Source organism: Callithrix jacchus, chromosome 2, assembly GCF_049354715.1.
Source record: "Callithrix jacchus isolate 240 chromosome 2, calJac240_pri, whole genome shotgun sequence".
Classification (NCBI taxonomy): domain Eukaryota; kingdom Metazoa; phylum Chordata; class Mammalia; order Primates; family Cebidae; genus Callithrix; species Callithrix jacchus.
In genome coordinates, this window is record NC_133503.1 from 165,750,114 (window position 1) to 165,822,202 (window position 72,089).

General features: G+C 36.1%; 1 long non-coding RNA gene across 1 annotated transcript; it reads right to left on the reverse strand.

Moving 5' to 3' along the window:
• Positions 1-15,207: 15,207 nt before the first annotated feature.
• Positions 15,208-52,835, reverse strand: LOC144581513 (uncharacterized). Its single transcript, XR_013532404.1, has 3 exons — positions 52,734-52,835; positions 51,367-51,489; positions 15,208-17,531 (listed from the first exon to the last, which is right to left on the reverse strand). It is a non-coding gene; the product is annotated as an uncharacterized LOC144581513 (long non-coding RNA).
• Positions 52,836-72,089: the final 19,254 nt, after the last annotated feature.

A 72,089-nucleotide genomic window follows, 5' to 3' on the forward strand; every position in this document is an offset into this window, starting at 1 on the left:
ATCATATGAAAAAATGCTCATCGTCACTGGTCATCAGAGAGATGCAAATCAAAACCACATTGAGATACCATCTCACGCCAGTTAGAATGGCGATCATTAAAAAATCTGGAGACAACAGATGCTGGAGAGGATGTGGAGAAAAAGGAACACTTTTACACTGTTGGTGGGAGTGTAAATTAGTTCAACCATTGTGGAAGACAGTGTGGCGATTCCTCAAGGCCTTAGAAATAGAAATTCCATTTGACCCAGCAATCCCATTACTGGGTATATATCCAAAAGACTATAAATCGTTCTACTATAAGGACACATGTACACGAATGTTCATTGCAGCACTGTTTACAATAGCAAAGACCTGGAATCAACCCAATTGCCCATTGATAATAGACTGGATTGGAAAAATGTGGCACATATACACCATGGAATATTATGCAGCAATCAGAAATGATGAGTTTGTGTTGTTTGTAGGGACATGGATGAATCTGGAGAACGTCATCCTCAGCAAACTGACACAAGAACAGAAAATGAAACACCGCATATTCTCACTCATAGGTGGGTGATGAAAAATGAGAACACATGGACACAGAAAGGGGAGTACTAAACACTGGGGTCTATTGGGGGGAAAGGGGGAGGGCCAGTGGGAGGGGGAGGTGGGGAGGGATAGCCTGGGGAGAAATGCCAAATGTGGGTGAAGGGGAGAAGAAAAGCAAAGCACACTGCCATGTGTGTACCTACGCAACAGTCTTGCATGCTCTGCTCATGTACCCCAAAACCTATAATACAATAAAAAATTAAAAAAAAAAAAAAAAGTTTAAGTGAGAGCCAATTATGTCTGAACTAGTGGTACAAATAAAAAGGAATAAAACATGAACAATATGGAAGAGAATAATATAAACAGACATTGAGACTGTGTGTGAAGGAGGATTTTTTTTTTAGAAGTCTTACAAGGTATAAAGCCAGGATGAATAGAGATAGGGATAAAGACCAAGAAAAAAAATGATGATTCATTACTGGGGAAACAAAGATTAGTTCAATTACAAGATCAAGTTGAATTCAAGGTCCTTGTTAGAATTCCACAAGCAAATGACAGTGGAAACAGGATTATGCCATATGAGATAAATTAGGACAGGTGCTAATGTTTAGTAATCTAAATCAATGTTTTCCTCATTTTAATGTGGATATGAATCATCTGGACTTTCAAAACTGCACTTTGTGTTCTAGTATAGCTGAAGGGCGTGAGATTCTGTATTTCTAACAACCTTCTAGGTGATGTGATGACCATGCTTTAAACAGTAAAGTACAGTATTTGTTCTCAACCTTGTCTACTCATTGGAATCTCTTAGAAATTAAAAAACAGCCAAACAAAGATGATGCCTAGTTTTCATCCCAGAAATTCTAATTCTGTTGGTTTGAAGTGCAGCCTGGCACTGGGATTGAACTTCAAGGCAATTCTAATAATCCACAAGAGTTTGAGAACCAATGTCACAGTGGCAGTTGGGAAAGAGAAAAACAAACATTTAGATAATGTACAAAAGGGAGAAAAAAGAGCCCAGTGAAGAAACTAGAAAGATGGAGAAAAACAAAATGGAGTTTTTAAATTTTGTGAGTCAAATCAGAAGAGGGGAAGAGGGTAGAGGTCTAATCAGAAGTTAAATGTAATTAATACTAGCAAACATTTCGGACAATTAAAAAGAATGAGACCAGAGTAATAATTTATTTGACATGTTTCTCCCAAAACATTTAACTAAAATATTCAAAACCATCGTACTTTCCCTTATCCCCAAAATTTCTCTCATGTATTTTATTTCAATCAAAACCCATTTAGTATATAGTTTATCCTTACATTTAAATTTCTCAAATGCTGTTAGCTCCTATAATTAGTACAGTACATGTTGAAAATAATAACATTAATCGGAGTGGTTTTCTTTGTGTCCATTTAGATAGGAAGGGTCTAGTTTCATGTTGAAGGCACATGTAATAAGATACTGCATTAACACACTCCATTTTGAATGCTTGGTTGAGGTCCTTTAAAAAATTCATGACTATGAGTGACCAATGTTTGTCTTTTTTGCCTGAAATTGGCTGTGGTTGTGGCTTATGCCAAGGGAAAAAGGAAGAAATGATGAATACATTTAGAGTATTTTGAGTTAGTTCTTACTGCCCAAAGCATATTTTAAACATTGGACCAGAAGTCACATTCTAATGATGATTCCAGGATGGTAAATGTACAGCAAAACATATCAAGTGGAGGTGGACCAGGGCCAAGACTAGGTCAACATGAGTGAGTCACTCACTTTTGGGCCTAAATGCAAATATTAAACTTTTTTAGAGACAGGATTACTATTACTGATATTTTTCCTTCTGCCTCAGGCTCAGAATGGCACTGTTACTAAATCTGACATTGTTTAAAATTTTGATATTTTGTTCCTTATGAATTCATTGCCTTACGTTTGATGTAAAAAAATTATCCAACTTGATTATTGAGTTCTTTTGGTAACTCTTTACATTTTAAAAATTACTTAATTTTTTGGGTGCATATTAAATATACATTATTTTCAGGGTGCATATGATAATTTGATACATTTATATAATCAAATTAGGGTAATTGGAATATACATCACCTTAAATATTTTTCTTTAGGCAAGGAACATTCTGATTATTCTCTTCTTGCTTATTTTAAAATACACAATTAAGTAATGTTTTTCAATAATTAAAAATGCTAAAATAAGGTTCATTTTATCCTGGGGTTCCTTTGTAAGAATAACTATAGAGTGAGTCATTAAAGTATGTCAAAAATCTGTAGATTTTTGGCTTTGTTAGATATCAAATTACTCTCCAAATATATGACAGCAACATATTCTCTTACCAACACAGTATGAGAGCCCTGTTATTCCACAGTATTTCCAGTAATAAATAATACTAAATGTATTATTTTTGGCAATGCATTTATGGGTTAGAATCACTTTTCTCATTTGTTTTGTATTTCTGTAATTTTAAGTGAAATTCATTTATTTGCCCATATTTATTTTTGCTACTTATTTATTTATCTCCTTCGCTCATATTTCTGTTAGATTGGCACTTGTTTTCTTGTTGGTTTTATGTAAACTGTGACTCCAAACAATTCACTCATTTTCTCTGTGTGAATTACAAATATTTTCGTAATAGGTCACGTCCTTTCTGTTTCCTGAGGCATTTTTTAGAACGTTATCACTTACGTGTGCTCTGATTTATCATGCATTTGCATATTTTCTTCTAACTACAGTCTTTTGAGCATCACTTTCAAAGACAGTTGATACATTCTTAAAATCATTGTCTAGGTTTCTTAGAGCAAAATATCAGTGAAGTCACTGCTTAAATGCTATTCTCATTCTGAAAACTTAGAGTTCTTTATCTATGGGCAGAATCTCAGATGCCATCTTCCCTAGTCACAAACAGTAGTACTAACAGAGAGCTTATAGATGAATTGGTTTGAATCTATTGCTACTGCTATTTACAAAAACAGCAAAATCCCAGCAATTGTGACTTTGCCAGTACACCATTATTAGCATCATCTTGGTGCCAGATGCAGCAGAAAGAAAATCAGCAAGTGCATTAGTGAAATGCGTGAGATATTGTACTCCCGAAGATAGTCCTGTCCTTATTAAACCACTCATAACTTTACCATACAAAAGATGATATACTGTTGTTTCACCAATGCAACCTTTCCTCCTTTCTTTCAACACTCAAAACATTTCTTGTAATGGGTTGTGACTGATTAATGAGGTTCAGTGTCTCAAATTAGTTAAAAAATAAATCGACTAAAATACAAATGAATATTACTTTCAATGCAGCATTAATTATTACTTTCAATTTGCATTTTCTTTTAGTTCAAGGATATCAAATTATTTTCTTAATTCATTTGATTGCTAATCAAAAATAAATTGAGTGTCTTTTATGGACTAGGAACTTAAAATTTCTTGGAATTTAAAGATAAGTAAGATACCAAGTATACACTGAAGAACTTCATAATTTAGTGGTGGACTAACAGATAAAATAAATTTTAAAGTGAAAAGTTCTGTAAAAACCTGATATAATGAATGAAAGAAGAGAGATTCAGTTAGAACAAGTAGAAAATTATCAACAAACTGAGCAAGATTATATATATTCTCAAATCAGGGATTATTATCCAGAGATCCTTCTTATTACTCACAGAAACAGGAGTCATCACTGCAATAAAGTAAGCCGTAAAAAAATTGCAAATTACAGATAGATAAATGAGAGCTGCAGTCTGAGTAAGTAGCTACTTCCAGAGAGATTTGAAGTGATATGCCAAAAATGATAAGCTACAGGTGTCAATATTAAAACAACATATAACTCTTAATCGGGTCATCTGCCCCTTACATAATTTCTCTTTATGATCTGTGTAATATTACTACTCATATTTCTTGTGATGCAAGACATCAATAGGCAAGGCTGTCCTCTTATTGAAGCTTCCCTGTGGAGATATTCTATGCTAAAGCCTGTCATAGTTTCTTAACCTGAGAAAAATTACTAGAGTACCATCTTTGACCTCATAGCATTTTCAAGTATGGGTTACACAAACTTTAAACTTACTGCCTCAATCAGAGATTGATATGGTTTGACTCTTTGTCCCTTCTCAAATTGTAATCCCCATGTGTGTAGGGAGAGAAGTAATTGGATTCTGGGCTGGTTTCCCCCATGCTGTTCTCATGATAGTGAATGAATTCTCATGAGAGCTGATGAATTTATAAATAGTAGTTTTTCTTGCACTCTCACAAGCTCAGTCTCTTGCCTGTGGCCATGTAAGACATGCCTGCTTCCCTTTCTGCCATGATTGTAAGTTTCCTGAGGTCTCTCAAGCCATGTGGGACTGTGAGTCAGTAAAATCTCTTTCCTTTGTAAGTTACCCAGTCTCGGGCAGTTTTTTATAGCAGTATGAAAATGGACTAATATAGACATTGTCTAAGAAATACTGGACTGTTTCTTTGTGTGTATGAGACAGTCTTGCTCTGTCACCCAGGCTGGAGGACAGTGGTGTGATCTTGGCTCACTGCAACGTCCACCACCCGGGTTCAAGCAATTCTCCTGCCTCAGCCTCCAAAGTAGCTGAGATTACAGGCAGGCACCACCATGCCCAGCTATTTTTGTATTTTTAGCAGAATCAGGGTTTCACCATGTTGGCCAGGCTGGTCCCAAACTCCTGACCTCAGGTGATGGGCCCACCTCAACCTCCCAGAATGCTGAGATTACAGTTGTGAGCCACCATGCCCAGCCCAGAAATAGTGGCTTTAAAACATAGTGAGCATGTTCTTACTTTCTTCTGTGTTTTCCCTACCTAGCTCTGGGCAGAAACCTTATAAACACAATAAATTTGTACAGTACCCGAATAAATGGATTGGCTACAATTTTTGTGAGGTAACTTGAATGAAGAGCTTAGTCCTCATACCTTCCAAATTTGTTTGACTTGGCACTTTAATGCTTGGAATTTCTCACTGCCAATCATTCAGATATTCCTATTAAGGAGACTGGGGAGGGTAGTGATGTCTATGGATGAGAGTCAAGACAGTATAAAGGGTAAATCGGAAAAATAGTTCCCAGTATGTTATGGACATACAGCAAAGAGAAACATGGACATTCTTCTGTTTAGTAAAATTTTGCCGTTCCTCAAATTCACATAAAGCACATACTAGTTTGTTTGAGGGAAAGGCGAGAACACGGAGGAGAGAAGGAAGTACTTCAGAGTACAGTAGAGCACTGTAAAATGCAAGTTAAAGTGGGTAAGTATATTAATGTAAAATGTAATAATATTGTGATAGCGAATATTTTAAGCAAAATATACTTTTCTGGCATTGCTTCCAACAGGCTGTGCATACAGTGATCCACTGGCATGTGGGAACAATATATTATTATTTCTATTTTCATTAATTCTTTAAAGAAAAAAATAATTCAAGCTTTATTAATTGGTATAATGTGAACTACAATGGCATTCTCACCCAATATATACATCTTCAGAGGGTATTCTGAAAGCCTGGCATTAACAATTCTAGTGAATTAAGGATGAACACTAGTTATCCGATACTCCTCTCATGAGTTTGGGGGGCTCTGTAACTTATTTGACTTATAATATATAACATAAATGGCGCTTGTCCAGTCTCTGGGGCAGCTTCCACTTCCTGGCTCTTGGTACATCCCTCAGGGAGCCCTGAGGCTCCATGTAAGAAATCCCACTATCCTGGGACCACTGCTAGTGGAGAAAACACATGCTGGTGCTCTGGACATTGCCATCTGACCCAAGTCTTCCAATTATTCCAGATAAGAAACCAAACATGTAAAGAAATTTATCTTGGACTGTACAGGTGAATCTGTTCACCAGCCTAGTACCATTGAGTGACCTCAGTCAACACCACATGAAGCAACAGAATTGCTCAGCCAAGCCCGCCTTGGAATTCTCCTGATTCATAAAAACATTAAGACATAATACCACGGTTGTTTTTTGAAGGCACTAGGTTTTAGGATAATTTGTGATTCAGCAATAGATAAGCTTTCTTTCTGACAATAGTGCTTTCCTTCTCTCTTTTGAATTCAGGACATGGTGACATCATGCTGCTTGCCTATAACCACATAGCTTTGTAGATTACATTATCTAATTTCAAGTAAATTAAACATGAGATGGGCAAAAATAAATTAACTGTGATGCAGGGCAGTTCTTGGCTTCACCCAGGAAGGAATTCAAAAGTGAGCCAAGGGTGGAAGAAAACGGCTTTATCGAGGCAGTGGCGGTGTTACCGCTCTGTGGCTGCTCTTACAGAGCAGGGCTACCCCACAGGCAGAGTGCTGAGAGTAGTAGCACAAGGTCAGTTCTGCGGTCATATTTACACCCACTGTTAATGCCGATTAAGGGGCAGAGTATTCAGAATTAGCTAGAAAATGGGGAGGAGGAGTAACTTCTGAGTGTTACCAGTAACAATGATAAACTGTTATAATGCTGGTGAGCATGTCTTTTGGAGAGGTGCTTTCGAGGGGCCCCTTACCAGTTTCTGCCAGTCTTCAATCCAGTCCAGGGTCAAGTCCCGCCTGCCTCTTACCTCAACTAGAAATCATGGATTGAAGTTGATACTAATAGTGTCAGTAAATGCAAACAACAATAGAGTGACTCTAGACAAAGCATCTGCAGCTTCACGCATCCAAGGGGCAAGATGGCTACATGAGTCATGCAAAGTGAAAATCGCTGCTTTGAAGTGCAGAGTCCTTCCAAGCTCTGATTCTAACATTCTTGTTTGGATTTCCTATTAGTTAATACATCGCTTTATTGGGTTTAGCAGCCTCTCTTTATTTCTTTCACATTTATAGCCCAGAATTTGCCTTAGCTTTGGTTCTGCTGTTCCTTCTGGGTGCTTCCTCTTACTGCACTTTTTCTCAGCTCTATTCTCTTGGACCCATGAGCAAGTTCTCTACCAATTCTATGGCTAGACCAGACACCTGGGACGCTGAACAAGCAGGATGCTGTACTCCAGGAATCTGGGAGTGTCCCTGGGATATTACAATTTCTGAATTTTATCTTTGCAAATTGCTATACCTCCAGGATGTTAGGCACCCAGGATGCACTACCCTTTGGATGGCATATATACCTCAAGGAGGCTGTACTCCCAGGATGTTGTAGTCTCGGGTTGCTGTGGCCCTAGGATTCTGTAACCCCAAGAAAGCTGCACTCTATGTTTCAGAGCCTTAGACTCACATTATCTGAATAGCAGATTAGGAAAAATACATAGATTATTCAATTTGAAGAAAATATATAATAAGCTTTGGGGATAATCAGGGAGGAATACCTGATACCTTTTGTGAATCATGAAGGCCACATAAGTTCCAAAGCAAAGATGTTGAGGAAGGAATGTTCTGGGCAGAGGAATCAGCAGGAGAAAGTGAGTAGAGGCAGGACTGTGTGTTTTCCGCTGACAAGTCCGAGTTATTTTCCCTGGCTGGTACAGCTTGTTTAGGGAAACTGAAAAGAAAAGCCTGGATACGTAGACTGATACTGAAGCCTGAATGCCCCTAAAACCCCATCTAAACAGTTTGCATAGACAATGGAGAAATATTGATGGTATTCAATAAAAAAGCAGAATGATTAAACGATGATGTTATGCATGTGCCCTTTCTACCTCTGAAAGGGCATGCAGTTTAGACTTGAAAGCAGAGAATTTCACTGTGAGTAAATCATGTAGCCACCTCCCCTTTTGTTTTTCATATTTTCCCATCCTTCAAAAAGTGCCATCAGGCTTATGTTTATTTTCAATTCATTAAAACTAATTTTATTTTGAGCATTTCTTTAGGGTTCATTGTATACAGTTAATTGCACCCCTTGATCTGGGGTCACTCATCGCTGTAAGCAAACTTTCAGGCTAGATTCAGGAAATAGTGAGAGAAAAAGTAGACATCTGCTTAGCCTGTTACCTAAGTCCAAACAGTCTGGCAAACATCATGGCAACAAATGTCAGAATTATATCCACTTAATGCTCACGTTCGTTTTGAGGATTTCTCAAATCTTGCTTGGGAAAACTGAAAAAAATAGGTAGTAGCATAAATAAGACTTTTCACACCAGAAAGGTAGAGAAGAACAAAAGGAGTCATTGAAGAAAGGTCAAAAAGCTTCTATAATCACTTAATGAACACTTCATAGTTGGCCAATATGCTGCCAGGCAGCAGTAAAAGTAGACTAAAATCCCTAAACGTTGACTATTTCTTTTTGGTTGCTATAGGCAACTAAATGTTGAGCACAGAACTTCTAGTTCCTGGCCACTCACCCTGTGATGCCCTTATTATAAGTCCTTAATGTGCATGAGCGTATACACATACATTTCCTCTTCTTTTACAGTAAACAATCCATGTTAAAAAGTTAACCTTCCAGATAAGTGAAAATATCCAGATACTGTTTATTATTATTGCTTTCTTTCCAGGGCAGGATCCGTGAATTAGTCTCGGATACTCAGAGTTTTCTGATAGTCTGGCTCATTCAAACTGTACACATAAGTTTCAGAGAATGGTTTTGATCTCACTTCAAAGCTAAACTTTGACCATCTCCTTCGAGCCTTTGATTTGCTTTAGGAGACTAAGTTCTTACTTTATGAGTTTATTTACAATAGCCCAAGGATTGCTCTTAAAAATGGTCAGAATCCTACCATCAGAAGTTGCTCAATCATTGTTCTGCACGCCTCCCAGAAAAGGTTGTTGATAAAATTCAGGCCTATTAGCTGCAGCCATTGAGGCTTATGAACCCCCGTGAGACACAAAACCGTGATCTCAGAGATATAATAAGCAGCACTTCTGACCCTTTGTCTCCCTCTTGAAATCTTTGTCTTCAGAATGATTTAATAGATATCACCAGTTTGGGCTCTCAGAAAGCAAGCAGTATAACTAACTCTTTTTGCACCATGACCTTTTTAGTTGGTACACACATTTACTACCAACCAGGGTCTATAAAAATAGTGAGATGTGGTCCTTTTCATCAAGCAACAAACTTAAGGAGCAGCAGAAGTGCCAAAAGAAAGAAAGAAAGCTCATAGAATGAAGGCTGTTTTAGCCCTCCTGGCTAGCTCTAGTCATGTGACCAATGAAAGACACCCCAAATAAATATAACACCTATGTAAAAACAGTACCCTTGCTATAAAAATACAGCCCCAAGAGAAGTTCCCTAGCCTCCAGACTTCCATCTAGATTGGTATCCACATGTTAAACTCCAAATGGAAATCCTGAAACCATCCCTGGTTAGTGCTTCAAATATTCTAATATCTTCAGACAACTAAAATAAGTAATATATATTAAAAACCTATCTTATTTATGTTATTTCCCCTAATTATTATATGGACTCTTTGAGATGTATATTACTATTTCAATTTTATAGAAAATAAAGCCTTGAATGAAGAAGTTTATGTAGTAAGATCTAAGCCATGGTGCTAATAAATGGCAAGACCAAGATTTGAATGCTGCACACTTCCGTGTACAAAACAGAGTTCCCTACTCTCATCCACATACATAAAAGCATCGTTATTAGTAATCAGTAGCTGCCACATCTCCCTGTCACTAATCATTGCATTAGGTCATAGCTTAGCAGAAGACATATATTCTAGGTTTGAGGAATGTGGAATAAATCATACTTGATTCCAGGATTGCCTTCTCCTATGTCTTTCTTGCAAATTTCCAACTCCTAAAGATTCCCTGGCTGCTGATGCTTACCTGGACTCTTACTTCCCATTTTGTTCTGCTTTTCTCTGTACCTCTGATAATTTTTGAAATTAAAAATGTTTGATTTTCAAACATTTTTAGATTTTAAAACACTTTCAGTGTTTGATTTATCCATAGTCAATCCTTGCCCTTTTTCCCCATGGCAAGAAATAGTCCACACCATCAATATTCTATCAATCTCAGTTGCTCCATTTACCTTCAGTGAATTCAGAGAGTGAGGGGCTACCGGGAACAAGCCTCGCTTCTTCCCTCTTACCTCGCCTACCTCCCAAAATATCTGTAGTTAGTCATCCTTACCTCTGGAACTCAAGAGAAGTTAAACTTTATTCATTTTACAATGAACCTCATAGATTTTTGCTCTCAATCCAACTCATGAAAGAATTATTTATTATCCATTTATTAAATATTCAGCTTCTTTCCCTTGAGAAGCTTTGTTGTCATCCCAGTATCTGTCATCCCAGATTAGGATCACTTCATTTACAACTGCTAACTCAGAAAAGGCCTGGAGTTCCACTCTACCTTCTTGGATTAATACTTCCCTAGGAAGGAGGTTGGGTGTGGGGGGACCATCTCTTACTCTCACCCTTTTCCTTAGCTCATTTCTGGGTTTAAAGTTTGTACCTATTCAGTACAAGACCATATATTAACTGTAGATCATGTCAGCTTTTTCGGAGAAATATTTTCTTAGTATATGGCCTCCCATTGCCGAACAAACAAAGTTCAACTGCCTTAATATAGTATAATTAGTTAAATAGTTTCAATCCATTGAAGTTAACAACATTAAATGATTTTATTTCCTCCAGCAACTGTCTTTGCTTTTGCTATATTGACTCTCCTTCCTTGCTGGGTTATAATCATATAAGACTGTGGACTAGAGTCCAAAGTCTTTATATAATTATAATCATATAAAGACTTATCACTGAAAATAAATAAAATCCATACTAATTTGAAAGAAATGAATAGAACCACCATTGTTCATAATCATAGACAATATGATTATCTACACATAAATCTCTGTGAAATATATTTTTAAAAAGCTTCTACAACTAATAATAAATTTAGTAGGTCGAAAGGTACAAATCAGTATACAAATCATTGCATGTACTCTTTGAGATGGGTATTACATAATTTGCTAAAAATCAAGTACTTAGGAATAAATCTTAAAATACAGGGTACAGCATCTGTATGGTAAAAGCTAAAAAAAAATACTGATTTTTAGAAAAGAAGACTTGAATAAATGTATAAATACACTGTGTTCATAGATTGGAAGATCTAATGTTGTTAAGATGTCACTTCTCAAATTAATCTATAAATTTAATGCAGTATCAGTAAAAGCCTCAGCAAAATTTTTTCTTGTTATCAAAAAGCTTGACTGTAAAATTTACCAGGAAAGGCAAAGGAATTAGAATCGTCAGTGCAATTTTGCAAATAACAATTAGAAGACTCACACTACCTGATTCCTAGACATACTAGAAAGCTACCATCATTGAGACAGTCTGATATTAGTGAAAAGATAGACACAGAAAAATGGACTAGAATATAGAATCTAGAAATATTCCCACTTGGCAGTAAGAAAAAAAAAACTAATAAAGGAGTGCACAAAGCATTTAAGTAGACACTTCAAAAAGATACTTGCATAATTAATAAGCACATGGAAAGATGCCCAATAATATTAGTCATAAGGGAAATGCAAAATAAAAACAGAACCAGAAACAAATATGCACCTATTTGAATGGCTAAAATAATTTTTTAAAAGCCGTGATAATACCACATTTTGGTGAGAATGCAGAACAAGGAGCTCTCCTGCATTGCTAGTAGGAATGAAAAATGAGTTGGCCATTTTGGAAAACAATTGAGTAGTTTCTTATAAAGTTAATCATAAACTTATCCTATGACCCTTTAATCCCACCCCTAGTTACTTATCCAAAATAAATGAAAATTCATGTTCACAGAAACCTGTACATGAAGGCCTGTGGCTGTTTTTTTTAGTAATTAGTCAATATTGGGGGAAAATCTAGTAAATTAATTTTTGGTAAAGGTAGAAATGCAATTCAACAGAGAAAAGATAGTCTTTTCAACGAATGGTGCTGAAACAATTGAACACACAAATGAAAAGAAAAAGAGAGCAGTTAGAGAGAAAGGAGAGAGAGAGGGAAAGAAAGTGTATGTTAATTCACACACTCTGCAGATTTAGCATCCCTTACTCCAAATGCTTGGGATGAGAAATGTTTCAGATTTTGGATGTTTTTGGATTTTGGAATAACCGAGTATACACAATAGGACAGCTTGGGTTCTTGAGGACAGAACCCAAATTTAAACACAAAATTTACTTATGTTTTGTATACAACTTATATACATTGCCTGAAGATAATTTTATATTGTATTTTTAATAATTTTGTGCATGAACGTTTTGGCTGCGACCTGTTACATGAAGTCAGATGTGGAATATTCTACTTGTGACATTATATTGTTTAAGAAGTTTCAAATTTGGGAGCATTTTGAGTTTGGACTTTCAGATTAGGGATGTGCAGCCTGTACAACATTAAATCATACTGGATTGTAAACTAAATGCAAAACCTAAAATTATAAAAAAAATTTAGAGAAAATATTCATCTTTTCTACACAGAGTTCTTACATATCCCTTCAAAGTATAATCCATAAAATTAAATTTTGATAAATAATAAAATTACAAACTTTTAATCTGTGAAAGACACTGTTAAGAGAAGAAAAAAGATAAACACAGACTGAAAGACAATGTTAATGCAAATTACATCTGTGAACAAAAGACTTGTATCTAGAAAATATAAGCATTATTTAAACTCAGCAATAAAAAAAATCCCAACCTAATAAAGAAATGGGCAAAACATTTAAGTATACACTTCAGCAAACAAGATACGTAAATAATTAATAAGCACATGGAAAGATTCCCGACAATATTAGTCATAAGGGAAATGCAAAATAAAAACAGAATGAAATATGCTAAACACCTACTTGAATAGCTAAAATAAAATTTTTAAAAACTGATAACACCAAGTTTTGCTCCAGTTTGGAGCAACTGGATTTCTCCTGCAGTGCTGGTAGGAATGCAAAATCATTTGGCCACTTTGTAAAACAATTCAGTAGCTTCTTATAAAGTTAATCAAACACCTTATGACCCTTTAATCCCACCCCTGGTTCTTGCCCAAAGTAAGTGGAAGTTATGTTCACAGAAAAGCTGTACATGAATGCTTATAGCAGTTTTAAAATAATTGCTAAATACTGGAAAAAATCCAAATGTCTTGTACTAAGTGAAAGGAGCCAAATTCAAATGGCTGTGTGTCATATTCTCTTATTTATATAACATTCTGGAAAAGGCAAAACTATAGGAACAGAGAAAAAAATCAGTGGTTGCCAAGGTGGAAAGATGGGGGACAGAATTTGATTACCAAAGGGAAGCAGAGGGAATGACTTGTGTGGTTATAAACTTTATGCATTTGTCAAAGATTATAGAACTATATACAAAAAGGCATAGAGATTAATATATGCTAATAAAAAATTAAATACCCTAAAAATACCCCTGAGTTCACAGCTCCATATCTGGTAATCAACAAAAATTCACTAAGGATTAAAAGATGCTAGCTAAATAGTAAATACAGTAACACAGTCTTGTTCTACAAAGGTATTCTTGAGTTCCCCACAATTATTATAAAAGTACAAAAAGAAATACAGTTCAGAAAAATGAGTGACTACAATGAACCAAGAAGATGCTATTCTTTTATTATAGATAAAAGAGATACAGAAATGCTAGGTAATTTCTATCTACATGCAGAGTGATTTGGTTAGACAAAAATTGCACAGTTAAGAAATATTTTGTCGTGTGAAAATCATCAACTATGACTTTAGCTGTTTTAAATTGAACTTGACTTGTCAAAATAGTCATTCTAGCTTGTAGACCCCATAGCCTGAACTTATGTACAAATTTTCTAACTTCACCTTGCTCTATGCTTTTTCCACTAGTACAGTCTACTGTAACTTCAATGCTGGAAAATGTATGTGGTGATGAATTCTGTCCTGAGTTTTATTTTCTACTTAAGATAATACTAAGCAACTAGCATGAATATGCTACACGAATTAGTGTTAGTGATTAACTCAGCAATGTGTCTGAACTGACAGGCAAGTCTGAGTTCCCCACGTGATCCTGGAAAGAGCTCTCATTTTGTGAGAGGTGAGTGTGTCATCACTTACCATAGTTCTCATTGCTAGTGCCAACATTTGCTTTAATTTCAACAGAAAGTTTAGTCATTTTGTTGTTGTCAGTAAACCCAATAGTTAACAATGCATAAAAAATAAATAAAATTTTGGAGAAACCAATTAAGCAATAAACTTATTTATACTGGGTAGTATAAATTGTACATGCTTTTAACTTTTGGGGGATCCTAAAGTCCACATACACATTGAAACAGAGACGTTACAAATTCCAATAATGAATCTTCGGAAGTTGTTTGTCAATCTAATTTGTAGTTAATTTATGTTTAGTCTTTTGCCAAGTGCTAAGTTATATAGATATAGACAAAATGAGGAACAATCTGCCTATAAAAAAAACTTTATAAAATGATTTCCATATGACATTTCATTCATTTTGTCCCTCAAAGAATGCTTAAAAGCTTACATATTCTATCCAAATTTATAACTGATTAAAATATAAACAAAAGCTGAATGAAAAGAATCATTTATACTCTCTATTGAGAAAAAAGTCAATTATAGAATTGATGAGCATATAGGATATTTTAGAAAATATATTTAAGATAAATAAGATAAAGTTGTGTTATTTAGTTATATGAATTTGCATAGAAATAGTTGTTAAAATAATTTTAACTATTGTGCTAAAAGAAAAAGTTTTATTTAATAATATGTAAGTTAAAATAATCAGGTCATGATCTTTTAAAAATATTTTGTGAGTAAGACCATTTAATTTTTCCCACATTAACGCATTGTTCACTAGTTCAAAAATATTAAATCAAATAAATCCTGGTTGGAAGTTTTAATAATAGCAGTTTAAAACAGATCTATTTCATTTGTTTGTATGTAGGTTTGGTTTGGTTTTAGTTCATAGGAGATCAAATCATTTGGTTTCAAAGGTTGATTTTCATGTGCTTATTCATTTTGGTTATTGACTCTAATTCAGGTCTTCAGAAACATCTTGATACTCTCTTTTTTATTTGTTAAAGACAATATATTATCTCATCTTTTATCCACTTTATAGCAATATTGCACAAAAGTTTAATTCATAGAAAATCTCTAAGGATATATGACAACCCCTATTGAAAACTCCTAATTAATAACAGCATGTTGAAGGTTCTGGGGAGTCCTAAAACAAAGACTTATTTACATTTTTAGTAAGCCCTACATTAAAGATTTTTGTATCAGGTTTGGTGTTGAACAGCATATGCCTAAACCTCCAACTATGGGGAGCATAACTGAGCAAGGACCCCAGAGCCTGGCTCCCAAATCCATAACTGCTTTAGAACAGAAGCCACGTTTTTCACAGACTGTTCCTGGCCAGTGCCTGTGCATAACAGGAATGCTGTAGCACTCGTTCTTGGACAACATAGTGCTGTTGATGGACAGCTTTGGCTTGAGGATTCCTCAAGGGCCTCGTAAAATCTTCCTTAGACTGCACAGAAGTCTAAAATCCATGCACCCACCCTTCTCTCCATCTCTTCTTCACCCAGGCCAATCTTGCATCTCTGTCTGACGGTTCTTCCAGACTTCTCTGGCTCCCTCCCATTTTATCTTACTTGGGCAGTTTCTGTGTAATATAATCCCTGTACATTTAACCCATCTCAGAATCTACATCTTGGAGGAAATGGAAGACCAAGTACTTATAACACTTACATGACCATGAAATATTTTAAAATGTGAGCCTAGGCTTGGGTTTTGATGGGCTAGTGTGGCACATGGGCACAAATCATAAATGAATGCCAGCTAAAGTATATCCCCTTTACATGTAGCCATGAAAGACAATAGAGAGAAAAAAAACTTCCAAAGGAAGGAGCTGAAAGCCATGTATACCTTGTTATTTACTTTGTGCTGAAGTGGCCTGAAGTGAGTATACCTATAGATTCTTGGACAACAGCCACTGGCCTGTCCATCTGAACAGGAACCTTGAAGGAAATGTCCTAGAAGATGAGACACAAGGAAGTCTCAGGTAGAGTCAAGTCATGTACATGTGAAAATAGACACAAAGCATGAAGATATTTGTCTCACATGTTCATCCATCACGGAAGAAATATACAGGTAAGTTGACAGTTGACTTTAACTACCTCCATCATTGGCCACTCCAGAACAGGCATAATAGTCACATGAATGGAAAGACCACAGTGGCTGATAAGGTTTTAACTTGCCCTAAGACCCCGCCAGGTACTACTGCATCTAAATGTTCAAATATTCAGCAGTGGAACCATACACAGAGTTTCTGATACAGAACATTTTCTTCAGCAGCCCAGCCAGCTACTTGTTAGCAGGTTGACTACATCAAGCCCCTTATCTCCCAGGGATGCAGAAACTTTTTCAAACAATGGATTCCAGATCTAATAGCTTGCTCAAGGTATTTTGACATTTTATTGGAGGAGTTATCATCAGCATCCTGTTCTTCCATTCTTGCCCTTTTTTGGGTTGTCAATGTTAAGCAGCATCCGTGGGAGCTGTCCATTTATTTTATAATAGAGACCAATACTTTATTAACCATCTTCACAAGTTCCTTTGGATCAAATCTTCTTTGTCATTCATCCCACATTAATGGTCTTTATGGTCACTGCTTCCTCCTGGATTCTGGCAGTGGGTTACCCCACCTGGCCTCATTACTTCATGGCTGCATCTTCATAGATAATCACTCAGTTTTGTGATTGCCCATCTGTCCTACCATCAGTCATGTTTGCAGAGAAGAGTCACTACTGAACTTAGTGATGCCAGTGCCCTTCTTATAAGCATATTCCCGATGGCTTTGTGTCTCTCTTGTTTCTCCTATTGAACACGGTTATCTGTAGGGTATTCTGGTTTCACATAAATATCCATTCCAACATGCACATTGGAACATTCCTTCAGCCTCTTTATTACTTCCTCTGCTGTCTGCCAAAACAACTCAGGCACTTCTACAGCTGAATTGTGACAATCATTTAATCCCGAATTTTAAGTCATCTCAGCAGAAAAATTGTCCTCTGAAGTCCTAGCCAGGGTGTTAAATCCTGTGTCTTGAGAAAGCGACCACAAGCCATTGAGGTTCATCCCACATTAATGCTCATTATGGTCACTGCTGCCTCCTGGATTGTGAAGGAGATTAAGAAGAAATAATGGTTAGCTGGATGGATCTTAGATTACAGTGAAATTATACAGACATTTAGCAAGGCTGATGAGTGTTCTGAGCTCAAGCAGTCTGTCAGAGGAGTCTGGTGTCGGAGTCTTATGTCTCCCAGGAAAGAGCACCTTTAGTATTCCTGCCAAGCTTAGCCATTGGCTGAGAGAAGCTCATGGAGGCATGTCTTCTGCACAAATGCACTGACGGATTTCCAAGTGCAGCAATTGGGGCCTTACTTAATTAAACTCTGTGCACTCTTAGACTCGAGAGGTGTATTTTTAAGGCCTCCAAACATTCCTATCATAAAATTTATGAAGTTGTCATTGACCTAAAACTTGAGAAGCAGATTATATCTGTCTGTAAAGAAAATACGCTTTCGCATTTGAAGGAATAAACGTAAGATATAGACAAGAAGGGAATAACACCTCTACAGAGGAAAACAATGCTTCTTGTTTGTTTGTTTTACAAGTAAGTGTGTAAATGAGTAATAATTACCTATTTCTGCGCTCAGTGTTTAAGCTTCCCTTTTTTATCCATGCCTCCATTCCTCAAGTTCCTGTTTTTTTGTGGCCCTCAAAGATCTTCCAAATCATGCATTCTATAAACACAGATTTTTACTAATGTCACTTTCTTTCAAGCGGATGTAATTTTTAGGCATTGTGCAACATGCCAGGCATAGAAAATAGTAAAATACAGTAAGCAATTAGGAGTGATGGACATTAACTTTATTTCTTATATGTCATTTAATTGTAATTCTAAATAAATTTAGTTTTTAATACTGGATGGTTTAAACAACCAGCTTACAAAACTCCTGAAAATGTTGCAGTTAGCTCTTTCAAGCTAGTATGGGCCTGCTCCAGCAAATTATTGCTTATAAGCCTTCTAAATCCTTATTCCCTGGTTTCTTACACTGAAAATATTTGCTGTTAACATAACATCTGTGTGGTGGTTCCAGGTTGAATTGTACCCACTTCCAGAATTCCCAGGTTGAAGCCCTAATCCTTCAGTACCTTAGAACATGACTGTAGCTGGAAATAGGAACTTCAAAGATGTAATTAAACAGAAAATGAGGTCATATGGGTGGGCCCTAATTCAACATGACTGATGTCCTTACAAGAAGAGAAAGAGATAGTAGGTATGTGTATGCACAGAGAAAAGTCTACTTGAGGACCCAAAGTGAAGACGACTGTATGCAAACTAATGAGAATGACTTCAGGAGAAACCTAACCTGCTGGCCCTTGAACTTAGACTTCCAAACTCCAGATTGGTGATTAAAAAAACTGCTGTCGTTTAAGCCACCCAGTTTCGTATTTTGTTATGGCAGCCCTAGCAGGCTGATAGGAAGGGAGATTATCTGATCTTTCTCTGCTGTATTATAACCTTGAGTTTGACAGTGGCTTTCAAGGACGTTGAGACAAATCAGAACCTTTCAAGGAGCTTTTGAATTAATTACTTATGAATACTACACAACCTTCTCGTACATGGTGCTACAAATTTCCCAAAGATGACCTTGAAACTATAACTAAAAATAAAAGTACTGGAACTTGCTTTATTTTCTATCTCCCTTTGTTTCTGGCATGACTGAGTTCAGAATGCTAATCTCTCGTTATGTTTAGACAGCCAAAGGTATTATAGCTTAGGCTGGGTTTCCCAAAAATGATACTCAACTCCCTCTGCAATATCCAGGAACCCACTTTTATTTATTTGAACAAACCTATGTGTTTAAGTAATAAAATATTCACTGGGTTTGTGCGTTTTTCTGAGCCTTTGACTCACTCTCACTATTGTGACTGATCATTTTAATGCTGATGCTTTAGTATTACTAATTATTTTAATGTTGCTATTTTAGTATTACTTTAATTGCTTCATTTCTATAACCAGTGGTTGCAATGTATGAAGGTCATTTCTTTTAAAATAAAACCAGCCCCTCTAAGACAATAAAAGTTTTACTTTGGCTCAAATAGTGTCCTTCTATAAATAGAAGTGGTACTTTTCCTGACTGTCTTATGAATGTATTTTATGACAGTATATTCAATAACTATAACCTCTTTTGGTTAGGTTATTATACGGCCAATACTTGAAATTTGTTTTTTAAGAAAACACTTTAAATAAATTAACACAACCTCATAAAATCTAATACCTCTCTCCAACTAGAGGAAGAAGGTTAGCATGACCACTGAAGAAATAATGGAAATTATTCACAATTTAATTAGGTTCAATGTGTTCCTACTCTGTTCATTTTCAAGTTGTGACTAGCATGAGATGAACTGGAAAACAAAATCTCCAAAAAGAGATTTAAGGGTGGCTGTAATTACTAACTTGTGTGATGAATCTTCATTAGCATCATCACTAAATTAAACATATAAGTGATTTTTTTTAATTTTTTTATTATACTTGAAGTTCTAGGGTACATGTGTAGAATGTGTAGGTTTGTTATACACATGCCATGGTGGTTTGCTGCATCCATCACCCTGTCATCCACATTAGGTATTTCTCCTAATGCTATCCCTCCCCATCCCCCCACCCACTGCCCCTAACCCTCCACCTCCCAAAAGGCCCCAAAAGATAAAGGAAAACAGAAGAACAGATTCAAAGTCAGTATGAGCAGTAGCCCAAATCTCAAAATATGAAATAGTGTATATGGGCTCCTTCCCTTTTATCTCTTGCTTCTTTAATTCCTTTTAGGTCCCTTTCCTTTTGCAAAGAATTGTTTTCTTATGACATATCTTGTTTGCAGAGTGTAGGTTTCCACGCAGGAACACCCATCTGGAACAAGACTGGGATATATTCAGAATCTTTTCTAAATAATACCTCCCATCAAAAGTTATCTTCTTCGTTCAGCATGGTGATGTTCTTTTTGTTAATGCATTAGTAAAAACTGGTTTAAGTATTTGACATTATCTCTATGAGATAAGATATTGCCTAAATACCAAATTTAAGCAAAGGTTTAGAAGACCAATTCATTATTAGAAATACTATTAAAGAATAATCTAGTTCTGCAATGGCCTAAGTAGAACAGAGAATTATATATATTTTAGAGATTCTTGAAGGTCACTCTCCCCACCCAACCATCATAAGTCCCTTTGAATAGTCACCCCAGTACTTTTGTTATCTCCCGTGTTTTACCTGATAACTAGTGACTAGTAGTAAGAGAGGAACCATGCAGGATGGAAATAACACGTTAATTAGGTCTTACCATAAGGTCAAATGACACTCAACATTCTTTAAATTCTAAAGTAAGAAAATAAATACATATTTATAGTATTAGTCTGATTCCATTATTTTCCTGTGCTAACAACAATCATAAAGACATGATACCTAAGCACAACAAAAGTCATCTGTTGTTAAACTAACATATCAAGAGCAGAATGGGTAGGGCCTGGTGCTTCATAGTCACTCAGAGATCCAGGTGGATGTATGTTTCACAGCCTTTTAGCTGCATCTTGTAGAATATGTGGTCCTCTTTGTTGCAGCACAAGAAATTATACAAGGGCTTTATGCTATTTCAGCAAAGAAGTTGCATACATCACCTTCCCTCATAACCTATTGGTCAGAACTAGTCACACGGCCCTGCCTAATTATAGGCAGGTGGAAAATTGAAATCCAGCCATGTCTCTAGAAGGAGAGAAAAACTGGATATCGGTAAATGTGAAAATTTTCTATCAATAATTCATCTTATCAGACTCCCTAGTAAAATAATAATATATTGGTAACTTTAAGCCATGTATAAGCAATTTATCATATCTAAAAAAAGTTGTACATATATGAAGTCCCTTTCTAAAATGAACATATCCAATAATAGACATCCAAGTGGGTGTTGTGCCTCTGCAAAAATAATATGTGAGTCACAACTCAAGGGACTTTTTGGAAAATCCTCTTGAAAAATTATTTTCAGATTTGTTATATATCCATATATAGCTTCTAGTTCATACTATTTCAGAATTATCTATTGATTAGAGGTGGAATTATTTACTTGATAACTATGCTTGAAACTTGACTCCAATATTTTTTATTTTTTTATTCTTTGTTTTATACTTTAAGTTCTGGGGTACATGTGCAGAACATGCAGGTTTGCTACATAGGTATACAAGTGTCATGGTGGTTTGCTGCATCATCCATCACCCCTTCATCTACATTAGGTATCTCTCCTAATGCTATCCCTCCCCAATCCCCCCACACCCTGTTATCCCTCCCCTAGTCCCCTACCCACTGACAGGTCTCCGTGTGTGATGCTCCCTTCTCTGTGTCTATGTGTTCTCATTGTTCAACTCCCACTTTTGAGTAAGAACATGCAGTGTTTGGTTTTCTGTTCTTGTGTCAGTTTGATGAGAATGATGGTTTCCAGCTTCATCCATGTCCCTGCAAAGGTTATAAACTCATCCATTTTTATGGCTGCACAGTGTTCCATGATGTATAGGTGCCACATTTTCTTTATCCAGTCTATCTTTGATGGGCATTTGAGTGGGTTCCAAGTCTTTACTATTGTGAGTAGTGTCACCATAAACATACATGTGCATGTGTCTTTATGATAGAATGGTTTGCAGTCCTATGGGTATATACCCAGTAATAGGATTGCTAGGTCAAATGGTATTTCTAGTTTTAGATCCTTGAAGGATCACCACAGTCTTCCACAATGGTTGAACTAATTTAGACTCCCATCAATAGTGTAAAAGTATTCCTATTTCTTCAGATCCTCTCCAGAATTTGTTGTCTCCTGATTTCTTAATGATTGCCATTCTAACTGGCATGTGATGGTATCTCAATGTGATTTTGATTTGCATTTCTCTAATGACCAGTGATAATGAGGTTTTTTTTTTATGTTTGTTGGCTGCATAAGTGTCTTTTTTTGAGAAGTGTCTATTCATATCCTTTGCCCACTTTTTGATTGGGTTGCCAAAATCTGGCAGAGACACAAGTAAAAAAGAATACCTCAGGCCAATATCCATGATGAACATTGATGCAAAAATCCTTAATAAAATCCTGCAAACCAAATCCAACAGCACATCAAAAAGCTTAATGGATCACAACCAAGTCGGCTTCATCCCAGGGATGCAAGGCTGGTTCAACGTCCACAAATCTATAAATGTAATCCATCACATAAACAGAACCAAAGACAAAAACCACATGATTATCTCAATAGATGCAGAAAAATTCTTTGACAAAATTCAACAGCTCTTTATGCTAAAAACTCTCAATAAACTAGGTATCAATGGAATAGACATCAAAATAATAAAATCTGTTTATGAAAAACACACGGCCAATATCAAACGGAATGGGCAAAAACTTGAAGCATTTCCTTTGAAAACTGGCACAAGACAAGGATGCCCTCTCTTACTACTCCTATCCAACATACTGGAAATTCTGGCCAGGCCAATCAGGCAAGAAAAAGAAATAAAGGGTATTCAATTAGGAAAAGAGGAAGCCAAATTGTCTCTATTTGCAGATGACATGATTGTATATTTAGAAGATCCCATCATATCAGCCCAAAATCTCCTTAAGCTGATAAGCAACTTTAGCAAAGACTCAGGATACAAAATCAATGTGCAAAAATCACAAGCATTCCTATACACCAGTAATAGAAAAACAGTGAGTCAAATCATGAGTGGACTCCCATTCACAATTGCTGCAAAGAGAATAAAATATCTAGGAATACAACTAACAAGGGATGTGAAGGACCTCTTCAAGAACTACAAACCATTGCTCAAAGAAATAAGAGAGGACACAAACAGACGGAAAAACATTCCATGCTCATGGTTAGGAAGAATCAATATCGTGAAAATGGCCATTCTGCCCAAAGTAATTTTTACATTCAATGCTATCCATATCAAGCTACCATTGTCTTTCTTCACAGAATTGGGAGAAAAAAATATCATGAACTTCATATGGAATGAAAAAAGAGCCCTCATAGCCAAGACAATCCTAAGGAAAAAAAAAAAGTTGGAGACATCACGCTACCTGACTTCAAACTATACTACAAGGCTGCAGTAATCAAAACAGCACAGTACTAGTACCAAAACAGAGATACAGACGAATGGAACAGAACAGAGGCCTCGGAGGCAACGTCACACATCTACAACCATGTGATCTTTGACAAACCTGGCTAAAACAAGCAATGAGGAAAGGATTCCCTATTCAATAAATAGTGTTGGGAAAACTGACGAGCCATAAGCAGAAAGCTGAAACTGGACCCCTTCCTTATACCTTACACAAAAATTAACTCTGATGGATTAAGGATTTAAACATAAGACCTAACAACATAAAACCCCTAGAAGAAAACCTAGGCAATACCATTCAGGACATAGGCATGGGAAAGGACTTCATGACTAAAACACCAAAAGCAATGGCAACAAAAGCCAAAATAGACAAATGTAATCTAATTAAACTAAAGAGCTTCTGCGCAGCAAAAGAAACTATCATTAGAGTGAACTGGCAACCAACAGACTGGAAAAACATTTTTGCAATCTATCCATCTGACAAAAGGCTAATATCCAGAATCTACAAAGAACTTAAACAAATGTATGAGAGTCTAAATTTTATACGTATTGCATTTCTGTCTTGAAAAATATGCACAGGCTCTGAAGAAAATTCAAACAAGTAAATTTTCAAGAACATGATAACAATTTGATCATATAAATGTGTAGTTAGTTTCTTATAATGCCTATCTGAAGGGATAATGCATTTAAAAGTACAATGTTAGGTCCAACTTTTAATTTAGAGCTTCTGTTATTTTCTTAACTTCACAACAGTAGTTATGTTAAAAGTTAGTGCAGGAAGATATTCAGAATGTCAGTACAATTTGAAATCCCACACACAACTCAGCTATGAATATAGGTTGATAATAAGTCAAGCTGATTGGCACTGCACATCTTTCTATTCTGCATGGGCAGCAGTTTTTTTCTACCTGTAACATTTGTAATAAAAACAAAGCTATTGAAAAAGCCAGGAATGAAACATGGGAATTTTCAATTCCTCATCCCCTCAAAAAATGGCAGGGAGGGAAAACAAAGCATGATAATGAACTGATTCACATTCCCGCCAACTGAGTTTTTGTAAAACACAAAGGCCAGCTAAAGGCAAAAGATGAGTCTATAAGGAGAGAGTAGACTGTATTCTCTGCTCACATTTCTCACAGGGGATTTGTAATTCTTGTAGGTCCTATTTTTTTTCCAAATGTTTTGGTTTTCCATACTGATGAGAGATTTTCAAGACAAGCTGTGCAATCAATGTCAACTCTGTTCTTATCCCCTATGTAATTTTATTCCTCAGCAGCCTGTTCCCCAGATTTAGTTACTACAACCAAGAAAACAATGCAACAGCCAAGAACCTGCACAGCTAACGTCCCATTAAACAGTGATCATATAACATAGCCCAGCCATTCTCATTTCCTTTTAAAAATATTTATGATTGCTGGGCCACATAACCTTTCCAGATAAATCCATTATTTTAGGAATGCAAGTTAAACTTTTAAACTGGTATAAAGAGCCTTAAGGATAAGGATACAGCATAGTAAGATCCTGCTTTAGAAATCTAGCTAGTGAGCTCTCGGGGATCAGATCATCTTTATATGGGCGAGTGTCACACTCTGAGCAACTAGTTTTTGACACAGGCCTCCCAGTGTTATTAGTACATGTACCATGTGGCATGAGAGGTATTTCTTGTGCATGCCCTCGAAATCTGGCAAATGCAAATGTCTCTGCAACCATGGTAAGAGTTGTTACTGGGATTTCTCTGACAGGAAAGTTTTGGATCTTTTTGATAGTTATTCAAGGATATTCAGTGAGTTCACAAAAGATATCCTGAGAAATCAGAATGTCTGTGGAGATTCCACAGAGAAAGTATCTGATTCAGTCATAAATCCCTGGAGACCCCAAGACATTTTGATAACAAGCATTTGGATATTTAAGAGAGATTAGTGCTATACTTGAAGAAGAGACAATATTAAACACAAAGTGCTTCATCAGAAAGATACTGCCAAGAGGGTTTTCACAATTCTTTTTTTCTCACTTGCTTTTATCCAAACAAACGTTGTGAGACTGCCTCTGTGTTGCTACAGCCTGAGAATTAATGATTCTTATTTAGGGGTGTGAGGATCAGCTTTATATATCAACCTGGCTAGGCTATAGTCCTGTTAGTCAAACACTAACATAGGTGTTGCTATGAAAATAATTTGCATATGTGATTAAACTGTAATTAATTGACCTTAGTAAGGAGGATTATTCCGTGTAATCTGGGTGGATCTGCTTTAATCAGTTGGACAGCCTTGAGTAGAACTGAGGCTTTCCTAAAAAAGAAGAAATTCCACTTCTGGGAAACAGCTTTACTTGGTATCTGAAAGTTCCACCCTGCCCTTCCTGATAGCCGCCCTGTGGAGTTTGAACTTAGCCTCCAACGTCTTAATATGTGTTTCCTACTGGTTCTGTTTCTCTGGTGAAACACTAGCTGAATACAAGAAGTAACATATGCTGGATCCTTTATACTAGTATTTCAAATATGCCTTGGACTCCTCAGGGGGGAGAAAAAAAAAAACTTCCCTCTACAAACTAGGGCAGAGTGCATTGGTAGAAGTTTCTGCTTGTAATCTTTCACAAAATTACTATTTGTGGACTGATCAGCTACATAGAAAAGTCAGACATTAGCATGCTTACTCTGATTGCATAATGCTGGCTATAAACAATAGGACAAAAACCATCTTTTTTAACTAGTCAAGGCATTCTTATCTCAGCCAATCCTTTTTTAAAACGTGAAGGACACTGTTGTTTTAGGTGTGACATGTTTGCCTTTTTTTTTGGCTTTAGAAATCTAGACTATGCATCTGTTTCTAAGGGGAGAGAAGTTTGCCAGCCCAATTACAAATCAGATCCAAGCATTGTTGGATTATTTTAAGGTCTATACAACAAGAGAAAATATTTAACCAGATTTAGATTTTCATATTCTACCTTTTTAAAAAACATGTCAGGTTTTTAGACAGCAATATCATAGTACAGCATGCTCTTTTGATTTTGGAGTGACCTGAAGCATGTAGATGATAAACTTAAGATGCATTACCTATCCTTGATTACACAGACTCAACTGTGCAGAAACCACATCAAGATCTCAGCTTTTCTGATGGAGAAATGTGAGAAATATGACTGCCTCACCACAATGTTTCATTTTAAGGTACTATAATGTCTTATCCATGTTTGTCTTTTCTTTATAATTTTTTTTCCAAGAGGCAAATTAATTTCTCCAAATGAATCAGTATCCTCCTTTTTGTGAGACAACAGTAAACATTTTGTTCACCTTTTCTTTCTGCAAGCTTTGGCTACCAGGGAGTTGGAGGTTAAAATTTAGTTTCTAAATATTGTTATCTACATTAGCTGAGATTTATTTTTTCTTATTTTCAGTGCCTTCTGTGGTTTTAAATATTCTTTTTATTTAAATAGTCACAAAACAGAGCCTGAGTCAAGTATTTGAGCTCAGATTGTCTGTAAGGAAAGTCACTCATGGAGGACAAGGGCAATGGGGGCTCGGTTTGGTTAGCTCGCCCTAAGAAGTGTACAGCATGCTGTCCAGAATTGCCCCTGAAGGACAAGATCGAAGGTTCTATCCAGTGAAACAAATTCTCCTGTAAAGAAGACTGAAATCATTCATTGGTTCTTGTTCTACATTGACTGGGGCTCCTGGGTTATTCTTACTGCCGGCAAGGCTTCAGAATGGCCTTGGGTAGGAACACAACACAAGAATGCCAAAGCAAGTCTGAACTCAAAGATTCTCTACCGCTGCTGTGATTGAACTCAGAGGAGGGCCCAGGAAACAGAGGCAGTGCACCAGAGGCGTCTGCTCAGGCCTCTGATGTGTGTATAATAGCTAAAATTAAAAATAAAATAGCTAAAAGCATTGCTTCCTATTTCATGGAGGAAATAAAAGCAGCCATAAAGTTCCTTCTGAAATCTCCTGCCAAAAATCTAACTATCTACCACATGTTCAGCCTTCCCTCCTCATAGTGAATTTCCTGTGAACCTATGGTCAAACCAGCCCCTTGAAGTCTATGTCATCCCACCTACTTGAAAATGTGATTCCAATGACTTTCCCTTTCTCTTCTTTGAATCATAAATTTTCAATGAGGAAAATATTAATAATACTATTCAAAATTATTTTCTATTAAATAAAAATTAGAAACATTAGGTGACTTTTCTCCTTGCATTCATTGCTCCATTTCTCTGCTTCTCCTTACTACAAAATTTTTGTATGAACTTACCAATGCTTCCTGTCTACAACTTTTTTCCTTTTTTTTCTTGAATCCACACCAACTATGCTGTTATCAGCACTCCACTGAAATGACCTCCATGTTCCTAAGTCAATGGCAGCATCTCAGTCCTTATTGCAGGCTGATACCCATCAGCACTGGACACCGTTAATCACTCTTTTTGTCCTTCAGTTCCCAGAAAAACCTCTTTTTCTTAGGTTTGTTGTTGCTGCTGTCTTTTCTTTCTTTTTGAAACAGAGACTCTGCCGCTCAGGCTGGAGTGCAGTGTCACAATGTCACCTCACTGCACTGCCTCCCACGGTTCAAGTGATCCTCCTACCTCAGCCCCCTGAGTAGCTCAGACTGCAGGTGCACAACACTACCCCCACCTAATTTTTGTATTTTTTGTAAAGATGCGGTTTCACCATGTTGAAAGTCATCTGCCCATCTCGGCCTCCCAAAGTGCTAGGGTTACAGGGAGGAGCCACAGCTCCCAGCCTTTCTCTTAGTTTTCCTTTTACTTCTTTGGTTACTCATTTTCTCAGGGCCTGCTCATGTCTTTTCAAGGTTAGAGAAGCCTAATTGAAAACAAAAAAAAGCCATCAGTACTTCCAAGAAAAGCTAGTTAAAGGAGCAAACAGAGAGAAATTCGGATGTGGGACAGTTTGGACCGGGGAACACTTTCATGTGGTAGTAAAAGTTGCACTTCTGAAACTCCCTGATGTTTACAACAATTTAACTCTCATTAGATGAAGGTGAAATGTGATACTGTATTCTTTACATGCCCAGAGAATAAGAAAGACATACAGAATAAAATATTAATAATTATTAAAATGTAAAACTATGAAGAAATTTAATTAATTAATTACAAATCATTTTATAACCCATATGTATTTGTAAAGAGTCAACAAAAATTCATCAAACAGTGTTTCTGGCATTCTCGTTACTCTTTGTGCTGTAAATTTTGAGCACAAATCTGATGGAAGTCTGAAAGATAATAAAAATCTTTTTAATAATCACCGAAGTACCTATATATACATGCTTTCCAGAAAATAACACATTAGAGATGGCAAGCACACTCATGTGGAGCTTGAATGGAGTCAATTAACTAGTGGTTTTGAAATCTCAAAATCCATGGTCATCTATTGATACAAGTGAGGAAAGATAGGTAAGACTGAGGAGCTTAATGAAGTGGTCAGAGGTAGATGAGGGATGGAAGAAACCACCTGTATATCTGCTCATGTGTGTATATGTATGTGTACACACACACCCCAAAGGTAGCGTCAGAGAACTCAATGGGAAAAGTCAAATGCTCAAAGCAAAGAATATCTAGCATTTTAACAAACTGTGTGGCAATAGAATAGAAGAATGTCCAAGCAATGCTTCAGAGAAGAAAAAAGTTAACTTCCCATAAATGAGATGTTTGCCGCAATATACCGTTAGCTGTTTCTATAAAAAGTGTCAACAACACACATGTTTCCAGTAGGCATATTTCCATTTAACATATTCGGAACCCATGGGCTATAAAAATTAATTGCTAGGGCAGTTCCAGATTGTCGGAACATCTGCTAAAAAAAAAACTTCCCTAGAGCAGATTCAGGGAAATACAATTAAGGAAAGCATGTGGAATAGTCGGAAGCATTATTTGTGTCTGCCTAGCATAGCTAAATTTTAGTAACTATCTAATAAGGCAAAAGATTGCCAATTGTATTCACATTTACCCACTGACTGGCATCACAAAATATTAAGATTTGAAGCTGAATATTTCTGGGCCAGATTTCACCCTGTGGGGGAAAAAAATATATCTCTCTACAGTGGACAGAAAACAACCAGAAGGAAGGATTTCAGTGTTGACCTTAGGAGCCAGAAGAGAAATACTTGGCTTGGTGGAGGCAGCTGCAAAAGTTTCTCAACTCCTGAGAGTGCTGTCCCCATGAGCTCACCCTCTCAGCTGCTTCCCAGGAGAAAGATCCTTAGTGACTCGGAATACTAACGTAACTGGACTTGCCTTGGAAGCCAGAAGCAGTTTTCTTTCCATAGACACTGTCTTAGTCCATTTGCTATTACTTATAACAGAATGCCTGAAATTGGATAATGTATAAGAAACATCTTACAGTCAGGAGGCTTGGAAGCCCTAACTGTAGAGAGCATTAAGTGAGGGCTTGCTTGCTGGTGGGGACATTGAACAGTTGTAAGGAGGTGCAGAGCATCTGTAGCAAGGGGGCTGAGTCTGTTAATGTGCTAGCTCAGGTCTCTCCTCCACTTGGTGTAAATCCACAGTTCCACTCCCATGATAAACTATTAATCTATTAACCCATTACTCCATTAATTTATGAGTGGCTTACTTCATTTATTAAGGCAGAGCCTTCATGATCCAATCACCTGTTAAAGGCCTCACCTCTCAATACTGCCACACTGGGGATTAAGTTTCAACTTGAGTTTTGGAGGAAACATTCAAATCATAGCAGCCATATTCTACAGAACTATAATTCCAAGCACAAAGGTCTTCTTCAATAGATTTATTATAATGCTTAATTTAAAGGGCATGGCAAACCGAGCATACCACTGGTACCAAAGATAATTCCCAAGGTGATAAATGTATTATCACTCTATCACTCTTATGTAACTCTCAGAAACACAGCACTTCATTCTAATGACTTTAAACAGGAAAGTGCAGCAAGTGCAGGGAAAATTAGGCAAAACTATTCATGGAAATCTGTTTTATAATTTGTTTTTTATTGATCTGTCTGCCTGTCTCTCCTCTGACCTTCAGTTCTTAATGAGCTCTAAGACTTGCTTTCTGCCAAGCCATAGAAATAATTGTGCTTTTCCATTAAATATTCAATTAAATTCATTGGCCTAAAAACTCTAAACAAATGTCAGTAGCTTTAAGATAGTTATATTATAAACATTTTTCCTATAAACTGGTTACTCATGTCATAATTGAAAGAGAAACAGACTGTTTCGAACTTGGGAAGAGGGTCAGAGGAAGAGAGCTTTGATGCTTAATTAGTCTTCAGTACTATCCAAGAAAAGGATGCTGTGACTTGTTATGAAGAGATCAGGGTCTATTTCTCATCTAGCACCTGCCTAACTCACTGAAATTGCTGTGTTTCTTAAGACTATCTATTAATGGATACAGACAGGGATCGAAGGTACTCTGCTCTGTGGGATGTACAACAAATCTCTACTACTGTGCTTAAAGTATCATTATTCCTGAGTACCTAGACTTTTTTGTTTGTTTCCTTTCCATGGTTCCCTCTGATCACTCTGTTTTTGACCACACACATAAAACACCACGAGGCCTCATATCAGACATTAAAAGAGACTGAGAAACAAGTGCAAGCACATGAAGAATGCAGCATACAATCTCTTTACATCTCTCACCCAAGATTCTCTCCCAGAGTGATAATTTCACAGAGCAGTCTTCCTGTATGCTTCGTACATTGCAGAAATCCCCATGATTAGAGTGAGAAGGGGAGGATGTATGGAAATACCATCAAGCTTAAAGTCAGAAAAGTTAGAGAATATAATAGCTAAAAGAAACATCAGAAATAACTAATTACATAATATCCTCAGTGAACACATGAAAATACAGAAGTTCGAAGAGGTCATAACTTACTCAGACAGGAAGCTAGTAAGCAGTGAAACTAAAACCCAGGGTGCCTAGCTTCAAGTCCAGGGCTTTTCCTTTGGGAAGCTTACAGACATTTACTATGAACACTTCAAATTGGTTACCTAACAGCATTACATCAAACTCTACATCGTGAAAAACGGATATATTCTCCCAGTGTATCCACAAAACAGGTTCTGAACTGTGCCCTGCTCAGCGTTAATCTGAGAAGGTTTGTGAATCACAGCAGACTCTGTCACTTCATGTCCCTCTCTCTAAATGTGAGCTGGGGAATGGAGAAGAAAACGTTGAAGAGATAGTAAGAGCTGACTGCTCTCTACAACTTGACATGAACCCTTTCTCCAGTGGAAGTTCAACTATACTGGATTTTGGATTTGTGATATGAAAGTGTTGATCGTTGTGAATAATTTCACCTATTGAATAAAGCACTATGGCTTAATAAAAAAATGAAAATATATCTCCTAGTTTAAACACACTAGTTGAGCAAAATAGATGCTACGGTGCCCTTACAATGCATAAAACACCAAACAACATGACAAAAGGTATCATTATCCATAAGAGTACATGCATTGTTCTGACACTTGAAAATCTTATAGCAGTATTTCAATTAATAAAAGTATATCTATACATGCATATGTCTATACATGCATATATTTATACATTGCATATCTATACATGGCAACGGTCTGTGTAGCAGAACTCCAAAGTGTTATTAACAACATGTCTTTAGCTACTATGTAATTCAAATTTTAAAAGGAGTTCTCTTTGCCCATGCTAACAACTGGCTTGGAAACAGACTCTTTCTAGCCTCACCATAACTTGGCCATTTAAAATTGGAAACAAATTCTCAAAGCCCCTTTTCACAGCCACAGTCTTCTCTCAGATGTTCCGCCTTTCTCATGCCTGTGGAGTGAAGAGAAATTGTGGATGGTTTGGGAGTAGTCTGTTAGGCATATGTTGCGGCATTACACATTTGTTTCTAATGTGTGTTATCTTTGATTGATTTTTCCAGTATTGAATCACCACGGACCTCAAAGATATTCAAACACTGGTTAGGAATCAGTGAAATAAATTTATTTTAGTTTTTATTCTTAAGATATATTTTCTATATGTTATGGAAACATAAATGCTGGCTATGAGAATTTTATACCGACAATGAAAAGCACTTTTCTGATTTTATAAATATATTCTCAGAGTATTGACAAATAAAATTAATAAAAGGGCTTAATAAAGGCAGTGATATAATTTTTACTAAACTGTAAATCTTGTCCTCAGTAATAAAATTTTAAAGAATATTTTCAGATAGTCAGTAAAAGAAGATCTATAGATAATATGGCTGTTATTTTTAACAATTGTATTGAGATGTAATTTACATAACACAATTTGACCTATTGTAAACATAGAGTTTGACAATTTTTGGTAAACTTGTACAGTTGTACAGCCGTAATTTTCATTTAGATTTAGGACATGAATAACAACCCCTGAAAACATCCACATACCCACTTGTAGTCAATTCATGCTCCCATTTTAGGCCCAGGAAACCACTGATAGGCTTTCTATCTCTGCAATTTTGCTTATTCCAGAAATGTCATGTAAATAAAATAATAGAATATACAGAATTCTATGTCTGACTTTTTTTTCTTAAGTGTATGGCTTTGAGGTTAATCTACGTCATTGCCATATGTCAGTAATTCTTTTCATTGCTAAGTAGTAGTATTCCATTGTAAAGATGTATCACATTTTCTTACTTGTTCATCATTTGATAGACATTTGAATCGTGTTCAATTTTTGGCAATTATGAATAATGCTGGTATGAACATTATTTACAAGTCTATATGGACATATGTTTTAATTTATCTTGTGTAGATATCTGAGAATGGAATTTCTGAGTCAAATGAGATGCATATGCTAAATTATTTAAGAAACTGACAAATGTTATCCACAATGTCACTATCATTTTTCATTTCCATCAGCACCATGTGAGGGTTTCTGTTCTTCCAAATCCTTGCCAACCTTGGCTATTTTTACTCTTCTTGACTTGAGTCATTCTAGTTGGATGTGTAATGCTGTCTCATGTGGTTTTAATTTTCATTTCCCTAATTACTAATAAACTGGAGACTCTATGTGCTTTAGATTTAACTTTAAATCTATTAGTCATTTGTGATCTTCTGTGGTGAACTTTCTATTTACGTCTGTTGCCTGTTTTTAAATTCGATCATGAGATTATTGTCAAGTTATATGGGGTTTTTATACTTTAGATGTAAGTAATTTAAGTCAGATGATTTACAAACATTTTATCTCAGCCTGCGGTTTTTCTTATCTTTAATGGTGTCTTTTAAAGAGTAAAGTACTCTCGATTAATTGTGTAGTGCAATCTATCAATATTTTGTCTTACAAATTATGTTCTTAGTGTCATATATAAATAAAAATTGCCCTATCAAAAGTAACAGGTATTTTCTCCCATGTTTTTCTTTAGAAGTTTTATAGTTTTAACTCTTACATTTAAATTTATGACATGTTTTGAATTAATTTTTGTGTGTAATGTGAGGATCTACATATTTTTCCTACAGATATCCAGTTGTTTGAGCATGATTTATTGAAAGATTTTTATTTCTCTATTGAATGGTCTTGGCATCATTAAAAGAAATTGTTTGACTACATGAGGGCTTCATTCTGGCCTTCTATTCCTCTCCCTTTGACATATTCATCTACCATTATTATGTCACACTATCTTGATTACTGCAACTTCCCAGTAAGCTTGGAAATCAGGTATGCTAAATCTTCCACAGGTTGTTTTTCTTTTTAACTCTAAACTCTAAAATTGTTTTGGCTGTGCTAGGACCTTTGAATTTCCAAATATTAGAATCAGCATGTCAGTTCCTATACACACCAAAAACATAAGCCTTCAGAGATATTCATAGAGATTATGTCGATGTTACAAATTGATTGGGAATAATTTTCATCTTAATAACATGGAGTCTACCAGACTAACATATCATCTACCCTGGATATTGTTCCATGTCTTTTGAATAGAACATGTATTCTTCAGTCATTTGCTGGTGTGCACTATATATGCCAGTTGGGTTGATAGTATTCTATAAGTCTACAACCTTATTTATTTTGTCTCTAGTCATGCCAATGAGTAAAATATTGAAATCTTCCTCCACACATTTTAAATTATCTATTTCTCTTTTCCATTCTCAGGTTTGCTACATGTATGTTAAAGAACTATTTTGAGGGGTGTATGCATTTATAATTGTTATATTTCCTGGTATACTGGCCTTTTAGCATTAAGACATAGTTCTAGTTCTCTCTTTTCCTAGTAATATTTATAGTCTTAAAGTCTATTTTGTCTGATTTATGTAGTTATTCCTGCTTTCTTATGGATATTTTTTGCATGATATATTTTTTTATCCTTTATTACAACCAATTTGCGCCTTTGAACCTTGAGTTTGTCTCTAATAGACAGCAGATAGGTGCAACTCTGTCTTTTGATTGGAATACTTCGTCAATTCATGTTTACTGTAATGATCAATGTGGTTGGATTGTTTGTTATTTTGCTGTTGGTTTTCTCTCTTGTCTTTAATATTTCTTTTTCTTTACTGCCTTTTTCTTGTTAAAATGCTTTAGACTGTCATTTTTAGCTTCTCAGTTGACTAAGCTATAATTTTTAATAATTTTGTTTGTGGTTGCTCAAACTGTTACAATATACATCTTTAAATTATCACAATTTCCTTCAGTATGATGATACTTAATTACAATGGAATATGACATTTTCATTCCAAAATAGTTCCAATATACTATTTGCCTATCTATGTGTACATTTATGTATATATATACAATTTGTATTTATCTTCTTATTTATAATTTCTGGGGCTCTATATGATTCATCTAGTTTGAATTACTGTTTTTGTCCTCTTTTCAACTTGAATTATTTTTTCAGTATTCATCGTAGGACAGGTCTCCTAGAAATGAATTCTCTCAGTTTTTGTATGTCTATGAATATCTTCCTGTTTCTTCAATTAAAAAATAGTTTCACTGGACATAGAATTCTGCATTCATGTTTTTTTCATCTACATTTAAGTATGCTATTGTGGCTCACATCCTTTCTGCTTAGAATTCAGTGATCATATTTTGTTCCCCTCTGCATAATAATTTTTCTCTTGCTGCTTTCAAGACTTCCTCTGCGTTTTGGCTTTCAGTTATTTGACAACAGTGTGGAGCTCTTCGTGTTTTTTCTATGTAGGGGTCCAATGAGCTTCTTAGATTTTAAAAAAATAAGATTTGGGAAGTCTTAGACATTATCTCATCGAATACTTTTTCTGCTACTTTTTCTGTCTGTCCCCTCTCCTTCTGGAATTCCTGTGCACATATGACAATGTGCTTGACGTTGTTCCACAGGTCTGTGTACCTCTTTTCTCTACATATTATTCACATTGGACAGTTTCTATAGGATCCCTTTGTCTATTCTGGTCTGCTCTTGAGCCCATCTACTGCATTTTTAATTTCGGTTATTATAATTTTCAAGAATTTCTCAAGTTTAATAGTTTATATTCTCTTTTGAGATACCCAATTTGTAAGGAAATTGACATGTTTTTCTTTCATTCCTTAAACACAGCTTCCTTTACTTCTTTGTATATATTTTAAATAACGTATTGAACTTTTGTGTGATAAATCCAGTGTCTGGGCCCACTTTGAGTCAGTTTCTAATCATCGCAATTTTTTTTTTCCTGAATAGAAGTAACAGTTTTTGGCTTCTTAGAATTTCTTATAATTTTTTTTTCATTTAAAAACAGAGCATTTTAGATGTTATTTTGAAAGATCTGGATTTTGATTTATTTTACTTTATTTTGGATGTTTGACCACTTTGTTCATTTGTTGTTTGGTTAGATTTAAACTGTGGACTCTTTCTTTTCAGAAGCAGGTAGTTGCTGTCTTTGCTCAGTTTTTTAAAAATTCGCTTCTATGTCCACATAGCTTAGGGGTCAGCCAATGATGTGAGCAGAGTTTTTACTGAAATGTCCCTTGTGCATAAGGCCTCTATCCTCTGCTGATAGATGCATGTGTCAGTTAGGGAGCACATTTAATATTCATTCAGTTCTCAAGTTTCCCTGACTTTCACCTTCTGCTGTGCTGCCTTGGGTCTTTCCTGGAATTGTATGCAAATTCCCAGTCACTCAGTGATGCCCAGAGAGCTTATTTGGACTTTCCACGTCTCTCTCATTTCCAAGATCTCCTTGTTAAATTGCTATCTAGTCTTCCTCAACGAACTGGGATTGTATCTGCAGGCTACAAAAGTGGCAGATTTTCATTTGTTTTCTACCAAGTTTGCCGCTCTTAGTAGAGGAAACAGACAAATAACAAACACACACACAGCGTTTCACTCCATCCACCAGGTCAGGTTTGCTCCTTTGATAACCAAGCTGCTGGTTTTCAAGGCCAGGCACATGTGAATAAAAAGGCATGACTCTCTCCACCTGTCACAGGGTGGGCCATGGAAGCACTTGTGGGCAAGAAGGTCCAACTTTCACTATCCTTACATGAAGCTCTAGCAGTTTCTCATGGGGAAACACTTCTTGATTTATCTACACAAGCCACATGCCTAGCACTCCAATGATGGAATACTAGGCACAAATGGCTAGATGGTTGTTCAACAATTTTGTCCAATTTTATATTTTTTGATTCTGTTTGAGGCTTACTGACTCTGTTCTGTTATAAGTAGAAGCTCACCAGGATTTCAATGTCTTTGACAGGTAATATTTATTTTATTTTTTATAACAGTTTCATAATATCTTCTGACAAGATTATGAGATTCCTGATATTTGAGAATATGTGTTTCACTTGTGAACTTTGTAGCAATCAGTAACGCACTTGTCACATGGAGAAAACTCAATTAGTGTGTGTAATTTGTGGTATTGATAGTGTCTTTAAATATTGCTAGTGTTGATTAACTACATCATTACTGGTATGGCATGTGCATTGTATATATTCTTGTCTTAATAATAGTCAAAACAGTCGTTTGATTATGTTTTGAAGCAACAGTGACATCCATTGGTTTCTGTATCAGTCCCTTCTTCCATTATTATAAAGAAACACCTGAGACTGGGTAATTTATAAAGAAAAAAGGTTTATTTGGTTTGCAGTTCTGCAGGTTATACTGGAAACATGATGCTGTCATCTGCTCAGCCTCAGGGGAGGTTTCAGGAAATTTACAATCACGGTGGAAGGAAAAGAGGGAGCAGGCAAACGGCCAGAGCAGGAGCCAGAGAGAAGAGAGTATTTGTGTGTGCATGTTTTGCTGGGAGGGCGTGGAGGGGGATGTGCCACACACTTGTAAATGGCCACATATCACAAGAACTCATCTAGTATCACGAGGATAGTACCAAGAGGATGGTACTAAACCATTCATGAGAAATCTGCCCTCATGATCCAATCACTTCCCACCAGGCCCCCCTCCAACATTGGGGATTCCATCTCAACAGGAGATTTCGGTGTGGACACACATCCAAACTATATTTGTTACAATATATCCAGAGTTTACTTATAATCATTCTTACCAATTAGAGATACATGTACATATGAGTAATTATATTTGTAAGGCTTTTAGAAAGATTTAAAATTGATATATACTTAAATATTCATTCTTAAATGAGTTATTGGGTTTTAAACTCAAAACTGGTCTTGCTTCATACATTAATATAGTTTCAAGATTTTCATGTTGAAAGTATTCAAGAATGCTAGTTAGTATGAACTCAACTACATCAAAGGGGGGAAATTCTTATTGTTTTGCTTTCTATATAAGATTTAAATAGGACACAATCTACCTGGTACATAGGTTGAGGCTTACCTACTATATTTTTATTTAAAAAGTACTTATAGTTTCATCAGGCAAATATATTGAGTCTGAAGTCTTTTTAAAATTACATAAGGCCTGCACATGGTAACTTACACCTGGAATCTCAGCTCTTTGGGAGGCAGAGACAGAATCATTTAAGGCCAGAATTTTGAGACCAGCCCAAGCAGCATAGTGAGACCCCATCTCTATAAAAATAAATAGTAAAACAATAATATTAAATAAGTTTTTATTTGACCACTAAGGGGAAATCACTTAATGATATGCTGAATTTCTCAACCTTATAGATATGATTGAATTGCCTTTAATTAAATATTGCATTTATATTTGAGTACATATTAATATTTAATAATAAAATATTGTTTTATATATTATACATATTCCTTTTATTGATGACGTTTGTAGATATTTATTTGTTGTTTTCTTTATCAATGCCATTTTTCTTTATTAATAAACTTTAAATGTTCCTTACAAACAAGAATATATTCAATGTGTGTAACGCCTGTCTATTGATGATGCTGGTGATGATGATAATATTTTTCACAGCTCCTTCTTTGTCCATAACTGGTAAACCCTATCTGTCCTTGTCCCATAGATTCTGCAGTGAGTATACAGCTAGCAGTTTTAGCCAGGGTGTATTTTCTGGTGGCAGAGAAAAATTTTAAACATGTTGTTTGAAAAACAAAATGCAGCTAGGAGAATAAGCCTTATCATAAAAGAGCAGAAAGGCAGATAAACTGTGAACTCCTCAGCAAACAGAAATTGCAGATGCCAATTTTAATTATATTCTACAAGAACACAAACCATCAGATAGGACATTTAGAAAGGATTAGTAAATTTCTATAGATCTAACAATACCTTTAAAGTCCAGATGTCTAGAAATCTGTTTTATTGTCCCTTTATTAGTCTTCTAGGACTGCTATAATAAGTGCCACAGATGGGTGCTACTTATTGGGGGGCTTAAAAGACAGAAATGTATTTTATCATGTTTCTGGAGGCTAGAAATGCAAAAATCACAATGCTGGCAGGATTGGTTTCTTCTGAGGTCTCTCTCACTGCCTTGTTAGAGGGCTGTCTTTTCCCTGTGCCTTTACACGGACTTTCCACTGTGTGTGGTTGTTTCCTAATATTTGCTTCTTATAAGGACACCAGTCACATTGAATTAGAGCCCAATCCAATGGCCTGACTAAACCTTAATTACCTCTTTAAAGAAACTACTGAAAAAAAATGGCCAAATTCTGAGGAAGTGGGAGTTAAAATTTTAACATATGAATTCTGGAAAGACATAATTCAGTCTGTAACAGTCACTGTTTCTAACACCTTTATTGTTATAAAAATAAGAACATGCATTAGTTAATTTAATCCTCACAACAACAGTATAAGGCAGGTTATTTTATTGTCATTATTCTAGATGAACACCTGAGATGCTAAGTAACTTACTCGGGCTCACACAGTCAGCAAGTAGTGAAGCTAGGGTTTCACTAGCCTCACCAGGAGGGTAAACCCAGTGTTTATTGTCCTTTTCAAAAAAGAATTAAGAATAAGAGAGGCCAGGTGTGGTGGCTCAAACTTGTATTCCCAGCACTTTGGAAGACCGAGGCGGGTGGATCACATGGTCAGGAGTTTGAGACCAGCCTGGCCAACAGGGTGAAACCCTATGTCTACTAAAAATACAAAAATTAGCTGGGCATGGTGGTGAGAATCTGTAGTCCCAGCTGCTCAGGAGGCTGAGGAGAAGAATCCCTTGAACCTGGCTGGTGGAGGTTGCAGTTAACCAAGATCACGTCACTGCACTCCAGCCTGGGCTACAGAGCAAGATTCTGTCTCAAAAAATAAATAAATAAAAGAATAATATTTCTGTAAATATTCTTAACCAGTATTTTTAGTATTTCTCTTTTCTTTTCTTACTTTCTCTCTCTCTTTTTTAATTTTATTCCTCATAACTGGCTTTTTAAACTGGCATCACTACCTAGTCACACTTCAGAATTTCATCTCCTTTGGCAGAAGCATGGAAACAAAGTGTTCTAAGTCTTCAATCATAAAGAAAATGAGTTGTCTTTTATTATTTACTGGTTCAGGAGGATTGACTGGACCTTACCTCCATGATCCTATCGAAAGTAATAATACTGAAAATGTATTGCTCACTGGATTTTCTAATGGCCCATATGCACTTTTGTCCAAGTAAAAATGTTTTGTGGCTTCTCAAGAATTACTGTTTAACATTATGACAAATCTACTTTATTTAGTAAAAGTTATGACTCTAAATGTCTGTTATGTCATTATATAGGTTCATTGGCAAAAATTCAAATATCAGATTTAATGCAAGGGTCAAGGAAGAATATAAACAGAGTTCTCATCTGCTATCCCCGCACACTACATGAGCCACCTTAAGGATGTCTGCTTTTAAGGATGAGTTGCCTCACTTGAGATAGCAAAAGATGGAGCTCTTCCACATGGATTTCCTTATGGAGGAGTCTGCTTCCTATTCCCGGAATGCTTGTTCTGTCTTCAGTCTCCTTTGAATTCCTTTACAATTCCCTGAAAGCCTTTCCTATTCCCTGGGGCAGGGAACTGTAGCCATCAGTTACATTCTGGATACCTGCCATTCTCTATCAAGCTTATGAGAGGACACAAGGTTTCCTTGTTTCTCACTTGAACCTTCTTCCTTATCTTTCCTTTAATTGCTTTTTTTTTCCTCTCAAAGCACCTCTTGACTTCTCTTTCCTTTGGACCCAACATACACCAGGAATGGAAAGCCCAAGACTTTCCAATCGACCCAGTGGAAAGTGTACCATAAAGGGAACTATTTGAGTGACTGGTCATTCCATCATAGCAATGATGCTATCACTGATGAAAAGTGGGAATTCTTTTAAGTCTTAGTGAGTGAAGTACGAGTATCCTCAGACTTCAAAAACAATCTATTTAACTTGAACAATCTATTTAACTTGATGCTCATTCCTTTAATCTTGCACTATCCTTTTTCAGAATTATTCTAGAAAACTATTTGGTTAAAAATAAACTGTTTATAGAAAGTCACTTTGCATTACCTAATAAAACTTTCGAAGTCATTGATGCAGTAAGTCCATGAATTCAAACAGTGCTCTCAGGACTGCCGAGTGCTGCTTCTTTTTTTTTTTTTTTTTTTTGAGATGCTCTGGAGTGCAGTGGTGTGATCTCAGTTCATTGCAACCTCCACCTGCTGGGGTCAAGCAATTCTCATGCCTCAGCATCTCATGTAGCTAGAATTACAGGTGCTTGCCACGGTGCCCAGCTAAGTTTTTGTATTTTTAATAGAGACAGGGTTTCACCATCTTAGCCAGGATGATCCTGATCTCTTTATGTCGTTATCCACCTGCCTTGGCCTCCCAAAGTGCTGTGATTACAGGCACCGAGTGCTTTAATTAACCAAGTACTGACTCACCAGCATGCCTAGCATTTGTGTTAGGAGGCTCTTGTTTATTTTCCTCAATTTTTCTTCATCAAAAAATAAGACTATATAACTGAAAGATCAATATACATGATCTATACTGGTAAATGTCTTGCTTTCTCTTTTGTTTTGACAATTTCCCAAACTTCTCACATTATGTCGTGACTTCCTTTTTTTAATGTCCAAGTGATTTATTAGAAAATTTAGTATTAAATTATAAAATTGATGATGTCACATATATACAGATATAGATCTATCTAATATTTTAATGCCTTCCCCATTATTAACATCTTGTGTAATTATAGTACAGCATCAAAACCAGAAACCTGTCATTGGTTCAGCTCATAGTGCTTATTCTGATTTCACTAGTTATACGTGCACTGTGTGTGTGTGTGTGTGTGTGTGTGTGTAGTTCTTTGTATGCATAACCATCACCACAGTCAAGACACTTTACTGCACCATTACCACAAGACTTCTTCATCCTACCCCTTTATAGCCACATGGGCCCCAGTTCCAGCCCCATGTCTTACTTTTAGTAACCATGAATCTGCTCACCATATCTATAATTATTTCACAAATGCTACATAAATGAAATCATGAATTAAACCAAAGTATGTATTCTTTTGAGATCGCTTTTTTGGTTCATCATAATATCCATGAGCTTCATTTAAGGAAATTTTGGGCTGAGACGATGGGGTCTTCTAAATATGCCATCACGTCATCTGCAAACAGTGAAAATTTGATGTCCTCTCTTCCTATTTGAATACACTTCATTTCTATCTCTTGCCTGATGGCCCTAGCCATAACTTCCAATAGTATGTTGAATAGGAGTGGTGAGAGAGGGCATCCTTGTCTTGTGTCTGTTTTCAAAGGGAATGCTTCCAGCTTTTGCCCATTGAGTATGACATTAGCTGTGGGTTTGTCATAAATAACTCTTATTATTTTGAGATACGATCCATCAATACCCAGTTTATTGAGAGTTTTTAGCATAAAGGGCTGTTGAATTTTGTCAAAGGCCTTCTCTGCATCTATTGAGATAATCATGTGGTTTTTGTCTTTGGTTCTGTTTATGTGATGGATTACATTTATAGATTTGTGGATGTGGAACCAGCCTTGTATCCCTGGGATGAAGCCAACTTGATCATGATGGATAATATTTTTGATGTGCTGTTGGATTTGGTTTGCCAGTATTTTATTGAAGATTTTTGCATCAGTGTTCATGAACATGGGTCTGAGATTTTCTTTTCTTAGTTGCATTTCTGCTAGGTTTTGGTATCAGGATGATGCTGGTCTCATAAAATGAGTTAGGGAGGATTCCCTCTTTCTGTGTTGCTTGGAATAGTTTCAGAAGGAATGGTACCAGCTCCTCTTTGTACCTCTGGTAGAATTTGGCTATAAACTCATCTGGTCCTGGACTTTTTTGGTTGGTAGGCTATTAATTGCTGCCTCAACTTCAGCTCGTTGTTGGTCTATTCAGGAATTCAACTTCTTCCTGATTTAGTCTTTGGAGGGTGTAAGTGTCCAGGAATTTATCCATTTCCTCCAGATTTACTGCTTTATGTGCATAGAGGTGTTTGTAGTAATCTCTGGTGGTAGTCTGAATTTCCGTGGGATCAGTGGTGATATCCCCTTTATCATTTTTTATTGCATCTATTTGATTCCTCTCTCTTTTCTTTTTTATTAGTCTGCTGGTGGTCTATCTATTTTGTTGATCTTTTCAAAAAACCCAGCTCCTGGATTTATTGATTTTTTGAAGGGTTCTTTGTGTCTCTCTCTCTCCTTTAGTTCTGCTTTGATCTTAGTTATTTCTTGCCTTCTGCTAGCTTTTGAATTTGTTTGATCTTGCTCCTCTAGTTGTTTTAATCATGACATTAGGGTGTCGATTTTATGTCTTCCCTCACTTCTCTGGTGGTCATTTAATGCTATACATTTCCCTCTTGACGCTGCTTTAAATGTGTCCCAGAGATACTGGTACACTGTGTCTTCATTCTCATTGGTTTCAAAGAACATCTTTATTTCTGCCTTCATTTCATTAATTATCTAGCAGTCATTCAGGAGCAAGTTGTTCAGTTTCTATGTAGTTGTGCCATTTTGAGTGAGTTTCTTAATCCTGGGTTCTATCTAATTTGATTGCACTGTGGTCTGAGAAACTGTTTGTTATGATTTCTGTTCTGTTGCATTTGCTGAGGAGTGTTCTACTTCCAATTATGTGGTCAATTTTAGAATAAGTGAGATGTGGTGCTGAGAAGAATGTATTCTGTGGATTTGGGGTGGAGAGTTTTGTAGATGTCTATTAGGTCTGCTTGGTCCAGATCTGAATTCAAGTCCTGGATATCCTTGTTAATTTTCTGTCTCATTGATTTGTCTAATATTGACAGTGGAGTGCTAAGGTCTCCCACCATTATTGTATGGGAGTCTAAGTCTCTTTGTAGGTCATTAAGAACTTCCTTTATGTATCTGAGTGTTCCTGTATTGGGTTCATATATATTTAGGACAGTCGGCTCTTCTTGTTGCATTAATCCCTTCACTATTATGTAATGCCCTTCTTTGTCTCTTTTGATCTTTGTTGGTTTAATGTCTGTTTTAACAGAAATTAGGGTTGCAAACCCTGCATTGTTTTCACTCTCCAATTTCTTGGTAAATCTTCCTCCATCCCTTTATTTTGAGCCTATGTGTGTCTTTGCATGAGATAGGTTTCCTGAATATAGCACACCGAAGGGTCTTGACTTTTTATCCAGTTTGCCAGTCTGTGTCTTTTGATTGGGGCATTTAACCCATTTACATTTAAGGTTAATATTGTTATGTGTGAATTTGATCCTGCCATTTTGATGCTGGCTGCTTGTTTTGCCTAGAAGTTTTATAGCTTTATGTTTTATATATAAGTTGAGGATCCATTTTGAGATAATTTTTGTATAGGGTATAAAGTTTATGTCGAGGTTCTATTTCTTTTCCTTATGGCTGTTTAATTGCTTCAGCACCATTTGTTAAAAGGCTATTCCTTTTTATTGAATTACTTTTGCTTCCTTGTCAAAAATTAATTGTGTATACATGTGTGGATCTATTTCTGACCTCTCTGTTCTGTCCCACTGAGCTGTGTTTCTATTCTTCCATGTCAAAAATTAATTGTGTGTACATGTGTGGATCTATTTCTGACCTCTCTGTTCTGTCCCACTGAGCTGTGTTTCTATTCTTCCATCAGTTCTACACTGTCTTCATTACTGTAGCCTTAATATTGGGAAGATTAATTCCTCTCACTTTATTCTTTTACAAAATCATTTTGGCTATTCTAGTATACGTTAATTTTAATATTAAAATAGGCATACTCTACCGATACATAAAACCAACAACAGGAAGAATAAAGACCAGAGTCACATATACAGTAACAAAAACTATCATGCTATCAGCAAAACAAATTGATTTATATATATTTATTACTGAAGAATAAAATAAGACTCTGTTGTTCCATTTCTAAGAGTTAATAACAAAGAATTAATCAGAAAACTTTATTAAGTTGTATACCTAAGAAAAGGAATTATAGTATTGCTTCTAATAACTCAAAATTTGAATCTGACAGTAATAAATCAGACTTAGTCAAAGTTTGGTCCATTTTCTATTGCTGGTCTGCAAACTGGTTTCTTAGCAGGTTTATGACATGACAAGGTAAAATTTTGAGAATAATAGTTAAACTTTTATAACAATTTGACAAGGAAATTTTATATCTGGACCTTAATATTAGAAAGAGGGCTTGTATTTATGTTCCTTTTCTTTTTCTTTTTAGCCATATATTTTCATTGATATAATATACATATGTATAATTTTAATATATATATTCTTCATTATAAGTAGTTTAAGAAGCAGAGATTGGACCAGTGCTTCCCAGTCTGTCATTTGATAGCACAGATGAATAAGTTGCTAATATTTCTATGGCACAGTAGTGCTACTAGAGTACTTAGCTGCTTCCTAATGGGGTTTGAGTGAAACCATTATTATTTTTATACCATGTATTTACAATTCAAAGCAGGGAAGATATCAAAGTTTGAACTAAATAAAATATTTTCTAATATTTTTTAAATGAGAAATTTGAACTTGTTTTAGTAAAGTATCAGTAAATCTTTTATCAGTATTTAAAAGTAACTTTTATCAATATATCAATATATAAAGTAGTCGAAATTATACTTAAGGAATTTAATAGGTTTTCCTTTTTCTTCCCTCAACAAATTCAAACCTTGAAATCTGATTATGCTCATGCATATTTAAATTAAACTAAACTGTTTTTATATCAAGCATTCTTAGATATTGAGGCCGTTATAATTTGCAGAATGGATCGTGCATTATCTAAGTGGCTGTTCTAATTTGCAGAGTGAATCAGAGCTGGGAGGGGAGCAGCGCCTTCATGGTTTCCCCATGTGTAATGGAATGGTGCACCTATTCTGTTCACAGCCTACCAGGACCACAGGCTGCATTGTTAATTGCTTCTCTGCTCTGGGAAGCACCACACAGGGCTACTCAGGGCCAGAGGCAGCTAAACCACATGCTCCCCTGCTCTCAGGCCCTGTCCAGTAGCCACAAGGGCAGAAGAAATCAGTATCTCCTGGTCATCATTTTCCTGCCTCTGAATATTTATTTTGAAGCCCTGCACCAAGCTATACGCTCTTTAAAGCAGAAATCATCTCTCCCTTGCTCATCATAGTACCACAATGTCCAGCACAGTTGCCAACTACATAGTATGTATTCTGTATGAAGAGCTGTTGCATACATACATCTCCATTAATACATGATTGGTTAAGTAAGTATGATCTGTCCATACACTAAAATACTATATAGCCCCTAAACAGAATGATATATATCTTTTAGGAAGCTACCAATAAATAACACTGAGTAAAAAAAAAATGAAGTTGCCAAATCATATGTATAATATAATCCAATTTACATCAATTATATGTGCTTGTTTATACATATGGAGATATCTTGAAGTTGTTAACAATTTGAATTGGAACTTATTTTCCCTTTTCAAATTCTTTCTGTTTTAAAAAATCTTTTTAGCATTGCTCTTCTGCTGTAGATGCTGCCTCGGTGCAAGGTTGTAGCCTTTGCAGGAGAGAACAGTAAGTGAACACCCAATCCAAGGAATGAGCTTTGTTTTCCTTATTCTTTTAAAATCAATCACATTGTGTCTGAACTGACCACATATGCATTCTGCACACTCATTTAATATCCATATTTTCCAAAATATGGTATCTTTATGACTCAAGCAAAGTTAGCATTCATGTGCTCCCTGCTGCTGCCCCACAACTGCTGGAGTGTTTTTAATAACCTTCTGCAAAATTCCTTCCTCTCGAAAGTTTCCCTGAGAGAGCCCATTCATGAGTGCAATCGAAGGGTATTTTTTGAGTGTCAGAGGTCTCAGGCATCATCACTTATCCTGACTTTGCACAGCTACTTGGACGCCACTGATGATGTGAGAAACAACGGAGTTTCTTATTACGGCAGCTCATGTTCTATTAATGTTATTATTTTAGAAAAACTGTGTTTTACGTTTTTTATTTATGTGTTGTTACTTTCTTAAGTCACAGGACTATGGGAATGAATAGAAACAAATTCAAAAAGAAATTATGTATACTTAGCCTTACTCCTCCGTGTTCATGACTAAAACTTGGTTAATAAGCATTACTACGCCAGCTGACTTCCTGCTAATATCAGAATAAGTTATGGCCTCAATGGTCCCCTGCTCTCCAGGCAAATTCACTTCTAGCTGCCCATATTAAGAGTCTCCCTGACCTGCCAAAACATTATTTAAGTGAAAGCTCAAAGCTCAGGTATCTAATAAACAAACTAAAAGGTAGAAAGGTAAATGATTTACTCAAAGATACACAGTGATGAAGCTTAGGGCAACACCTAACCTCTTGTGTTTTTTCCCATTTGTGACATTTTTGTAAGCTTACAAAACTATAATAGGATACTCAGTTTTAGAAATGCAAACCAGCTCTGCAAGCAGTATTTTTGAAATGAATAATTCCCATCATATTTTCAATAGAACAAATATAATTATTTCTACAAATAATTTAAGAGGAAGAACATATATATTATTCAAATATCTCCCCACACCATTCTTCTGAAATGGATTTAATGGACATTAATAATTATGTTTATTTCAGAGTTTTGTATTTTTAGAAATGCAACACTTTTTCTGTATGTAGAATTCAGAAAAATATTTAAAAATTTTAAAATGTCCATAATTCCATCACGCAGAATTAATCTTAATGGACATTTCATAGCATGTTTTTGTCAACTGATTGCCTGTGCAATCTTAACTGATAAATTTTTCTGTACTGTTAAACATTTGCCAAACATGATTAAATGTCTGATTCTTCTATTGAGGTTACAATTTTTAAGATTTATTTTAAAAAGGACATCTAATTATCCCTACCTATGTATTGATTTATTTGTAAATATTTTTTCTCAGATTGTCTATTAATTATGTGGCATTTTTGATATGTAGAATATCTTAATTTTGTGCAGCATAATTTAATTATCTGTTTTTTTATGCTTCTATGCAGAGAATGACCTTTCCCATGCTTGAGTAGGGTAAATATTTACATAACTTTTCTACTAGTCTTTTTAAGTATGCTTTTTTTTGTTTGTTATAATTTCTTTCTAAATCTATGATATTATTTTGTAGTATATTGTGATGTAATATTTAAATATTTTTTCCCTGAATTATTGATCAGCTATTTCAGGATTATATCTTAATCAACCTATTATTTGTCCAGTAATTAGAAGACCAATTCTACCATTGGTTACACATTTATGCATATTAATATATGCATAAAAGCACCAATCCCAGGATTCAGAGTACCAGCCAAAGAAGTCCTCCCCTGGCAGGTGCAGTGGCTCATGCCTGTAATCCCAACACTGTGTGGGAGGCTGAGGTGGGTGAATCACCTGAGGTCAGGAGTTCCAGACCAGCCTGGCTAATGTGGTGAAACCCCATCTCTACTGAAAATACAAAAAAGTAGCCAAGTGTGGTGGTGCGTGCCTGTAGTCCCAGCAACTCAGGAGGATGAGGCAGGAGAATCACTTGAATCTGGGAAGCAGAGGTTGCAATGAGCCAAGACCACGCCATTGCTCTCCAGCCTGGGTGAGCCTGGGTGGCGGAGTGAGACTCTGTTTCAAAAGAAAAAAGAAAAGAAGTTCTCAGTTCTCTCCTTCTCTCCCTTTAACTTCTCCAACTCAGAAAACCAGAGGTGACTCCAGGTGGAAAAGAATAAGGAGCTGACCCAACTTCCTCATCCCCTCCCTCTCTACCACCTCCCCACTGCAGCTTTCCACTATGAATTCCATGCTGAGGAAGGGGGAAGGTTTATTGTTTATTATTATTTGACATTGTGATTCTTAAACACAATTATTATCAATTCTTAATTGATAATAATCTTACTTATGAATTGAGGCTACTCTTGGGAAGGAGTCCACAGGATTTTCTATCTAAGAATAACTTTTTAAAATTATGAAATTTTCTAAGAAATTTCCTAAAATTATGAAATTTTCTCTGCTGTCAAGGGCAGGGAAATGTAACCCCAACTGGCTTTGAAGGAAAGTGCAATGAAAAAGTAGGTGCTTTTTTAATTTTTACAGCTGCTGACTCTGTATTAAAATCTACTATTTTAACCTAATGGATAAGTAAATGTAAGGAAGATAGATACATACATACATGCATTGATAAACTGTGTATACAATTTCTGGCCATCAGGTGTGTATGTGTGTTCATGTTTGTGTTTTTTGTGTGCATCAGGCTCCCCTTTGTAAAATCTAAATATATTTTTGGAAATTGAAATAATGTCTTTTCTGACATTGGGATCAATATTTGCCTTCTAGAATAAAAATTAAAACGGCCTTAAGCAGAACTTGCCTTTCTCTATCAGGACCATTTGGTCAATCTACCTTTTGTAAGGTAACTACCTAGTTTTTTTGTTTGTTTGTTTGTTTGTTTGAGGTGGAGTCTCCCTCTGCTGCCCAGTCTGGAGGGCAGTGGAGCAATCAGCTCACTGCAATCTCTGCCTCCCCAATTCAAGCAATTCTCCTGCCTGAGTAGCTGGGGGATTACAGGTGCATACAACATGCCCAGCTAATTTTTGTATTTTTGGTAGAGATGAGGTTTCACCATGTTGATCAGGCTGATCTCATACTCCTGACCTCATGATCCACTTGCTTCAGACTCTCAAAGTGCTGGGATTACAAGTATGAGCCACTGCACCTGGCGGGTAACTACCTAGTTCTATATCACATGGCAGTTAGCACTCGCACAATGGATATGCAGTACTGGGAGTAAAATCAGTTTTCAATACTGAGAAGAGTCAAGGATCATCTCATAATCTGAGATAAAAAGGAAATGTAATCCTTTTCGTAGTCCCAGGATGATAAAATCAGCATCATAAATGGTGGTAATATTTTACGTTCATTAAACTCATAGTCCTATACACATAGGAATAAATGTACACATCCCTTAATTCAGTGGTTCTTAAACTTAATACTGTAGATAGGAATCTGCCTCAATACAGAGCACACCAACTGAGTTGAGAATAAACTATAGATGTATGCATGAAATATACAAAGAATTTGAAATTAAAACAAACAAGTACAAAGAACCCAACAGATAGAAAAATAAAGTATAAATGGCTTCTAAACATATGAAAATATGTCTAAACATATTTAAAACAAGATTTGCATGAATTACAACTATGCTTATACAGCAGGTCCTCTAATAATATTGTTTCAGTCAATGCCATTTTTTTATATGCATTCTAGATTTATTGATGAAAATGTAAAATGATTTTCGACTGAGGCCACTGTCTGTGTGAAGTCTGCCAGTTCTCTGCCTTTCTGTGTGGGTTTTCTCTGGGGAGACCAGTTTCCTCCACATCCCAAAGATCTCCACGTTGGGTGAATGGATGTGTCCACAGGATCCCACTCAGAGCCAGTGAGGGTGTGGATGTGAGTGTGCCCTGCAGTGTGATGGCATCCTCGCCAGGACTGGCTCCCACACTGCACCCTGACCTACCAGGACAGGATCTGGCCACCCCCACCCAGAACTGGGAAAACTAGGCAGATTGTTATCTTACTTGTTTTCATTAACCTTTCTTGAATGCATGTATAGCTGACATTTATTTCGATGCTTAATATTAGAAATGTTTTGGTCTTTATTTAGAAGTTTGCTGACATTTTTGTGACTGGAAATACGTCATAAGAACTTAACACTTGTTTATATCAATTAGCCCAGCGTAAAACTGGTTTTGTTCATTATGTGTCATTTTGCCTAAAATAAAAGTTGCCAAGCACTTATCGAAGAGGTTAAGTGAGGATTTACTGTGTACCACTTTTCACTTATCAAACAATGAAATAATCTAAAAGATTGATAAACGCTACTGGTGAAGTCATAGGCAAACACTCACGCATAGTTGACGGAGAATGTAAACTGTTAAACCTCTATGAACATCAAACTTAAAATTGTGCATAATGTTTCTTAATATTATTTATAATATCAGAATAATAAAATCAAAACAAATATCTACCAATAGAAGACAAGTTATGACATATGCATACGATGGAGTTTGAGGCTGTTCTAAAAAATAATGATGGTTCAGTTAAAGGTGCTGTATTTACTCACCCCTTCTGTTCCTCTCCATTAGAACCACACATACTTGCTGCTTCTCGTTGGCCATCTTGGCCATTAGTGGTAGTGTAAATTAGTTCAACGTCGTGGAAGACAGTGTGACCATTCTTCAAAGACCTAAAGACAGAAATACCTTTCAACCCAGCAATCCCATTACTGGGTATGAACCCAAAGGGCTATAGTCATTCTGTTATAAAGACATATGCACACATATGTTCATTGCAGCATTACTTGCAATGGCAAAAACATGGAATCAACCTAAATGCTCATCAATAATAGACTGGATAAAGAAAATGTGGTACATGTACACCATTAAATACTGTGCAGCCATTAAAAGAACAAGATCATATCCTTTGTCAGGACATGGATGGAACTGGAGGCCATTACTCTTAGCAAACCAACACAGAAATAGAAAGTCAAATATCACATATTCTCACTTATAAGTGGGAGGAGAAAGATGACAACACATGGATAGATACAGGGGAACAACACACACTGGGACTCCTCGGAGGGTGGGAGGAGAAAGAAGATCAAGAAAAATAATGAATGTGTATTAGGCTTAATACCTAGGTGATGAAATAATCTGTACAAAAAAATCCCCATGACACAAGTTTACCTAAATAGCAAACCTGCACATGTACCCCTAAACTTTAAATAAAATTCTTTAAAAAGTTAATGAAGGAGATTTCTATGTTCCTATGTGAAAAACTCTCTAAAACATTGAAAAAATAATAAGCATGACAGAGTATATATCATGGCATGTTTTGTGTAAAGTAGAAAAATTAAATGTTATATTCATTTGTTATTTTATATGCATGAAGAACATTTGAAAGTATATATGTGACGTTGTAGCAGTTAATATTTATGGGAGGCGGGTGAGAAATTGCAGGAAACATAATGGAAATAATATGCACCTTTTGATAAAGTTTATAGTTTTAAAAATCATGTTATATTATATTTATAATAGGTATGATAACAATACAAAAGAAGAAAAGGATTAAGGAAGAAAATTACAAAGAAAAAAAAACACACCATTTAAATTCCCAGGCACAGTTGGCAGAATAAACCAGAATAGAGAAATTTTCTCTCCCAACACTTACATGAATAATTAACAAAAACTAAAAAGTATATATATAAAATTTCAATTCATATTCACTCAGAGATAGGTAGAACCTACTACCACTTGAAAAATGGTTGTCAAGGAAAAGAACACAAGATTCTGGTACAGTATAACTCCATTTTCAATGTTTCCTGGAAGCAGCATTTAAAAGAAAAAATTCTTCAACAAAATATTGAGAATATATACTTGCATCCCAGTGTTTGAAAAGAAAATTGAACAAAATGAAATTTTTAACACAAACCTGAGAAAATATTGAAGAATCATAAAAGTAGCAGGTCCTACACTCCACCATAGATGTCAGCTGAAATTGAAAGAAACATCAGATGTACATTTCATCTTTCATTAAACATTATTACTAATAAGAAATATTGGGAGTTAGGGCATTAAGGTTTCAGCACTAAGTAGTATATGTCCTAACAATTCATCCAGCACTTTTTTTAGAGACTGAGCTAAAGCTCATAGAAATAGGATGCATCCCTAATCAGGTGGAACAGGCCTTTAAAGAAAGATTAGAAGAAATTAGAGCAGAGCCCCAAGTCCCTTTCCCTTGCCAAGGGCAGTTTCAAGCTGATCTCTTTCTTTCTCTTTACCCAAAGTTCACATTCTCAGCCTGTGACGATTGCCTACAAATAATTACAAGTCTTCAATCTGTAGCCAAGAATCTTCCCAGATGATCCAAAAAGGATGCCAAATAGAGTTTATCTGTACAATTTAGAACAAGTTAAAGCTTTTGTCAAAACTCCACAAAACAAGCCTGAACAAAATGAAAAGAACTGGTAACTATGCAAATGAACTAGAGAATGGAGAGAGGGGAACAAATATTCTAGGGGATGGGGGAACAGAAAGTAGGAAAAACACAGAAAAGTTTTAGAAAAAAATATAATGCAAAGAATAGAAGTAGATCCCCTTGTGAGCACTATAAAAACATGGTTTCAATAAGACTTGGATATCAAAGAAACGTTGATAAAATAATAGACTAAAAATAATGATTACAGGGTTATAGAAATATCTTAAGAATGAAAGCAACACTCTTGCACATGTATTTAATAAATTAACTAGAAACAAGAAGAGGAAAAACATTCTTGACTAAAACTTTTGCTCATATGGAAAGCCTTAGGTTAACTGCATAAGCACAGGAGGAAAATGCATAGAGATTTAAGAAATAATATGAGAAACAATTGTAATAATTTAAGCAAAATTGGTGTCACTGAAATGGAGACATCAATAAAAGCAATGGGAAGAAGTACTCATAAAGACAGTAGACGAAAATTCCCCAAAATGAAGAGAAAATTTAATCAGTTATTTGAAATGGTGCACTTTCTACCAAGAAATACTAATGCAGAATACCAGATAGTGTGGAAGATCCTGCTCAATGCATGAAAACATTTGTGTGTGTGTGTGTGTGTGTGTGTGTGTGTGTGCAATCTTCAAGCATCTAAACAACATTATAAAGGTGTTTCAAAAACCATGGTCTCAGACTATTACATTGAAATTGCAGAAACCTTAAAAGAAAATAATGATAATATAACCAATAAAAGGTAGAAGAAGGAAGAGCAGACAGAGTCTATGATCTGTAAGTTCCTTACTTCCTGTATCAAGCAAATTTTTAAAATTTTTCAAAAAGTGAAAGTATGAAATTAAGGGGAAAAACTCAATTTGAAAATTTGTATATTTTTCATAACTTTTTCTTCCATCCTTTTGTTTGAACTTCAGCATTTCCTTAACTTCAAATTCAATTTCTCTATCCCATTAGATTAAAAATAATAAACTTTAAATTTTATTAAAATAATACAAAACAAATTTACAAGTAAAAAGCAACCTTATTAGAAAGTGGACAAAGGACATGAACAGACATTTTTCAAAAGAAGACAAATACCTGAACAACAAGCATATGAAAAAATGCTCAACACCATTAATCATTAGAGAAATGCAAATCAAAACCATACTAAGATACCATCTCACACCAGTCACATTTGTTATTGTTAAAAGGTCAAAATATAACAAATGCTGATGAGGTTGTGGATAAAAAGCAATGCTTATACACTGGTGGTGGGAACGTAAATTAGTTCAGCCATTGTGGAAAGCAGTTTAGTAATTTCTCAAAGAACTGGGAATTACTATTGCAATCAGCAGTCCATTATTGGGCATGTACCCAAAGGAATACAACTCATTCTGCTATAAAAAGTTTTCTGCTATAAGACACATGCACAGGTATGTTCACTGAAGCACTATTAACAGTATCAAAGACATATAATCAACCTAAGTGTCCATCAGTGATAGACTATATAAGGAAAATGTGGTACATAAATAGCATGTAATACTATGCAGCCATAAAAAAGAATTAGATCATGTCTTTGCAACAACATGGATGAAGCTGGAGGCCATTAAACTAAGCAAACTAACACAGGAGCAGAAAACGAAATATCATGTTTTCACTTATGAGGGAAGGTAAACATTGAGTACATATGTCATAGAGAAGGGAACAACAGACATTGGAACCTACTTAAGAGTGGAGAGTGGGAGGAGGGCAAGGGTCAAAAATCTATTAATACCTATTGGGTACTGTGCTGATTACCTAATGATGAAATAATCTGTATACCAAACCCTGGGAACATGCAATTTACTTATTTAATAAACCTGCGTATCTACCCCTGAACCTAAAGTGAAAGTTAAATGAAGATCACAGTATTATCAAATCAATGCTATACAGCTGGAATATACATGCTATGTATATTTGCCACCCTTCCCTGTTAGGCTGTCTATCTCTTCCTATGTACTAGTGCTCAGAAAATACTTATAAAGATGTGCACAAAGGCTAATTCTAGTTATTTTGTTGTCATTGAATTTGAGATCATTTTCCACATCTTTTTTGGAATTTCTTGGAATTATTTGAATTTTGCTTGAAGAACTTATATTTGTAAAATAAAAATAATGAAATCATTATTTACAAGGGAAAAAATACTATCTTACTATATGTCAGAAGACATTCAGAACTGTGACCAAATTTTAAAAGAAAATATTGAACTATGCAACAGATAGCATTCTTGCAATGGAAGAGTCATTTTCTCAGTTTTCTCAAAAAACAGAAGCTATCTGTGACTAAAAGCAACATTTAATTTGACATTCTTTATCTTTCTGAGATGGTAAATCAAGCTCTTCTAACTGGTCTTTTCACTTACAAAATTGGGAATGTGGGTACAGAGATTTCCTCAGTGTTTGCCTTTGAGCAGAAACACTTAAGTATGGATTTAAAAAAAAAACTGAGAGATCAACAACCCTCATTTTAGAAATGGGCAAATTAAGGCCTAAAAAGGCTAAGCGATGTTTAACAAAAGACTCATGACTGAGTTAACTGAATAGCCAAATACTATGGTTTGTATGTTTGTATTCTGCCAAAATTTGTGTGTTGAAATTATATTCCCCAAGGTGACGGTAGTAAGAGGTGGGGTGTTTGGGAGGTGATTGGATCATGTGGGCAGAGCCTCATAATTGACATTAGTGTCCTTATAAAAGAGGCCCCAGAGAGCATCCTTGCCTTTCCACCAAGTGAGAACAAAGCAAGAGAGCATCCTTGCCCTTCCACCATCTAGACAAAGTGAGAACACTCCATCTAGGCAAAGCGAGAAGACTCCATCTAGAACTCATGCCTGTAATCCTAGCACTTTGGGAGGCTGAGGCAGGTGGATTACCTGAGCCCAGGAGTTAGAGAGCAGCCCAGCCAACATGGTGGAACCCTATGTCTACCAAAAGTAGCCAGGTGTGGTGGTGCATACCTGTAATTCCAGCTACGAGGCAGAGACTGCAATGAGCCAATATTACACCACTACACTCCAGCCTGGGTGACAGAGTGAGACTCTGTCTCAAAAAAAAAAAAAAAGCCACCTAGATATAACAGGCCCTCAGCAGAGGCAGAATCTTCTACCATCTTGATTTTGGACTTCCCGACTTCCAGAACTGAGAGATATAAATGCTTGTTGTTTATAAGCCGTCTAGTTTATGACATTTTTGTTATAGCAGTAAATGCTCTAAGACATCAAACAAAGACCTATCTTCTGAAGTTAGCCGACTTCAACTGCACTGCTGCATTGCATACGTGTTTCTTTTTCTTTTTTTTTTTTTAGACAGAATCTCACTTTGTCTCCCATGCTGGAGTGTAGTGGCATGATCTTGTCTCACTGCAACCTCTGCCTTCATGTTAAAGTGATTCTTCTGCCTCAGTCTCCTGAGTAGCTGAGATTACAGGCGTCTACCATGCCCAGTTAATTTTTTTGTAGAGAAAGGGGTTTCACCATGTTGGTCAGGGTGGTCTCCAACTCCTAGCCTCAGGTGATTCACCTGCCTCAGCCTCCCAAAGTGCAGGGATTACAGGCCTGAGCCACTGTGCCCAGCCCATATTTGATATTTTTTTATATCATAAAGATGAATGATTCACCGTACCAAAATACTATATTATCTGTGTATATTAAAACCATTAATCCTTTGTTCTTTTTTGTTACCTTTAATTAAACCCAGGCTTTTAAAGATCCTAAAACATAAGTTCATATAAAAAAATGAGCTATTCACTACAATATCAACAGGATTAGTATGGCCTTGCTGACATAGTGAGTCATTTCTTTTTTATTTGTTTGTTTATTGCTTATTTCTGTTTATAAATTTTCTGTTACTACATTCATTATTTGTAACAGGAGTTGGAAAGATTATGACTCAGAAAATCAGAACCTAGGAATTTTAATCCTCAGGTTCATTAAAGAGGTTTCTTTTTTCAGAAAGGATAGTGAGAACATCTTTCTTTACAAAAGCCATCAGAAATCTGAAAAAGAATTTAAAAAAAAATTCACAAAGGCTGGTCAGTGCTCAAAAGTTCCTGGGACCAGCAGGAGAGGAAATGGATCATCGTGTTTGGGGACGTGAACTCACGAGCCCAAGTGGTGGCTCAAGGCCTCCCATGAAGCAGCTCGAGCTGCTGTCACCAATTCACTTTTTTCCAGTATGAGCAGGGGAATATTCATCTGTTTCTGTGGTGATGGAGGCTTTCACAACATCCTTTGGCCAAAGAAATGTAACCACAGCCATAATGATTTCAGACTCAAACTATTTCAACAGCAGCAACAGGGAAAACAAAACAGCAGCCAATTCCCAAATAAACTCATGTGAATGCTTTATATTAGCTAATTATCAAGGGAATTTCTATGGGAAACCATATCAAGAGTGCTGTGGAGCTTCTTAGGATGCTGTGTTTTCTTGCTTGCATCTGAGGAAGAAATGGAATGCCAGGGCGATAGAACTAATATATCAGGAAAAGGGTAGAAATTTAAGGAATCTAAAGGGTCTCTCTGTTTCGTTTTGTTGAATGTCATGATTCTTAAATCATCTGACCTCCATAGATCTGATTTATCTTCCCCTTTCTTCTATTTATCTCTATCCAGCCCCCTCTCCACTCCAAACTGGAAAAAGGAATAAAATGCTAGATAAATATTTCTCAAACTGTTTTTTTCTGTGGCATTCATAGCAGATGACTTCTGCATGTGTAACATTTTCCCATGAGCATATCCATATTTCGACAAAAAAGAAAATTCTAGTGGGAAATAAAGAAAATAGTAGTACAGGCAAAGAAAGGCACAGATGAAATACACCACTTATGTTAAATTCCCAGTGGATTAGCTATAACTTCTGTCCCCTTCTTTCCTACTAAACAATATATAGAGGCATGTAAGTGACTGAGAAGAGTGTTACCATGACTATAAATTTGATTCCACACTAAGTTGTATGTCAATAAATTAAGGTTAATTTTAAAATACAATGACTTTTTACAAACCGGTATGAAAAACTTTTTTTTTTTTTTGAAACTAACAGTTTTTGTAAAAGGAACAGAAAGACAGGATATTTTATAAAAATAGAACTATACATGTCTAAAAAAAATTGCAAGGTCCTGAAAATAGCTTACCATTCAAGTAATCTAAACTATTGGAGGAACAATTTGTTAATAACTTTTAATATTTAGTAATACACATGGTTGTCTAGAGCATGAGTAAACAGATACTCCCACATGAAAAATGTAACTGACTCAGCCTTTTGAAAGATTTTGACACTATGTATCAAAATTTTTAATGTATGTTTTCTTTGATCTGTCAATTCCCTTTTCTAAGAACTCATCACAAAACTACATTGGCTGACTTGCTTGAATTACATAATATTTTTAGCAAGAGAGCAAACAGCTAAAGCCTAATGAAAGAAGAACCAAAACTCAACTCAGCAAACCTAGATTTAAACTTCAGCTGCATCTTACTAACATCCATTTAAATATAATTTACAGAGTACACATTAACTAGAGAATTGAAGTATACCTAAATCTATTTGAGGTATATTTTAAATATAATACAAAAACATGACATCACATAGCATGTTTTTCTACCTGATCCTCAACAATAGACCAGTGGTCTCACTTTGCAGAAAAAACTGAAATGAATGACTTAAGATTAGAAATAACTGTGCTTACCTTTGCAGATGAATATTGGAGAGTTACGATAAACATAGCAGAAAGGAAGACTGCTAGGATAATGTGCATGACATGAAAATAAGTAGCCCTAAGAATGCTGTTTCTCCAAGGGTATCTCAGTGTCAGAAAGCTAAATTAATACTGAAAGGCGATTTAGGCATTTCTTTGTGACTCTGAGAATCTTAAACCTGTCTTTGATTAGATGATCCAAAGGGACAACATCTCTATGAGTGACATCAGCTGACTAACTAGTTATTTAACACGGTTCTGCCTAGCAGATGGCATCATTAACTTAGAATCAACACTCTGGTTTTTAGATGAAGCAGCATTTTTTTGAACACTCTTTGGAGCATTTTGGAACACTCAGCCTAAGAAACATACTTTCCAGGAAATACTTAACAAGTCTTATACACAGGTACACACTCACAATACTATATGATTTTTTTTTCTTTTTTTTTTTTTTTTTGAGATGGAGTTTCACTTGTGTTGCCCAGGCTGTAGTGCAATGGTGCAATCTCGGCTCACTGCAACCTCCTACTCCTGGGTTCAAGTGATTCTCATGCCTCAGCCTCCCAAGTAGCCAAGGTTGCCAGTGCCTGCCACCATGCCTGGCTAATTTTGTATTTTTAGTAGAGACAAGATTTCAACATGTTGGTCAGAGTGGTCTCGAACTCCTGATCTCAAGTGATCCACCCTTCTCAGCCTCCCAAAATGCTGGGATTGGAGGCATGAGCCACCATGCCCAACCCTGCTGTGTAATTTGAAAGTTTTGGGAAGCACAGCATAGCGGAGTTCCCCTTTGAGGCTTATGCAGTGCTCAGTGGGTAAATAAAAGTCATGAAATTTCCCTCTGTGAAGAAAAGTGGGAAGGTATAGCCCAGTTTCCCAATCTTGCTGGAATCCAAAAATTCTTTTGTACTTAACACATCTGCTAAATTTCCAGAGAGCAGTGAATGGTGTGGGATGTTGATTTGGGAGATACTGGTATGGGCATGTAAAGGGTGTCTTTATTAAAAATATATTTTGAAATGGAGTGTGAGTTATGTTTAAAAAACAATGCCTTATAACAAATGTCTTCTAGAATGTAGAGTCATAATAATATATATGTTCATGTTTTTTTCTTATTTTTAGCAGATAACGTGTCCTACCAGACAATAAGAAATGTGGCCTCATATTCGTTGTGTGTTTTCTCTGTGCCAGGCACTATTCTAGACACTGGGGACACATCATTTGTTAAACCCAACAGACAAAATTTTCTTCTTCATGTAACCAACCTACAGGAAATAAATTATTATGAGTGCTTTAAAGGGGCCAATTGTCTAAGAAGTTATATAACTAAAGATATTTTACACTCTGTAGGCACTTCCACGAGTGAAGTGAGTTAGAAGTTTGCAAACATATATCATTGCTTTCTGGTTACCTTTTGCCTATTTTTTCATCACTTTAAAGTGGTAAAATGCATGTAACATAAAATTTTCCACTTTAATCTTTTTTTGGGGGGATGGAATTTCCCTCTTGCTGCCCAGGCTGGAATGCAATGATGCAATCTCAGTTCACTGCAACCTCTGCCTCCTGGATTGAAGCGATTCCCCTGTCTCAGCCTCCTGAGTAGCTGGGATTACAGGCACATGGTACCATGCCCAGCTAATTTTTATATTTTTAGTAGAGACAGAGTTTTGCCATGTTGGCCAGGCTGGTCTTGAACTTCTGACCTCAGGTGATCCACCCACCTCAGCCTCCCAAAATGCTGGGATTACAGGGGTATGCCACCACACCCGGCCATGTTAATCATGTTTAAGTACACTGTGCAGGAGTGCTAAGTACATTCACATTTTCCATCTTACAAGACTGAATTTTACCTATATTTAAGTACATCATATTTCCAGGTACTTTATAAGAATGAAAAAAATAGGACTGTGTAGTTTTAAAGTACGTAACAATGTATAAAATCCAAAAACCTTTCAGATTGAAACGTAAGAGTTAAAAAAAAAAAAAAAAACAAAAAAAAGCACTTCTGCTTGCTTCTAAACTTCCCCATCTACAGTGCTTTCTTCTTCACAATTCCCTGTTCAGATGAATGGCTTATTGTGACTTACTAACTCTAGTTAGTTTAGCACTGGCCAACAACACAAGTAGATCAGAAGAGGCTTGGGAATACGTCCAGGATCATCAAGCTCTAATTTACTGCCAACAATATGATTTAGACATGGGGGAAGATATCAGCTGCCACATCAGTGAGTCCAATTTGCTGCTTTTAGAGTTAGAGCACCGTAAATAAAGAATTGGTGATGCTGATTTTATCTCCCTAACCAAGCATACAAAGCAAACCACAGAACGTTATTCAAAGACTTAGGAAAGTGTATGCCCTAATTAAGGCCCCTCTGTAGAAGATTTGTAGGATTACAAACTAAACCAGTTTCTGAGTCTTATACTATAGTCAAATAAGTAGCTACCACACTCACAAAGACTCCGAGGAACTATTGCTACTTGGTGTTTATCTCATCTGAATTATTTTTTAAATTTTATAATTTAATTATTTCTCAGCAATCTAAAAAATTAGTATGCATTTCCAAATTGCTTCTGAGACAGTGACCAAATCCTAATTTATAGAGAGATAAATACAATTTTTGTACATGAAAGAGAGAGTTACTCAGTTAACTTAGTTAAAATTAAAGTTTGACTTACCTTAACATTATCAATTTGCTAAATGAATTTACTTATAACCTGGACAAATATTTGACAAACACTTACCTGTAATGCCCTCCTGGTTAGCTACAGCTGGGGTTTGTTCTGAATGATTGCACCTACCATCTGATCTGGCTGCGACTATCACTTGGGATATTACTATCACTTATAATTTATAATTTTTCCATGTCCCTGTTTTCGTCTCTAATTGGCTCAATAGTTGGTAGTAGATAATTGCTTGCCTGTTTGTTTACTTTTCTATAACAGGAATTCACAGCAGGGAACTCTAAGATCTTTCCCATAATCACCCTAGTACCCAGATTTCATAGATCTGAAGACATTGATGAAATAAAATGTCATTATCTTTCTCAAAAAGTCAGGTCTCCTCTTTATATGATTACAGTGTTTGGAGACTTGAAAGTTCCCCTTGTTTTATAATGTTAAATTTGTTGAAATTTGCACCTCAAATGGTTCATTTCGAGTTTCATTTTAGGCAATCCAAGCTTTCACTAATTGTGGATGCCCCGAGATTTCATATAGTAAAAGTTCTTACTTCATCTTATTTGAGTCACTCAAATAAAATATTTCTCTTAATGTGACACAGTAGCAACATTTTGTCCTGTCTGAAGATATTTCCCTGAATTATTTTGTATTACAAAATTGTCTTCAAACAGACAACCACAAGCATTTGAAATTTCAGGGGTTCAAAAGCTTTATTCATATTAAAGTGATAGAAGGCTATTACATTCCAACTCATTTCCAGTTCCCAGGCTTACTGAATTGCTGACTCATGTTGACTCATGCTTGAGTCTTATCCCTGGATGCTTCTTATTTATAACCTGAACCAAATTCTCTAGTTATTCCTTTAAAATAAGTTTAAAAAATAAACACATGAAGGAAAGTCTACCGTCTTCAACTATGATTGTTATATTGAGCCCTGTATCTTATTCCCCAGAAATACCTTCAGTAAAGCTGACAATGCCAGTTATAAAAGATACAGCTCCCTGACCTCTCATGGGATAATTTTATCATATTTAAAATTTGTATAGTAAAATATTTCACATATATTAGTTCATGTCAACCAAATCACCAAATAACTGCCTTCTGCTTGTAAAATAAACACCTGTTGGAATAAGGACTAGCTCTGAGTCTATTCTGCTCCACAATTACTGCTTCCCTCATCATGTTCTGACATCAGAAACTGCCTGACAAATGTCTGTATTTACCTCCATTTATGAGTTTGAATTGCCTCGCATTCTGAAGTCAATTATGGTCCCAGGCAAAAGGCATGTAGGTTCTTCTTGCTGAATCAGATATGTGGCTCAGTGTTGGGGTCACCCTGGTTAGAGGTGGGCTCCCGGTTATTGTATAGTCCCCTTGTTTACGGCCCCTGGTATCCGAATCCTTAGTTGGGTCACTTTCTACCATTCTGCTAGTTCTGTTGCCTATTTAAAGTACCTTATGGCCTAAATCACCAATTCCATTTCTAGCCCTTGGCAAGAAGACAGCAATAATTTAAGGTTCATTTGGACCAATCTCCAAAGTCTCCACTGAATCGGTCTTTTACTAACAGGCTCAGTGAAAAAGGAAGATTTGCTATGTTGATATGTTTTACATGGTGCTAATGAAAGATAAAAACTAAACTGTGCATGAACACATCTGGGACATTTCAGACTTTTTCTGTTTATCCCTACAGAAATGCATTGGCCAGACCTGCGGAAATATGGAATGAGTGTTTTAACGAGGAATTGCCGCACTGTGGTGGTATTCACTCAGCCAGCAAGAGCAACTACAGAGGATCGATGATCCAATTATCACTTCTCAGTCTTCATATTATGCCACATATCAGTAGTATTTGACACAACTGATCGCCATCAGCTATCCCTGGATTATTGTAATAGTCTCCTAACTGGTGTCTCTATTGCAAATACACTAGTTTGTCTAATAAAATTGGATGATAATTGTACAGAATCTTACAAAGAGCTAGAGAATAATGATTAGGAAGCAGGGCAAGTAAAATGGTTAATAAAAATAACAGGATGGTAGAAAGTGACTCAAGGATAAAGAATGACTTTATCAGACTACCAGGGCTGGGAATACAGGGGCTATATAAAAATCTGTGCCCATCTGCAGCCAGGATGATTACAGACAGTAAACCTAAGTATGTCCCATCAGTCCGTCATTCTAAATCTTCACACTTGGACCCATAAAAAGATAATATATTTTAATCAAATTGTTTATACATGCAGAGGTGCACAAAAACTATTTTTCCAGGACTGCACACACCTTATGGGTATCCCTGACTGAAATCCTGCATCACTACAATAAAGGGAGACACTTTTAATGACTTTTATATATATAGTGGGCCTCTATACTGCTGGTACATGCCCTAAGGCCCAAATATCTTTTTTAAAAAATACTTTAAGTTCTAGGATACATGTGCAGAACATGCAGGTTTGTTACATAGGTATACACGTGCCATGATGGTTAGCTGCACCCATCAACCCATCATCTATGTTAGGTATTTATCTCAGTGCTATCCCTCTCCTACTCCACCACACCCCAACAGGCCCTGGTGTATGATACTCCCCTCCCTGTGTCCTTGTGTTCTCATTGTTCCGCTCCCACTTATTAGTGAGATCATGTGGCATTTGTTTTGCTGTTTCTGTGTTAGTTTGCTGAGAATGATGGTTTCCAGCTTCATCCATGTCCCTGCAAAGGACATGAACTCATCCTTTTGTTATGGCTGTATAGTATTCCATGGTATATATGTGCCACATTTTCTTTATTCAGTCTGTTATTGATGGGCATTTGGGTTGGTTCCAAGTCTTTGCTATTGTAAATAGTGCTGCAATAAAAGGGAAAAAAGCTCTTCATCACTGGTCATTAGAGAAATGCAAATCAAAACCACAATGAGATACCATCTCACTCCAGTTAAAATGGTGATATTTAAAAAGTCAGGAAACAATAGATGCTGGAAAAGATATGGAGAAATAAGAATGCTTTTACATGGTTGATGAAAGTGTAAATTAGTTCAACTACTGTGGAAGACAGTGTAGCAATTCCTCAAGGATCCAGAACCAGAAATACCATTTGATCCAGCAATTCCATTACTGGGTGTATACCCAAATGATTATAAATTATTCTATTATAAAGACACATGCACATGTACGTTTAATGCCCAGATATCTCAAGTCCATTGTGTTTGCTGATCCTGAAACGCTCTTCCACTAGACATCTAGCGACGTCACTCATCATCTTCTTCAGACTTTACTCAGATGACACCTTCTCAATGAAACCTTCCCTTGATCATCTTATTTAGTAATGCAACTATCTCCATTCTTTTTATGCCTTCTCCTTATCTTTATTTTCTATTTAGTCCTATCACCATTTTACATATCTACTTATTTATTGTCCTTGTCTCCCTGCCAGTATATAAGCTCCATAGAGACAGTTTTCCTTATTTACTACTGTACTCCAGTTAATTAAGCAGACACTTGTTGAAAAAATGATGGGATATTTAATGCATGAATAATGAATCAATGATGGTTGAACTGGACTGCTTTGAAATTTCCATTCAACTGTACAATCTTTTATAAATTTTCACTTATAAAAGCCAAAGAATATATTGATTTCCTTCTAAAATGATCTTAAATTATAATCAACAATAAAGTTAAAAATATTCAAGCAATATATATAGTAGGCAATTTTCAGATCTTCCATTTTGCACAGTCATGAATGTTCTACCCATGATCTTAAACCCTCGAAAAGAAGCATTCGATTGCAAAATTGTTAGCCCATTAGCTTTTGTCTTATATCATAATATCTAATGCTTTTTCCTTCTATTTCCGGGACTCGTCTTAAAGCAGCCATTGTCACATATCATATTGCCATCCTCTCCTTACAATTTTGACATACTCAGGTTGATTTCAATTTCTTTTCCTGTGGTCTAAAACATGCTTTTCCTAACTCATCATTACCATCATATCTATAAAATGATCTTTCTATTGTGATAATCTTAGAATAATGGTTGGTCATATTTTCTATGAAGGATATTTGAGAAAAACATGCATTATGATGAAATGTATGTAAAACCTAGCAAATATTTTCTCAATAAGGGAAAAGAAGCCACCAAAAGTCATTTCCTGTGAATCGTTTCTTTCCACCACAGAGCAAAAAACATGCATTTGCAGTTCTCAGTATTTCAGAGTGTCTTGGCCCACTGTTTCTCGCTCGGCTTAGTTGAGCCTGGCACAAATCAACTTTAAGAAACATTCTCTTTTTTAAAATTTAAGATTAATGTTGGCAACAAAATCTAATTTCAGACTGATTTTTGAATTCAAGCTTGCAGACAGGAAAAAACAAAAACCGTTCAACTGAAAAGTGCGTTATATTTCACTGCCTTTCTAGGGATGGGATTCAATTTATTCATGCTGATGACATTTTAATATAAGGTCAGTCTGTGGAATCTGTAGAATTTGGACCCTAAGAGTTTTAAGAGTGGTAATCCTTTGCCTAGTCCTAGCCACACTAGTCTCTCATGTAACCACATCATCATTTTGAAGACACATAGACCACACCAACAAAAAGATCTGTGGTCCTCTACCTAGAATGTACGGAATTGAACTACTTCTTTCTTATTGTATTATTTTTATGAGTGAGCCACTTAAAAATACATAGATTAGAAAATTGGAGGGCTAATCTTCTGTGTAATATTTTATATATAAAACTGGTAATAATCACAGCTAATATCTCAGCATAGCAGTTCAGTTAAATTCTGTTATCAGAATAGGCTATTGTTTAGTTACTGTGTAACCTTGAGTACGTTTTCAAACTGAGTACGTAAAATGAGAACTAAAGTAGTGTTATTTCTAATTAAGTACAAACCATTAGAATAGTACTTGGCACATAAGTACAAACTCAATAAATGTAGGCCATGATTAACTCTATTGCTTGTGATATTGACATTATTATTTTTGTAAGCAAGTATTTATTGTTATAATGTATTACTTTTACAATCGGTTTAAGTATTAAGACTTTTAAAAAGATTATATTTAACATTACAAGATAAATTAGAAAAGTGAAATGAGTTTGTTTTAAACCATTCTGCCAATATCTGTCTTTTAATCAAAGAGTCTAATCTATTTACATTTAAAGTAACTACTAACAAGAAGGGATTTACTTCTGTCATTTTGCTATTTGTTTGTATATGCCTTACCTCTTCTTGGTTCCTCATTTCCTGCATTACTACATCTTTTGTGTTTGGTTGGTATTTTGTGTTTGGTTGATATTTTGTAGTGAAATGTTTAATTCCTTTCTCGTTTTCTTTTGTGTATATACTGTAACTATTTTCGAGGACTGCATTTAATGTCCTAGTCATAATACTATAATTTGAATTTATACAAGCTTAACCTAACTTTAATAAAACACAAAACCTCTGCTCATTTTCATCTCTGTCCCCATCCTTTTAGGTTATTGATGTCACAATATATCTTTGTATACCATGTATCTTTGTATACAATATATCTTTGTACATCCTGTGTCCAAAAATGTAAACTTTGTACATCCTGTGTCCAAAAATGTAATATCAATGTATACAATATATCTTTGTATACAATATGTCTTTGTATACAATGTATCTTTGTACACAATGTATCTTTGTACATCCTGTGTCCAAAAATGTAAACTACTCATTTTTTAAATGCACCAAATTAAAAATGCACTGAAATTATATAAAAAGTAGGTGGAGTTACAAAATGTATTAGTCCATTTTCATAATGCTATGAAGAAATACTCGAGACTGAGTAATTCATAAAGAAAAAGAGGTTTGATGGACTCAGAGTTCCACATGACTGAGAAGGCCTCACAATCATGGTGGAAGGTGAGTGGGAGCAAAGGCACATCTTACATGGTGGCTGGCAAGAGAGCATGTGCAAAGAAGCTACCCTTTATAAAACCATCAGATCTTGTGAGACTTATTCACTATCACAAGAATAGCAGGGGAAAACCCACCCCCATGATTCAATTACTTTTCAGCAGGTCCCTCCACGAAGTGTTAGGATTATGGGAGCTACAATTGAAGAAGAGATTTGGGTAAGGACACAGCCAAACCCTTTCACAAACCAAAGTTACAACAATACTAGCATTTACACCAATAATTGTTTTTTTATTTAATATTAGTCTCTTAAGTCATAGAAAACAAAAAGTGAAGTTTCAAACTATAGTTACAATAATAATAGTGTTCATAGTTGCTCATGTACCCACCTTTACTGAGATTGAATGGCTTTGAGTTACTGCATAGTGTTCTTTCATTGTAACTTTCAGGATTCTTTTTAGAAATTCTTTCAGGACACTATTGGTAGGAATATACATTAGTTCAGCCTTTGTCAAAAGCAGCATGGGGATTTGTCAATGAGCTAAAAATAGAATTACCATTCTACCCAGCAATTCCATTCTTTGGTATATGGCTAAAGGGATATAAACTTTTCTACCAAAAGACACATGCATATATATCTTCGTTGTAGCACTATTCACAATAACAAAGACGTGAATCAACCTAAATGCCCATCAACAATAGACTGCAAGGGAAATGTGGCATATATACACCATGGAATACTATGCAGCTGTGAAAAAGAATAAGAGCATGTTCTTTGCAGGAACATGGTTGGAGTAGGAGGCCATCACCCTTAGCAAACTAACTTAGGAACAGAAAACCAAATACCACATATTTTCACTTATAAGTGGGAGCCAAATGATGAGAATACATGGATATAAAGAGGGGAACAACAGATTCAAGGGCTAACTTGAGAGTGGAGGGAGGGAAGAGGGAGAAAATCAGAAAAAAATAGCTATTGGGAACTATGCTTAGTTCCTGCGTAAAAAAAAAGTAGTCTGTACAGCAAATCCCCATGACACAAGCACCTACATAGCAAACCTGTACATGTACCGCTGAACCTAAAATAAAAGTTGAAAAAAAAATAAGAAATTCTTTCAGGGCAAACCTAGTGATAACAACCTCCTATAGCTTTTGTTTATTGATGAATACTTTAATTTTTTTCCTCACTTTTAAAGCATAATTTTTGTAGATAAATGATTCTTAATTTTTATCTTTTAGCACTTTAATATACCAGCTCACTGCCTTTTGATCTCTTTCTGATGAGAAATCTTCTGATAAACCTATTGAGGCTGTCTTGTATGAGATAAGCTTATTCTCTCCTGCTGCTTTCAAGAGTTTTCTCTTTGGCTTTTAACAGTTTGATTATAATGTGTATCAGTGCTCATCTCTTGGAGTTCATTTTACTGAGAGATTATTAAGCTTCTTGGATATTTATACTCATTTTTTAAAATCAAATTTGGTTAAGTATTTTACCATATTTTTTCAATTTCTCTTCCCCTTTTTTTCTCTTCTCTTTTTGAGAATCTCCCAGTGTATGAGTTGGTCTGTTTGATGGTGCCCCACAGGTCCCATAGGCTCTCTTCAATTCTCTTAAATCATTTTCCTTCCATATCCTAGACCTGTTAATTTTCATTGTCTATCTTTAACTTGATTGCTTTTTTCTTTTGCCTTCTCTTTTTAGAAGGCTTGCCATCTAATTTGTCTCAGGTACAGTTTCTGGCCTTGTGATTTTTTTTGTTGAAAACCAGATGCTTGAATCTACTAATGTGGCAGCTATGAAAATCAGATTTGTTCCTTTCCCCAAGGTCTGCTGTTTTTATTTTGGTTTTGTTGTAGGCTATATTTATGCTAAAGATCAGCCTGAGGTGTAAACCTAAGGTCCTCTCAGGTCGTCGTTTTGTTTTGTATAATTTTGTTTAGACAGGGCCTTACTCTGTCACCCAGGCTTAAGTGCAGTGGCACAATTATGGTTCACTGCAATCTCAGCCTCCTGGGCTAAAGTGATCGCTCTGCCTCAGCCTCCACCTCAGTCTCCCAATTCAGCTAGGGACTATAGACATGTACCACCATGCCCAGCTAATTTTTATTTTTTAATGTTTTGTAGAGATGGGGCTCTCACTTTGTTTCCTAACTGGTCTAAAACATCTGGTCTCAAGCAATCCTCCCACCTCAGCCTCTCAAAGTGATGCAATTATAGGCATGAGACACTGCACCCAGCTTTTTGTTTCTTTAGAGACAAGGTCTCACTTTGTCACTCAGGCTGGAGTGCAATGACATGATCATGGCTCATTGTAATCTCAGACTCCTGGGCTAAAGTGATCCTTCTGTCTCAGCCTCCTGCATAGCTAGGACCACAGGTACACACCACCACAATTGGCTAACTTCTTTTAATTATTTTAGAAACTGATTCTATGTTGCCCAAGCTGGTCTTGCACTCTTTGGCCTTAAGCAATCACCCCACCTTGGCCCTATAAGATGCAGGGATTATAGGCATGAGCCACTGCACCCAGCAAAGCCTCTTAATGGGACTTTGCTTTTCTCTGTGCATGTATGGTAGCTATCTAGATCACTTTATATGTATATAGTTGGTTTGAATGCCCCAGTCTTTAATAATTGGTTCACAATAAAAGAAAATGAGAAAAATGGAGGGGTGAGGAATGGCCTCAGCCCTTTAAATGCTAAGGACATTTATTTAGCCAGAAAGGGAGGCACTGCAACAATGAGGGAGGGGTAAAGCAACAGCTAACCACCTATATGTCTGCACCTTCCTAATTAGTAACAGCAATCAGTGACCAAAACACAGATCTCCAATATTTGGAGTACAGAGTTCTGATTGCACACCCTAGCCCCCTCAAGCTGCATGCAAGCTGCTCTAGGAATATGTGAGTGACTGCTTGCCACAGAGATAGAGGTGGAGGATGGGTAGCTGCTGCTGAGCTAAACACTAACAGTGACCCAAATTAACTACAATTTACCATCCAAGGCTTCCCCTGAAAGTTACAAGCTTTTAATAGACCCTAGAGTTGCAAAATAATTATATCAGACAGATTCTGCCAGTGCAGTTGTTGGTTAATAAGGAAATAGATTCTTGATGCTTCCTACTCTGCTATCTTTCTAGAATCCTCCTTCTATTATCAGTATTTTTGTCATCTTTTTGTGGCTCTGAAGCAAGTTGGACAGTGCCCTTCTATGCAATATTTATGAAATAATCAAAACTATGGACTGCTGAATAACAGGAGCTCTCCAAAAATTAATTGTGTAATTAATTCATTAATTAATATAAAGAAGAAAACTCACAAGGTATAATGTTCATAGGATTTAGAAAATAGAAATCTAGATTTGTGCACCATGAAGTCAAGATTAATCTGGAGTTCTAGAAAGCCAGACAAGCATCATGAATGTATAACGGCCTAGAAAGTGTGGCAGGCACTGGTTGAGGTGGGTACTTGCTATGGTTTAGATATAATTTGTTTGGCCCTGCCAACTCTCATGTTGAAATTTAATCCCCAATACTGGAAGTAGGCCCTGGTGGGAAGTGTTTCGATTGCAGAGGTGGATTTCTCATGAATCACCCGGTGCTGCCCTCATAGTAATGAAATGAGTGAGTTCTCACTCTCTTGGTTCCTACTGAGAGCTGGTTGTTAGAAAGTGCCTAGAACCTCCTCCCCCACGTTTCTTCCTCTCTTGTCAAGTGATCTTTGAGCTGTATGTGGTGGCTCATGTTTGTAAGCCCAGTACTTTGGGAGGCCAAGGCAGGGGGATTGGTTGAGGCCAGGAGTTCGAGACCAGGTGACACGCATATGCCAGCTCCCCTTTCATCTTGTGTCATGAATTGAAGCTTCCAGAAATCCTCATCAGAAGCAGAACTGGGACCACGTTGCATTAGTCCATTCCCGCACTGCTATAAAGAGACTATGTGGGACTGGGTAATTCACAGAGGAAAGAGGTTTAATTGACTCACAGTTCTTCATGGCTATGTAGACCTCAGTAAATTTACAGTCATGGCAAAAGGCAAAGGGGAAGCAAGGGCCTTCTTCACATAGTGGCAGGAGAGAGAAGTGTAAGGAGGGGAAATACCAGATGCTTATAAAACCATCAGATCTTGTGAGAACTCACTCACTATCATGAGAATAACATGACGGAAACTGACCCCACGATCCAATCACCTCTCTCCCTTGACATGTGAAGATCACAGTTCAGAATGAGATTTGGTGGGGACACAGAGCCGTACCATATCTCATGCTTCCTGTACAGCCTGAAGAACAATGAGCCAATTAAACCTCTTTCCTCTGTGAATTACCCAGCCAAGTGAATGAGCCAAGTAAATCTTTTTGCTTTATAAATTACCCAGCTTCAGGTATTCTTTTACAGCAACACAAATGAACTTAAGACAGTACCATAAACTGGACATGAAGGGCTCCAAGGACATACTCTAAAGCACAACAGTGCTGAGTCACAATGGAATAATAAAGTTAATTTTGAAAACCCAGCATGAAATATATAGACAAAAATAATTTTAT